We start from the raw sequence: 72,089 nt of genomic DNA on the forward strand, positions 1-72,089 counted from the left end.
TGCAAATATGCAAGTATGTAAGAATCAATGCACAGTTAACACAAGTGGTGCTTCTTGAGGTGGAAGGAAATGGGTAAACTGACTCAACATAAAAGTAAAAGAATGGCCCTTCGAAGAGGGAAGCATCGATTGCTATATTTTTGCTAGAGCTTTTATTTTGAGAACAAGAAACAATTTTGTCAACGGTAGTAATAAAGCATATGTGTTATGTAAATTATACTACCTCCGTCCCAAGGAATAAGGCGCACACATATTCCAAGGCGAACTTTGACCATAAAAATTGAGCAACTAAATCTTGGTTATATTATATGTAATTAGTATCGTTGGATTCGTATTGAAAAACACTTTCTAATGATGTTAATTTCATACAAACAATCTTTATATTTTTGAAGTAATTCTTAGTCAAACGAAAAGCACGTAAAACGAGGACGCCTTATTCCTTGAATCGGAGGTAGTATCCTACAAGTTGCAAGCCTCATGCATAGATTACCAATAGTGCCCGCACCTTGTCCTAATTAGCTCGGATTACCTGGATTATCACTGCAATACATATGTTTTAACCAAGTATCACAAAGGGGTACCTCTATGCCGCCTGTACAAAGGTCTAAGGAGAAAGCTCGCATTGGATTTCTCGCTTTTGATTATTCTCAACTTAGACATCCATACCGGGACAACATAGACAACGAGATAATGGACTTCTCTTTAATGCATAAGCATTCAACAACGAGATAATATTCTCATAAGAGATTGAGGATTGTTGTCCAAAACTGAAACTTCCACCATGGATCATGGCTTTAGTTAGCGGCCCAATGTTCTTCTCTAACAATATGCATGCTCAAACCATTCAACTCATGGTAAATCTCCCTTACTTCAGACAAGACGAACATGCGTAGCAACTCACATGATATTCAACAAAGGGTATTTGATGGCGTCCCCAGGAACATGGTTATCGCACAACAAGCAACTTAATAAGAAATAAGATACATAAGTACATATTCAATACCACAATAGTTTTTAGGCTATTTGTCCCATGAGCTATATATTGCAAAGACAAAGGATAGAAATTTAAAGGTAGCACTCAAGCAATTTACTTTGGAATGGCGGAGAAATACCATGTAGTAGGTAGGTATGGTGGACACACGTGGCATAGTGTTTGGCTCAAGGATTTTGGATGCATGAGAAGTATTCCCTCTCAATACAAGGCTTAGGCTAGCAAGGTTATTTGAAACAAACACAAGTATGAACCGGTACAGCAAAACTCACATAAAAACATATTGCAAGCATTATAAGACTCTACACTGTCTTCCTTATTTTTCAAACCCTTACTAGAAAGTATCTAGACCTTAGAGAGACCAAACATGCAAACCAAATTTTAGCAAGCTCTATGTATTTCTTCACTAATAGGTGCAAAGTATATGATGCAAGAGCTTAAACATGATCCTTATGAGCACAACAATTGCCAAGTATCAAATTATTCAAGACATTCTACCAATTACCACATGTAGCATTTCCCGTTTCCAACCATATAACAATTAACGAAACAGTTTTAACCTTCGCCATGAACATTATGAGTAAAGCCTAAGGACATATTTGTCCATATGCAACACCGGAGCGTGTCTCTCTCCCACACAACGAATGCTAGGATTCAACTTATTCAAACAAAACAAAAAACAAAAACATACAGATGCTCCAAGTAAAGCACATAAGATGTGACGGAATAAAAATATAGTTTCACTAGAGGAACCTGATAATGTTGTCGATGAAGAAGGGGATGCCTTGGGCATCCCCAAGCTTAGGTGCTTGAGTCTTCTTGAAATATGCGGGGATGAACCACCGGGGCATCCCCAAGCTTAGAGCTTTCACTCTCCTTGATCATATTGTATCATCCTCCTCTCTTGATCCTTGAAAACTTCCTCCACACCAAACTCAAAACAACTCATTAGAGGGTTAGTGCATAATCAAAATTCACATGTTCAGAGGTGACATAATCATTCTTAACACTTCTGGACATTGCACAAAGCTACCGAAAGTTAATGGAATAAAGAAATCCATCAAGCATAGCAAAACAGGCAATGTGAAATAAAAGGCGAGAATCTGTTAAAAACGAACAGTCCGTAAAGACGAATTTTTAAGAGGCACCAGACTTGCTCAAATGAAAATGCTCAAATTGAATTAAAGTTGCTTACATATCTGAGGATCACTCACGTAAATTGGCAGAATTTTCTGAGTTACCTACAGAGAAGTCAACCCAAATTCGTGACAGCAAGAAATCTGTTTCTGCGCAGTAATCCAAATCTAGTATGAACCTTACTATCAAAGACTTTACTTGGCACAATAATGCAAAAAAAATTAAGATAAGGAGAGGTTGCTACAGTAGTAACAACTTCCAAGACTCAAATATAAAACAAAAGTGTTGTAGTAAAATCATGGGTTGTCTCCCATAAGCGCTTTTCTTTAACGCCTTTCAGCTAGGCGCAGAAAGTGTGTATCAAGTATTATCAAGAGACAAAGCATCAACATCATAATTTGTTCTAATGATAGAATCAAAAGGTAACTTCATTCTATTTCTAGGGAAGTGTTCCATACCTTTCTTGAGAGGAAATTGATATTTAATATTACCTTCCTTCATATCAATAATAGCACCAACAGTTCGAAGAAAAGGTCTTCCCAATATAATGGGACAAGATGCATTGCATTCAATATCCAAGACAACAAAATCAACGGGGACAAGCTTATTGTTAACCGTAATGCGGACATTATCAACCCTCCCCAAAGGTTTCTTTGTAGAATTATCAGCAAGATTAACATCCAAATAACAATTTTTCAATGGTGGCAAGTCAAACATATTATAGATTTTCCTAGGCATAACGGAAATACTTGCACCAAGATCACATAAAGCATTACAATCAAAGTCATTGACCTTCATCTTAATGATGGGCTCCCAACCATCCTCTAACTTCCTAGAAATAGAAGTTTCAAGTTTTAGTTTCTCTTCTCTAGCTTTTATGAGAGCATTTGTAATATGTTTCGTGAAAGCCAAATTTATAGCACTAGCATGAGGACTCTTAGCAAGTTTTTGTAAGAACTTTATAACTTCAGAGATATGGCAATCATCAAAATCCAAACCATTATAATCTAAAGCAATGGGATCATTATCCCCAATGTTGGAAAAAATTTCAGCAGTTTTATCACAGGCAGTTTTAGCAGTTTCAGGCAGTTTTTCACGCTTTGCATTAGAAGTGGAAACATTGCCAACACCAATTATTTTACCATTGATAGTAGGAGGTGCAGCAACATGTGAAGCATTAGCATTACTAGTGGTGGTAATAGTCCAAACTTTAGCTACATTGTTATCTTTAGCATTTTCTTTTTCCCACCTAGCACGCAATTCGGCCATCAACATTAATTCTAACTTGGATGGTGTTTGCTGTAGCAAATGACTTAATATCTTTATTTTCATTAGGCATAACTTTCGATTTCAAAAGAGCAACATCAGCAGCAAGACTATCAACTTTAGAAGCAAGAATATCAATTTTACCAAGCTTTTCTTCAACAGATTTATTGAAAGCAGTTTGTGTACTAATAAATTCTTTAAGCATGGCTTCAAGACCAGAGGGTACATTACTATTATTGTTGTAAGAATTCCCATAAGAATTACCATAACCGTTACCATTATTATAAGGATATGGCCTATAGTTGTTACTAGAATTGTTCCGATAAGCATTGTTGTTGAAATTATTATTTTTAATGAAGTTCACATCAACATGTTCTTCTTGGGCAACCAATGAAGCTAAAGGAACATTATTAGGATCAACATTAGATCTACCATTCACAAGCATAGACATAATAGCATCAATCTTATCACTCAAGGAAGAGGTCTCTTCGACAGAATTTACCTTCTTACCTTGTGGAGCTCTTTCCGTGTGCCATTCAGAGTAATTAATCATCATATTATCAAGAAGCTTTGTTGCATCGCCTAGAGTGGTGGACATAAAAGTACCTCTAGCAGCTGAATCCAATAGGTTCTGCGAAGAAAAATTCAGTCCTGCATAGAAGGTTTGGATGATCATCCAAGTAGTCAGTCCATGGGTTGGGCAATTTTTAACCAAAGATTTCATTATTTCCCATGCTTGGGCAACATGCTCATTATCCAATTGTTTAAAATTCATTATGCTACTTCTCAAAGATATAATTTTAGCAGGAGGATAATATCTACCAATGAAAGCATCCTTACATTTAGTCCATGAATCAATACTATTCTTAGGCAAAGATAGCAACCAATCTTTAGCTCTTCCTCTTAATGAGAAAGGAAACAATTTTAATTTTATAATGTCACCATCTACATCCTTATACTTTTGCATTTCACATAGTTCAACAAAATTATTAAGATGGGCAGCAAGCATCATCGGAACTAACACCAGAAAATTGCTCTCTCATAACAAGATTCAAGAAAGCGAGGTTTAATTTCAAAGAATTCTGCTGTAGTAGCAGGTGGAGCAATAGGTGTGCATAAGAAATCATTATTATTTGTAGTTGTGAAGTCACACAACTTAGTATTTTTAGGAGTACCCATTTTAGCAACAGTAAATAAAGCAAACTAGATAAAGTAAATGCAAGTAACTATTTTTTTGTTTTTTTAATATGGAGATTGCAAACAAGACAGTAAATAAAGTAAAGCTAGCAACTAATTTTTTTGTGTTTTGATATAATGCTGCAAACAAAGTAGTAAATAAAATAAAGCAAGACAAAAACAAAGTAAAGAGATTGGAAGTGGAGACTCCCCTTGCAGCGTGTCTTGATCTCCCCGGCAACGAGCGCTGAAAAAAGAGCTTGATACTCGTACAACACGCGTCCGTTGGGAACCCCAAGAGGAAGGTGTGATGCGTACGGCGGCAAGTTTTCCCTCAGTAAGAAACCAAGGTTTATCGAACCAGTAGGAGCCAAGAAGCACGTTGAAGGTTGATGGCGGCGGAGTGTAGTGCGGCGCAACACCGGGGATTCCGGTGCCAACGTGGAACCCGCACAACACAACCAAATTACTTTGCCCCAACGTGACAGCTGAGGTTGTCAATCTCACCGGCTTGTCTGTAACAAAGGATTAGATGTATAGTGTGGATGATGATGTTTGCGCAGAGAACAAGTAGAACAAGTATTGCGGTAGATTATATTCGATGTAAAAGAATGGACCGGGGTCCACGAGTTCACTAGTGGTGTCTCTCCCATAAGAAATAGCATGTTGGGTGAACAAATTACAGTTGGGCAATTGACAAATAAAGAGGGTATGACCATGCACATACATGTTATGATGAGTAGTGTGAGATTTAATTGGGCATTACGACAAAGTACATAGACCGCTATCCAGCATGCATCTATGGCTAAAAAGTCCACCTTCGATGTTATCATCCGAACCCCTTCCGATATTAAGTTGCAAACAACGGACAATTGCATTAAGTATGGTGCGTAATGTAATCAACAAATTCATCCTTAGACATAGCATTGATGTTTTATCCCTAGTGGCAACGAGCACATCCACAACCTTAGAACTTTCTCGTCATCGTCCCAGCATTTAATGGAGGCATGAACCCACTATCGAGCATAAATACTCCCTCTTGGAGTTACAAGTAACGACTTGGCCAGAGCCTCTACTAATAACGGAGAGCATGCAAGATCATAAACAACACATAGATGATAGATTGATAATCAACATAACATAGCATTCATTATTCATCGGATCCCAACAAACGCAACAGGTAGCATTACAGATACATGATCTTGATCATGTTAGGCAGCTCACAAGATCCAACAATGATAGCACAATGAGGAGAAGACGACCATCTAGCTACTGCTATGGACCCATAGTCCAGGGGTGAACTACTCACACATCACTCCGGAGGCGACCATGGCGGTGAAGAGTCCTCCGGGAGATGATTCCCCTCTCCGGCAGGGTGCCGGAGGCGATCTCCTGAATCCCCCGAGATGGGATTGGCGGCGGCGGCGTCTCTGGAAGGTTTTCCGTATCGTGGCTCTCGGAACTGGAGTTATTATCGACGAAGGCTTAAATAGGCAGAAGGGTAGGTCAGGGGGCGCCACGAGGGACCCACACAACAGGGCCGCGCGACCAGGAGGTGGGCCGCGCTGCCCTGGCGTGTCATCGCCTCGTCGCCCCACTTCGTATCTCCCCCGGTGTTCTGGAAGCTTCGTGGAAAAATAAGATCCTGGGCGTTGATTTCGTCCAATTCCGAGAATATTTCCTTACTACAATTTCTGAAACCAAAAATAGCAGAAAACGAAGAATCGGCTCTTCGGCATCTTGTTAATAGGTTAGTGCCGGAAAATGCATAAATATGACATAAAGTATGTATAAAACATGTAGGTATTGTCATAAAACAAGCATGGAACATAAGAAATTATCGATACGTTGGAGACGTATCAAGCACTAATTAAAGCATTATTTAAAACATTAAAAGACTCCACACGATCATCATAAAAGAAAACGGAACATCCTTTTCCAAAAGATTAGTAAGAGGCTTTGATATTTTAGAAAAATCCTTAAAGAATCTTCTATAAAACCCAGCATGCCCAAGAAAACTTCTTATACATATCTCGTGGATATGGTAGCTTCTCTATGGATTCTATCTTCATGCGTCCCAATTAAATGCCTCTTCCAGATACTCAATGATCAAGGACTACACCTTCTGTAACCATAAAATGGCACTTCTCCCAATTAGGGACTAGGTGTTGATCCTCACGCCGCTGCAGAACTTTGTTAAGATTGAATAGGCAAATATCGAAAGAGGTACCATAGAAAAAATCATCCATAAATACTTCCATAATTTTTCAATATAATCAAAGAATATAGCATTCATGCATCTTTGAAAAGTAGAAGGAGCATTACATAAACCAAATACCAAAGGGACGAGTAAAAGTAGTCTTTTCTTGATCATCTTTATGCACTGGTATTTGAGAAAAACAAGAATAACCATCGAGATAACAAAAGTGTGAATGCTTAGATAATCTTTGTAACATTTGATCAATAAAAGTTAAAGGATAATGATCCTTACTAGTGGTTTTATTTAATTTTCGGAAATCAATACACATCCTACAACCAATAACGGTGCATTGAGCAACAAGTTCATTTTCATCATTTGGAACCACAATAATTCCACCTTTCTTAGGAACACAATGAACAGGACTTACCCATTTACTATCAGCTGTAGGATAAATAATACCAGCTTCTATAAGTTCCATTACCTCTTTTCTTACCACTTCCTTCATTTTTGGATGAAGACGACGTTGATAGTCAACAACGGGCTTCGCATCTTCTTCCAAATTAATTTTATGCATGCATAGAGCTCGACTTATACCTTTAAGATCATCAAGAGAATATCCAATAGCCGGCCTATGCGCACACAATACTTCTAGTAATTTTGTTTCTTCCTCTCCTGAAAGATTAGCACTAATAATAACAGGATATATATTTTTATCATCAAGGTATGAATATTTCATATCATCGGGCAAGGGCTTTAATTCAAAACTAGGATCTTCCTTGGGTGGTGGTTGATGTTGTGCAGCGCACACCGTTGGGGAACCCCAAGAGGAAGGTATGATGAGCACAGTAGCAAGTTTTCCCTCAGTAAGAAACCCAGGTTTAATCGACCAGTAGGAGGAATAAATCACTTCTGAAGGTGTTGCTAGCTGACTTTTGGCAGGACGCACTACCGGCGTTAGCAACAACTTGAAACCTGCACACAACACAACCAAAATACTTTGCCCCAACTTACAGTGAGGTTGTCAATCTCACCGATTTTGTTGAAAAACAAAGGATTAACCGTATAGTGTGGAAAGAGATGTTTGTTTGCAGTGAAATTAAAGAGAATAGTATTTGCAGTAAGTAAACAGAACAAGTGTTTGCAGTAGATGATTTTATCAGTGTAAAAGAAAGGACCGGGATCCACAGTTCACTAGAGGTGTCTCTCCATAAAGATAAATAACATGATGGGTGAAGAAATTACAGCTGGGCAATTGATAGAATAAAGACCATACATGACAAGATGATTACTATGAGATTCATTTGGGCATTACAACATGATACATAGATCGTAATCCAACTGCGTCTATGACTAATAATCCACCTTTCGGTTAGCGTTCCCACCCCTTTCAGTATTAAGTTGCAAGCAACAGATTATTGCATTAAGCAAAGTGTGTGAAGTAAAGAATATAATTATCCTTAGACAAAGCATTGTTGTTTTCTCCCTAGTAGCAACAGCACATCTACAACCTTAGAAGTTATTGTCACTCTCCTAGATTACTAGAGGCATGAACCCACTATCGAGCATAAATACTCCCTCTTGGAGTCACAAGCACATATTTGGCCAGAGCATCTACTAGCAACAGAGAGCAAGCAAGATCACAAATAACATATGACAAGTATATAATCAATCTCAACCATAGTATTCAATATCATTGGATCCCAGCAAACACAACATGTAGCATTACATAAAGATGATCTTGATCATGATAGGCAGCTCATAAGATCTAAACATGAAGCTAAATTGGAGAATACAACCATCTAGCTACTGCTATAGACCCGTAGTCCAGAGATGAACTACTCATGCATCACTTCAGAGGCGGGCATGGCGATGTAGAGGCCTCCGGTGATGATCTCCCTCTCCGGCAAGGTGCCGGGAAGAGCTTCAGAACCCTCCCGAGATAGGATCAGCGATGGCAGCCGCGACGCAACTTTTCGTGGATGGAGGCTCGGGTATTTAGGTTTTTCCCGATCAGATGAATAAATAGGTGGAAGGGCGAGGTCTGTGGCCGCCCGAGGGGCCCACACTACCCCTAGGTGCGTCCAGGGGTTGGGCCGCGCCAAGGCCAGGTCTGGCCGCCTCGTGTCACTTCTTCGTCTGCCCTCTAGAGTTCGTCTTCGTTACAGTAAAATAAGAACTTTGGCTTTTTTCGTCCAATTCCGAGAATATTTCCTGTACAACTTTTCTAAAATACAAACAGCAGAAAACGGGGAACTGGCAAATGTGGCATCTTGTCAATAGGTTAGTTCTCGAAAATGCATAAAAGTGCAACGAAGTGTAAACAAAACATATAGAAATTGGTGTAAAACAATCATGGATCATAAAAAATTATAGATACAGTTGCAACATATCAACCTCCCCAAGCTTAACTCATGCTCGTCCTCGAGTAGGTAAGTGATAACAAAAATAAATTTTCAGGTGACATGAAGCCAACACAATCTTGATCAAGTTATTGTAAAATCATTGTGAGCTGGGATCAAAGTACTCTAAACATAGGCATGATAGATATAATTCTAACAATAGAACTTAGCAACTATGCTACAACATGAGAAGTAACTCAAACAAAAGATCATGAATAATTATGCACTGAAAGCAACTGTTTGTTTTTTAGCATAGAGAAAACATAGCAAAGTGGTACTCGGCTTTTCCTTTATGAACTAACAAAACATAAATGTCAGGACACCTTTAAAGTTCAAAGGGTGACTAGATACAAGTAATTTGAGAACAAGCAATAACATAATCATGAATCAATCAAAAAAATTGGGACTATGCACATTATACTCAGAATGACAATTATGCTCTCTTAATTGGTGCATAAAGTAAGAAGATGAAGACTCAACATAAAAGTAAAATAAAGGCCCTGCGCAGAGGGAAGCAAGATTACTCATGTGCTAGAGCTTTTTATTTTGAATGCAATAGAGGTGTTGAAAATATATTTTGAGAGGTATGTATGTCCATGTCAACGAATGGCATCAAATGATCTATCATCCTTTAATGTTTAATGGCTTAAAGAGCGGCTCCCATAGAGAGAACAATAAAGTTCCTCTTCTCCTTTGTATAAACAAGCTAAGTTCATGATTTCTCAAGTACATAGTGTTAGATGATTTAGATTATTGGTAGGTCCTTGGTGTGTTGGTCTTCTAAGAAGTAAAATTGTATATCTCTCTCCACCGCCGAAGCCGAATATGTTGCCGCTGCAAGTGGTGCACTCAATTGTTATGGATGAGGCAAACTTTAAGGGAATACAGTGTCACTTGTGACAAAGGTCCTCTTTTGTGTGACAATGAAAGTTCCATCAAGATTGCCTATAATCCGGTGCAACATTCAAGAACGAAGCATATTGAGATCCGAAATCATTTCATTAGGGATCATGTTGCACGTGGTGATATTGAGCTATGGTATGTTCCAACCAAAGATCAACTCGCCAATATATTCATGAAGCCTCTTGATGAAGCAAGGTTTTGCTATTTAAGAAATGAGATAAATATCGTTGATTTGAGGAGTATAGCTTGACCATCTTGCAAACACACCTTCTTATCAAAACTTTATTTGGTTTAGATGTGGGCATGGAAATAGGGGGAGTGCGTTTTAAAGTATTGAGCTATCCCTCCCCCCATAATGTCGATAGTAAGAAATCATTTTCTTTATATCATGTGTTGATATGTGAGCTTCAATGACGAATATTGGTTTTGGGCCCAAGATATATCTTCACGGTTCCATACCATAACACTAATACATGGTGGCCTAGGCCACCACCCTCTTATTCGTGAAGAGTTGGTGTTATTTGGATCTTAATGGATTTCATTTGACTCTTATATGTTCTTATGGGAAATCACTCGTTTTTGGTCTTTATTTGCAATGTTTGCAAAAAATGAGTGATAATGTACCATCAACAGTGTGATCATTCTATCCTAAGCCCCACCTTACCTAAGAAACAATTCCACTCTTAATGCACTAAATTTCTGAAAAATTTCAAAGGGTTTTGGGACTGGGGCGTGTTGGCCGGCACTACCAGTGGACGCACCACGGCACTGCCGGTGGTGGAACCCCGACACTACCGGTGGTGACACCCCGGCACTGCCGGTCACGGTATGGCGGCACTGCCGGGGCTGGAGGGGTCAAACTGACGGGTCCAGGGGGAAGTTAAGGCAACTACCTCATTCTTCCACCGTGCCCCTCTCCTCCCACTCATCGCCCTAGCCGCCGCCGATGCTGCCCCATCCCCGACGCCACCGTTCCGAGTCCCCCCTCAACCTCTGGTCGGCAGGGCTTCGGCCGGCCACCCTCCTCCATGACCTCCTCCTCCGGTAAGCTTCTCCTCCTTCTCTCTCCCTCTCTAGGCTTGGTTGACTCGCCTAGAAGAGAGATGGCTGGTGGATTTTCTCTGTAGAGTTTACCATGGGTGTAGATGGTCCATTGCATTACTTTGATGAAGGTTTGAGACACAATGTGAGAGTATTCAGCGGATCTGGCGACACTTTTGCTTGACCGGCACTGTCGGCCGCTCAGCAGCAGCACTACCACTGGGCCGGCACTGCTGCCCTCTATAACCCGGCACTGCCGGTTGGGCCGGCACTGCCGCCCAACTCACCCCGGCACTGCCGGCTATGCTGGTTCCAGATCCCCTTAGCCTCTGCAAGTGTATCTCTAACAATTCATTCATAATGCACTGTCTATCTGTTTTTTTCTTAAATTTAGTGTACCCTATCTTCATTTCCCTATGTCCCTTGCTGTCTCAGGTGCAGGTGGTTCACACCGTAAGGGAAACTCGGGCAAACGGGCTGTTCTGGGAGACTTTGAAGCTAAGATCTTACCTGTGAGGAAGGCATCACGTCAGGAGAAGGGAATGGCTGAAACAGAACCTCGCAACCTCACCATCAAAAGGCTGCGAGGCACACCTATTGGGAAATGGCCTGATCATGAGTATGCTCGACTGCGTCAGACAAATGTCTATGTCACACCTAAGGCCACCAACTGTTCTGAGTTATTCTGGAGTAACTATCAAGAAAAGATCTATTTGGATCTCTATGTTGAGGCTGCCTATTGTGTTGCTCCTATGCACCACATGGACAAGCATGCTCACTATTTTGTAGAAGCTCGAGAGATTTGTGAGTACCTTGGTCTCTTCCCTCTGATGCAGTTTCATCACCCTTGCAGTGTTGACGTTGTAGGGATTCGTTGCATAGAAAACAAAAAAATTCTTACCGCGAGAACGCAATCCAAGCCAAGATGCAATCTAGAAGACGGGAGCAACGAGGAGATGATCGAGACTCACCCTTGAAGTTTTCCAAAGCCTACAAGATGAGGCTCTTGTTGCTGCGGTAGACGATCACTTGCCGCTTGCAAAAGCGCGTAGAAGATCTTGATCACGGTGCCATAAACGGGCAGCACCTCCGTACTCTGTCACACGTTCGGTGTTGATGAAGACGACGTCCTTCTCCCCGTTCCAGCGGGCAGCAGAAGTAGTAGCTCCTCCCTGAATCCGGCAGCACGACGGCGTGGTGGCGGTGGCGATGGAGAACTCCGGCGGAGCTTCGCTAAGCGTGCGGGAGAGGTGGAGGAGAGAGGGGCGGCTAGGGTTTGGGAGAGGGGTGGCCGGCCACTATGGGGTGCGGCCTCCTTGAGGGCTTGTGGTGGTCGGCCCCCTCCCCTATGCCCCTCATTATATAGGTGGATCCCCAAGTGTTGGACTACAAGTCTTCGAATAAGACCCCAACACAAGAACCTTCCATGCAGATCTGGCCATGGGCAGCCTGGCCCGAGCGGCCCGGCCCGACCCGGCCCGAAAAACTCGGGCCTGGGCCGAGATATGTTGGCCCGACACCCGGGCCGGGCCGGGCCTGGGTAGCCCGAAAACTGAGATTAAGCATTCGGCCCGGCCCGCGGCCCGACGGCCAGGCGGGCTTGGTGTGTTTTTGGCCGGGCCGGGCCGGGCTTGGGCCGATTTTTTTGCATCGGGCCTACCTCGGGCCGGCCCGAGGCCCGGCCCGGCCCGACACATGCCCAGGTATGCTTCCATGTAGTAGGGAAACCTACCCAAGGTGGGACTCCCACCTCAAGTGGGATTCCCCCCTTCCATGTGGGGGGGTGGCCGGCCCCCTTAGGTGGAGTCCACCTTGGACTCCTCCCTCTAGGGTTGGCCGGCCATGGGGAGGTGCAGTCCCTCCGGGACTCCTCCTTCCTTAGTGATTCCTTCCGGACTTTTCTAGAACCTTCTAGAACCTTCCATAAAATCACCGGATCATTTTCAAACTTATAAAATGACTTCCTATATATGAATCTTATTCTCCGGACCATTCCGGAACTCCTCGTGATGTCCGGGATCCCATCCGAGACTTCGAACAATACTTTGAACTCCATTCCATATTCAAGTTCTACTATTACAACATCAAACCTTAAGTGTGTCACCCTACGGTTCGTGAACTATGTGGACATGGGTGAGAACTCTCTCCGACCAATAACCAATAGCGGGATCTGGAGATCCATAATGGCTCCCACATATTCAACGATGACTTAGTGATCGAATGAACCATTCACATACGATACCAATTCCCTTTGTCACGCGATATTTTACTTGCCCGAGGTTTGATCATCGGTATCACTCTATACCTTATTCAGCCTCGTCTCCTGACAAGTACTCTTTACTCGTACCGTGGTATGTGGTCTCTTATGAACTTATTCATATACTTGCAAAACATTAGACGACATTCCACCGAGAGGGCCCAGAGTATATCTATCCGTCATCGGGATGGAAAAATCCCACTGTTGATCCATATGCCTCAACTCATACTTTCCGGATACTTAATCCCACCTTTATAACCACCCATTTACACAAGTGGCGTTTGATGTAATCAAAGTACCTTTCCGGTATAAGTGATTTACATGATCTCATGGTCATAAGGACTAGGTAACTATGTATCGAAAGCTTATAGCAAATAACTTAATGACGTGATCTTATCCTACGCTTAATTGGGTGTGTCCATTACATCATTCATACAATGATATAACCTTGTTATTAATAACATCCAATGTTCATGATTATGAAACTAATCATCTATTAATCAACAAGCTAGTTAAGAGGCATACTAGGGACTCTTTGTTGTTTACATATCACACATGTATCAATGTTTCGGTTAATACAATTATAGCATAGTATATAAACATTTATCATAAACATAAAGATATATAATAACCACTTTTATTATTGCCTCTTGGGCATATCTCCAACAGATCTCCCACTTGCACTAGAGTCAATAATCTAGATTACATTGTAAGGTACCTAACACCCATGGCATTCTGGTGTTGGTCATGCTTTGCCCTAGGGAGAGCTTTAGTCAACGGATCTGCTACATTCAGATTAGTGTGTACTTTGCAAATCTTTACTTCTCCATCTTCGAGTACTCACGAATCGAGTGATAACGCAGCTTGATATGCTTCAGCCTCTTGTGTGACCTTGGTTCTTGTGCATTGGCGATGGCACCCATGTTGTCACAGTAGATGACTAGTGGGTCCAATGCACTAGGAACCACACCGAGCTCTACAATGAACCTCTTCATCCATACCGCTTCCGATGAAGCCTCTGAAGCCGCTATGTACTCCGATTCTGTTGAAGGCTTCGCCACCGTGCACCGCTTCGAGCTTGCCCAGCTCATCGCAAAGCACCATTCAATATAAACATGTACCCGCGATCGTGACTTAGAGTCATCGGGATCGTTGTTCCAACTTGCATCGGTGTAACCATTTACAACGAGATCTTGGTCACCTCCATAACAAAGAAACATATCCTTAGTTATTTTCAAGTACTTCAGGATATTCTTGACCGCTGTCCAGTGTTCCATCCCTGGATCACTTTGATATATGCTAGTCAAACTAACAGCATATGCTATATCCGGTCTAGTACATAGCATGGCATACATGATAGATCCTACTGCCGAGGCATAGGGGATATTACTCATCCTTTCTCTTTCTTCGCCGTAGCCGGTCCTTGAGTCTTACTCAAGACCTTGCCTGGTAACATAGGTAAGAACCCTTTCTTACTTTCGTCCATTCTAAACTTCTTTAGAATCTTGTCCAGGTATGTACTCTGTGATAGCCCTATTAGGCGTCTTGATCTATCTCTATAAATCTTGATGCCTAATATATACGATGCTTCACCAAGGTCTTTCATTGAAAAACTATTATTCAAATAACCTTTTACACTGCTTAATAGCTCTATATTATTCCCAATCAATAATATGTCATCCACATATAATATCAGGAATGCTACAGAGCTCCCACTCACTTTCTTGTAAATACAGGCCTCTCCATGACACTCGTATAAACTCGAAGTCTTTGATCACCTTATCAAAGCGTCGGTTCCAACTTCTCGATGCTTGCTTCAATCCATAAATTGAACGCTGAAGTTTGCATACTTTGTCGGCATTTTTAGGATCGACAAAACCTTTGGGTTGTACCATATACAACTCTTCCTCAATGTCTCCATTAAGGAACGCCGTTTTGACATCCATCTGCCAAATCTCATAATCGAAAAATGCAGCTATTGCTAATAAAATCCTCACAGATTTTAGCTTCGCTACAGGTGAGAAAGTCTCATCGTAGTCAACTCCTTGAATTTGTCGTAAACCCTTTGCGACAAGTCGAGCTTTATAGACAGTAATATTACCATCAGCATCTGTTTTTCTCTTGAAGATCCATTTATTCTCAACAGCCTTGCGGCTATCAGGTAAGTCTACCAAAGTCCACACTTTGTTATCATACATGGATCCCATTTCGGATTTCATGGCTTCTTGCCATTTGTTGGAATCTGGGCTCATCATCGCTTCTTCATACGTCGCAGGGTCTTCATCATTGTTGTCCACAATCATGACATTTAGACAAGGATCATACCAATCAGGAGTGGTATGTTCCCTTGTCGATCTACGAGGTTCAGTAGTTTCCTCGTTCGAAGTTTCATGATCATTATCATTTGCTTCCTCTGTTGCCGATGTAGGCGGTACGGGAACAACTTCCGGTACTGCGCTACTCTGATCAACGAGTAAAGATTCATCAATCTCATCGAGTTCTACTTTTCTTCCAGTCACTTCTTTAGTGAGAAATTCTTTCTCAAGAAAGGTTCCGTTCTTAGCAACAAAGATTTTGCCTTCGGATCTGTGATAGAAAGTGTACCCTGTAGTTTCCTTAGGGTATCCTATGAAGACGCATTTCTCCGCTTTGGGTTCTAGCTTGTCCGGTTGTAACTTCTTTACATAGGCTTCGCAACCCCAAACTTTAAGGAACGACAGCTTAGGTTTCTTATTAAACCATAATTCATACGGTGTCGTTTCTACGGATTTTGATGATGCTCTATTTAAAGTGAATGCGGCTGTCTCTAATGCATAAATCCAAAATGATAACGGCAAATCAGTAAGAGACATCATAGAATGAACCATATCTAAGAGAGTTCGATTACGACGTTCGGACACACCGTTTCGTTGTGGTGTTCCCGGCGGTGTCAATTGTGAAAGTATTCCGCATTTCTTTAAATGCATGCCAAACTCATAACTCAGATATTCACCTCCGCGATCAGATCATAGAAATTTAATCTTCTTGTTACGTTGATTTTCTACTTCACTTTGGAATTCCTTAAACTTCTCAAAATTTTCGGATTTATGTTTCATGAAATAGATATACCCATATCTACTCAGATCATCTGTGAAGGTTGGAACATAACGATAACCACCGCGCGATGCTACACTCATTGGTCGGCACACATCGGTATGTATGATTTCCAATAAGTCAGTAGCTCGCTCCATCATACCGTAAAATGGAGTCTTAGTCATTTTTCCCATTAGACATGCTTCGCATCTATCAAGTGACTCAAAGTCAAGTGATTCAAGTAATCCATTGGTATGGAGTTTCTTCATGCGTTTCACTCCAATATGACCAAGACGACGATGCCACATATAAGTAGAATTATCATTCAATTTAATTCGCTTAGCATCAATGTTATGTATATGTGTATCACTACTATCGAGATCTAACGAAATAAGCCATTCTTTTCAGTGTGCTCGACCATAAAAGATATTATTCATAAAAATAGAACAACCATTATTCTCAGACTTGAATGAATAACCGTCTTGCATTAAACAAGATCCAGATATAATGTTCATGCTCAACGCGGGTACAAAATAACAATTATTTAGGCTTAAAACTAATCCCGAAGGTTGATGTAGAGGAAGTGTGCCGACAGCGATCACATCGACTTTGGATCCGTTTCCAACGCGCATCGTCACTTCACCTTTCAGTAGTCTTCGTTTATTCTTTAGTTCCTGTTTCGAGTTACAAATATGAGCAACCGAACCAAGTATCAAATACCCAGTGTACTAGTACGAGAACTAGTGAGATAAACATCTATAACATGTATATCGGATATACCTTCTTTCTTCTTCTTGACAAGGCCGCTCTTCGGATCAGCCCGATACTTGGAGCAATTACGCTTCCAAGGTGTCCCTTCTCCTTGCAAGTAATAGCACTCAAGCATCGGGCTTAGGGCCGTTCTTAGGTTTCATAGGAGGCGTGGCAGCTTTCTTGCCACCCTTCTTGAATTTTCCCTTAGACTTGCCCCGTTTCTTGAAACTGGTGGTCTTGTTGACCATCAACACTTGGTGCTCTTTCTTGATCTCAATCTCAGTAGCTTTTAGCATGCCAAAGAGTTCAGGTAACTCTTTGTTCATGTTCTGCATATTGTAGTTCATCACAAAGTTCTTGTAACTTGGTGGCGGTGATTGAAGAACACGATTAATCCCCAGTCTGTTAGGAATCACTATTCCCAAGTCACTGAGTTTCTTCGCATGCCCCGTCATAACGAGCATGTGCTCACTAACGGAGCTGCCTTCTTCCATCATGCAGCTGAAGAAGTGTTTCGATACTTCATAGCATTCCACGGCCGCATGAGTTTCAAATATAGCTTTCAGCTCATTGACCAACTCATGAGGATCGTGGTGCTCAAAACGTTTTTGAAGATCGGCTTCCGGATCGCACGGGATGGCACACCGAACTTGAGAGTACCGAGCTTTCCGAGTCGCGTAAACATTCTTTACTTCATCGGTTTCAGTTTCTGCAGGAGGGTCACCTAGCGGTGCATCAAGCACATATTGCAGATTTCCGCCAGCGAGGAAGATCCTCACATGGCGGAGCCAGTTGGTGAAGTTTCTACCGTTGCTCTTAAGCTTTTCTTTCTCTAGGAACTGGTTAAAATTGATTGGGGACGCCATATCTACAACATATATTTGCAATAGTTTAGACTAAGTTTATGACAAATTGAGTTCAAATTTTAATTCAACATAATTAAAAATCTAGGTGAACTCCCACTATAAACAATATCCCTCGCATTGTCTTAGTGATCACACGAACCAAATCCACCACACCTAAGTCCGATCATCACGAGACAAGATGTAATTTCAATGGCGAACACTCAAAGTGTTCATCATATCAATCATATGATTCATGCTCTACCTTTCGGTATCACGTGTTCCGAGACCATGTCTGTACATGCTAGGCTCGTCAAGGCCACCTTAGTATCCGCACGTGTAAAACTGGCTTGCACCCGTTGTATGCACTTGTTGATTCTATCACACCCGATCATCACGAGATGCTTTGAAACTACAAGTTGGCAACGGTGCTACTAAGGATGAACACTTTATTATCTTGATATTTTAGTGAGGGATCATCTTATAATGATACCGTCGCGATCTAAGCAAAATAAGATGCATAAAAGGATTAACATCACATGCAGTTCATATGTGATATGATATGACCCTTCTGTCTTTGCGCCTTTTGATCTTCATCTCCAAAGCACGGACATGATCTCCATCATCTTCGGGCATGATCTCCATCATCGTCGGCGTAGCGTCAAGGTCCATGGTGCCGTCTTCATGGTTGTTCACCTCATGTAGCAACTATTACAACTACTTTGAAATACTACTCAACATGAAATTTAAAGACAACCATAAGGCTCTCGCCGGTTGCCACAATACAATAATGATCATCTCATACATATTCGTCATCACATTATGGCCATATCACATCACCAAACCCCGCAAAAACAAGTTAGACGTCTCTAATTTGGTTTGCATATTTTACGTGGTTTAGGGTTTTCGAGAGAGATCTAATCTACCTACGAACATGAACCACAACGGTGATACTAGTGTTGTCAATAGAAGAGTAAATTGAATCTTCACTATAGTAGGACAGACAGACACCCACAAATCCTCTTATGCAATACAAGTTGTATGTCGAACGAGGAACAAGTCTCATGAACGCGGTCATGTAAAGTTAGTCCGAGCCGCTTCATCCCACTATGCCACAAAGATGCAAAGTACTCAAACTAAAGACAACAAGAGCATCAACGCCCACAAAACCATTGTGTTCTACTCGTGCAACCATCTATGCATAGACACGGCTCGATACCACCGTAGGGATTCGTTGCATAGAAAACAAAAAATTTCCTACCGCGAGAACGCAATCCAAGCCAAGATGCAATCTAGAAGACGGGAGCAACGAGGAGATGATCGAGACTCACCCTTGAAGATTTCCAAAGCCTAAAAGATGAGGCTCTTGTTGCTGCGGTAGACGATCACTTGCCGCTTGCAAAAGCGCGTAGAAGATCTTGATCACGGTGCCATAAACGGGCAGCACCTCCGTACTCGGTCACACGTTCGGTGTTGATGAAGACGACGTCCTTCTCCCCGTTCCAGCGGTCAGCGGAAGTAGTAGCTCCTCCTTGAATCCGGCAGCACGACGGCGTGGTGGCGGTGGCGATGGAGAACTCCGGCGGAGTTTCGCTAAGCGTGCGGGAGAGGTGGAGGAGAGAGGGGGCGGCTAGGGTTTGGGAGAGGGGTGGCCGGCCACTATGGGGTGCGGCCTCCTTGAGGGCTTGTGGTGGCCGGCCCCCTCCCCTATGCCCCTCATTATATAGGTGGATCCCCAAGTGTTGGACTACAAGTCTTCGAATAAGACCCCAACACAAGAACCTTCCATGTAGTAGGGAAACCTACCCAAGGTGGGACTCCCACCTCAAGTGGGATTCCCCCCTTCCATGTGGGGGGGGTGGCCGGCCCCCTTAGGTGGAGTCCACCTTGGAATCCCCCCTCTAGGGTTGGCCGGCCATGGGGTGGTGGAGTCCCTCCGGGACTCCTCCTTCCTTAGTGATTCCTTCCGGACTTTTCTAGAACCTTCTAGAACCTTCCGTAAATTCACCGGATCATTTTAAAACTTATAAAATGACTTCCTATATATGAATCTTATTCTCTGGACCATTCCGGAACTCCTCGTGATGTCCGGGATCCCATCCGAGACTTCGAACAATACTTCGAACTCCATTCCATATTCAAGTTCTACTATTACAACATCAAACCTTAAGTGTGTCACCCTACGGTTCGCGAACTATGTGGACATGGGTGAGAACTCTCTCCGACCAATAACCAATAGCGGGATCTGGAGATCCATAATGGCTCCCACATATTCAACGATGACTTAGTGATCGAATGAACCATTCACATACGATACCAATTCCCTTTGCCACGCGATATTTTACTTGTCCGAGGTTTGATCATCGGTATCACTCTATACCTTGTTCAACCTCATCTCCTGACAAGTACTCTTTACTCGTACCGTGGTATGTGGTCTCTTATGAACTTATTCATATACTTGCAAGACATTAGACGACATTCCACCGAGAGGGCCCAGAGTATATCTATCCGTCATCGGGATGGACAAACCCCACCGTTGATCCATATGCCTCAACTCATACTTTCCGGATACTTAATCCCACCTTTATAACCACCCATTTACACAAAGTGGCGTTTGATGTAATCAAAGTACCTTTCCGGTATAAGTGATTTACATGATCTCATGGTCATAAGGACTAGGTAACTATGTATCGAAAGCTTATAGCAAATAACTTAATGACGTGATCTTATGCTACGCTTAATTGGGTGTGTCCATTACATCATTCATACAATGATATAACCTTGTTATTAATAACATCCAATGTTCGTGATTATGAAACTAATCATCTATTAATCAACAAGCTAGTTAAGAGGCATACTAGGGACTCTTTGTTGTTTACATATCACACATGTATCAATGTTTCGGTTAATACAATTATAGCATGGTATATAAACATTTATCATAAACATAAAGATATATAATAACCACTTTTATTATTGCCTCTTGGGCATATCTCCAACATACGTCATCGAACAATTCTTTGCCACCGTGTATCTTGACAATGATGATTCCAAGACAATGACTTGGATGACCGGGGGTCGCATGTTGCATGGTACTTGGGGTCAGTTCGCGGAGTGCCTTGTCTATCCAGTGCTTCCTGACAACACGGAAGGATACTTCCGGGCTCACAACTCTCCAAAGCCCCTTGCTAAGTCTCTTCTGGCTGATCTCTATCTTGAAGGCAAAGTGGTGTATGGCTCTCAGAAGTTTCTTTGTCCAGTTTATGACATTCTTCTTCGCATTTACAGAGAGGTCCTCAATCCCAAGGTTGGCTACGTTGATCAAATTTCTGGCTATCTTGGAAATCTCCTGTATCTCACCCACCAGCACCGTGGCACCGGCCTTCAGCTTGATGTAATGGATTATCTGTGGGAGGAATTTTGGTCTTGCATCATGTCTTGCAAGTCTCCCGTCTTTGCACCCTACTTCATGTGTTTCATTTGCTCTCGCTGGGATAATGCTGGGTATGGTAATCTCCTTGATGATGTTAACTTTTTTCCTCACAAACACAAGGATCTCAAGGTCAAGACTCACCCCCTACCTCCTCGGCTTCCTGCTGAAGAAGACTCGGATATGGAATATATCCCTCCTACTAATAGTGGATGGTTTGCTCGTGTTGAGGCCAAGCTTGCCAAGATGTTTGTCTCAAATCTGACATCAACAGGCGTCAATACCAACCTCACAGGGAAAGGAAGATGGAGAGGAGGAACACCAAGCTCATTATGCGCAAATTGGAAATTCCTATTGAGAGCGGGTCAGAAGAGGTCATTACTCCTGAGGAAGAGTGGTTGTCAAAGCATGGTAATGTGACTGAGTTTGAGCATCTTGGGCTACCCGGCCCTTCTAGCCGACAGCGTTGTGCTAGTGATGATGAAGATAGTTAGCCCGAGTCCAAAGACGACGATGAGACGGAAGCATCCTCTGACCATTCCGAAGATATCTGAGCTTCCATGGGACATTGTAGCATCGCTTCTTTTCTCCTTTTTGGAGTTTTAATGCCAAATGGGGAGACGAAGATCTATTAGGACTTGCACGGGATTTTCTCGGGTTAAGGCACAAGCATATGCGTTTACCATTCCTTTAAAGCTTGTGTCCTCCTTTTATCATTTGTGCTTATGTTGAACTTTATCGTTTGTTTCTTGGTGTTTAAAACTCTGTTCTATGTGTGGTGGAAAGACATAATAGTGTGAGATATATTGTTATGGATTTCGGAATTCGATATGGTTGAGATTGTCATTATGAAATGGTATGATCGTTATACATCTCAACTTGACTATTGATATATCTCAAAATGATGCATGGTATGATTATGAGACTTGGATTTCAGGATTATACATAGTTGAGTATATATTTATGGAGGGGTATGGTCACTACATCTCAACTTTTATATATCTCTATCTCTTATCTGCCATATGTGATATGTTAGCATAGTGTTGCCTACACCCTGATGGTTAGAGTTGCATTGTACCTAATATGTGCATTTGTATTCAAACACAAAATTCATATATGCACACATTTAGGGGAGCTTCTTTTTTATTGATACACTATGCTGAAAATGCTCTCTATTTGCTAAATCCCGGTATTGTCATCAAACACCAAAAAGGGGAAGATTGAAAGAACATTTCATGATCTCTAGGGTTTTTCGTGTTTGATAACAACACCGGTGACGATCTAAATTTGTGCTAAGTGTGTGACAGATAAAGAAAAAGTATCACACTGATATTATCGATCCCCTCAAAAAGGTGAAAAGAGTTGGGCAGAATTTCCTTGTGGCCGGCACTGCCGGTGGATGAAGGCCGGCACTACCGGTGGATGCACACCGGCAAAGACGGTGGATGCACCCCGGCACTGCCGGTGGTTGCACCTAGGCACTGCCGGCTATCCCTGTCAACTAGTTGTGACCTATTTTTCAGGGTCGGCACTGCCGCCGTCTCAGGGCCGGCACTGCCGCTGAAGTCATCCCAACGGGCATATTTGGTGGAGGGGTATATAAGGAACCCTTTTCCTACCTTGGAAGCTTGCTCAAACCCTCAAGACTTGTTCCACCATTGCCGAGCCACCAAGAACCCAAAAATCGTCGGATCTCCTCCCTCAACCACCCAAATCTCTTGAGCTTTGGAGAATCAAAGGAGAAGACTCCGATCTACATCTTCACCAAAGCGATTTGCATTTCCCCCTCATATGCTTGAGGGGCCCTTTGCTAGTGTTCCTCTTTTGGAAACCCTAGTTGTTTGTGGTTGATTTGTTCTTGTTGTTGTTGTTGTTGTTGTGTTGTTACAGATATTGGGAGCCTCCGATTCAGTTGTGGATGTGTGCCCCAAGAACCTTGTAAAGGCCTGATTTCCGCATCGAGGAAATCCCTTAGTGGAAGTGGGCTAGGCCTTCGTGGCGTTGCTCACAGGAGACCTGAGTGAAGCCTCTGTGGCGTTGGTCTGGCTTTCGTAGCGACCACACTCCTCCAAACATAGACGTACTTCCTGTCAAAAGGAAGGAACTATGAGAATCATCTATGTGTCTCCGCGTGCTCCACTCTCGGTTACATCTATCCTTACTAGCTCCCCTATATATTGTCTAGCTATATATCTTGCTTAGTAGTTGATCTTGTCATATAGGAAAATTCACATAGTTGCATATCTAGAGAATTTACCTTTGTGTCAAGCCTAAATTGAAAAAGAACTAAAAATTGGTTAGCACCTATTCCCCCCCCCCCCCCCCCCAGGTGCGTCATACGATCCTTTCACAAATGTGCTTATATAGCTATCTTTGTCGAAGATTTTGTTTCTTGTCTTAAACGTGCCCAGGCTTCGATAAATTTCTGGGTCCGCCTCTGAAACCTATATGTAGCAATAATGATGATGCAAAATGCATGTATCATCACCCGAACTCACAGCCCGTAAGGACTACTCACACATAATATCAAGATCAATAACAAAGATAGAAATCATTGTGGCAAATACTTGGATTGAAATCACAATATTCTTACAATGGTCGCCGATTCTCAAGGAGATCTCTATTACAATGGTGATGGCTATGGCTATGGAGGATATTGGAGATGGAATGGATGAACTATGGTGGTGGATCTCCTTCGGTGTGGTGTAGATGGATCTGATGGATGACGGCTCTATTTTGGGGCGAATCACTCTCTTCTTGCCGTCGGGTCCTTCACAGGACTCACAGGGTTTGACCTCGGGAAGGCTGCGGCACATAGTACGGACGCATGGTACGGGCGGGGCTTGCCCGTTAAACTCCCTAGAACCACCTCTTCGAGCCTAGTCAATTTTGTTGCACTTGTGACGCGATTTTCTTCAGTAATTGCATGTCCATTTGTCATTGTGACGTGATTTTCTGCACACAATTCAAAGACAGAAGAGATTGCACATCTTTGCATTAATTAGTCATTAGTAGCAAATTGAGAGTTAACTTAGTCAATTTCTTGACTTAGCTAAGGGTTTGAACACAACAAAAAGTGGCATATTTCACAGTCGCTGCCTTGCCGCCGCCCGCCACCAGTCGCCGGCCTCCTTGCCGTCGTCGGTCGTCGGCCGTTGCCCATCCTCATCGGGGTCCTCCTCCGTCATCCGTCATTTACCTACGTTGGTCCTTGGACCTCCGCCGGTGATCGCCGGAAACTCGTTGGAACCCTAATTCCGGCGAACTCAGAAAAGATAGTCTGGGCAAAGCCCTGTCGGATTTGCACCAAGTTCGTCGTGACACCGGGGCGATCTCTCTACCTCGACTCCAACTTGCTGGAACAAGAAGGAGCCAACATCATCAAGCCGTACGTGTGTATCACCTCGGATCCGTCGCACAAGTGACGGAGTTGATCGAGTTGAATCGCCATGATTGAACGGATCGTGATAGTCTACATCGACACCAACCGTTAAGCTTCCGCACCCGATTTGCAATGGTACACAAATCAAGTTATCGTATTGTGACATTCTACCGCATTGTTACATGCATCTGCTAGATTAGATCTTGGTGGTTTATTCGTTGTTGCATAGGAATATTTTTTATTTTCTATGCTACAAATCCCTACATCTATATAATGTGCGATGAGTATTTGGTCAAGTTTTTTTCTTTTATGTTGTTGTATGATGGTTTTATGCGAACGTCGACTGCATATTACTTCACCTATACGGGCTCATAGGGCTACACTCTAATGTAATGAATAAGTGTTGGAAGAGTCGGAATGACATAAACTATTTTCCAATACTTTGAATTGCATTAGAGGGGTTTATGTCGAGGACCAATGATCTAATTGCTATGGTGGGAAATTTATGTCTTAAATGATTCCTATATTCGCACATGAGAATGGCTCTAGGACCCATCATAAGGGGTGCATTTGCTCATATTTGTGGTTGCACTTAATTTAGGCTCCACCCCTAATGAAATGAAACTTGATAAAATATTTACCATGTTGTGTAGAACTCCTAAAGCTAGTGAATCCATGTCGCCCACAGAAACACTTGTCTCATATAAGCGCACATATAAACTTGAGCTTGTCCTCTTGCTGCATAGAGAATTGGGCTTTCTCTCATTGAGAGCATTTACATATTGCTATTTACTTTTTGCATTTTATTTTATTGCAAACTATACACAAAAAACATGAAAACTGCAACATTTTTATCATTGTTTACTTGTCAAATCCGATAACCAATACCTTCGGCTCCTTATGGGTTTGACAACCTTTCTTATTGAAAAGTACTTCAATTGATCTCCTGTCCTGCACTTGAGAGACATCAAACGTCACACTTCGCAATGTGTTGGACCTACTCGTTTCCCATCCTAAATAGGCGTTGAAAGTATCGTTCGGGATACACTAGTCAGAAACAAAGTAATTGAGCATCAACCTATTGTGTCCATGAATTATCGCCCTCTACGACCTCTCACAACCAATAACATAACCACCATGTTTAGATCGCTTGTTCTTGTGCAATGCAAAAAAATCATAGCAATGTCTTCATCTTCATCCATGTCAAATACCTCACCAGACAAGAATCATCAAACAAACTCATCTACATGATAATAATATTTATTTCGATCATCGGAAATGAAATCGCAACAAAAAATCAGAAGAAAGAAACTAGAAAACGAGAGAAAATTACCTTTGGCAAATATTGTCAGACACCTTGCGCCCAAGGTGATGCTCGCTTGGCATGTGGCGCTCAGTGGCAATGTTGAGCTCCGGTGGAGGGAAAGAAGGTTGGCGGGAATATCTCTGAAAGTTCATCTCTTCACTTCTCGTTTGTGTGTGGGAGGTCACAGCAGCGGCCAAGGTCTCTTCAGTGTGTGAGAGTTCGCAGGCGGGTCACGCCGCACCTTCCATCCACTAAATCGAAGCTCATGGGCATTGTGGTGTCGGACGGAACATGCTCCGCGGCGGATCGAGAATCACCTTAGCGATGGGGCGGGGCTGCTATCAAAAGTTGCTAGAAAGGGCGGGTGAGGCAGGGCTTGGCCAGGGGATGACGTGGGAGCGACGCCGGAGCGGTTGGGGGCAATTTGGTCATCGGCGGAGGATGTGGAAGGGGGCAGGGGAGGTCGCGGTGACACGCGTAACTTCTCAGTTTGGCAGTTAACAGTTGCCGTTTGCACACACCGACCGATTTGTTTTGGGAAAGCCCTCTGTGTTGCAAATATGCAACACAAGAGTCTAAAATTTGAGGCTGCCCCAAAAAAAATTGCATCACCAAATAAGTCTAGGACATCTTTTGGAGCACCGTTTTTTTTTTTGTACCGTAAGTTTAGTTTTTTAGTCACTTACCTAGCCTGATGGAGATGCTCTAATCTCCCTGCAAAATGCATTCTGGCCCGTGACCATTCCCCATCACTGGCGCGCGTTACGCTGGGTCGTCGTCCGCCATGAATAACAGCAACAAGCTGAGGCCTGGGGTTGGGTATGCTAGTCCCAATCGTCGTGCAATCGCGAGCTGCCGGGTGTGCTCAGCCGAGGACCAAAATTTCCACATTCACTCGAAGCTGTCGCGCTCAGGCCAACACCCTCACTTGACTCTCACGCACCACCATCTCGCCGACTTAATCGGCACTCCTCCCCCAGTCTCCCCCTCCACTTCCTCGTCCACACACGAACACGATGCCTCCCCTGTTCCTCCTCCCCGTTCTGCTGCTCCTCTTCGCCACGGCCCACGGCTACCCATCCATCTGCAGCAACAACGCCACCTGCGGCGACCTCACCATCGCCTACCCGTTCTGGCTCAACTCCTCTGCATCTTCCAGCTGCGGCTACTCCGGCCTCGGCCTCGCCTGCGAGGGCAACACCACTCTGATTCTCCTCGACCAATCCCACCACCGCTACAGAGTCTCGCATATCGACTACGACACACACACGGTGTCCCTGGTCGACAACGCAGAAGCCTTCAACACGACCAGCTGCCCGCTCCTCCACTTCAACCTCACCATCGACACCAGCTCCCCTCTTCATCTCACAAGCTCCGACTCCAACATCACCTTCTTCTACAACTGCACCAAGAACGCCTCCTGGCCCTCTGCCGTGGAGTTAATTGGCTGTCCAGATTATAGCAAGAGCTCGTACGTGTTCACCGGCGATGGCTACACCGGTGAGGCGTACGAGTACGGGTGTGAGGCGACGGTGGTGGCGCCGGTGCTGGATGTTCACAAGGAGAGTATGGGAGATGTGCCTCTGGACAGAAGATATGCTGATATGCTCATGGCTGGGTTCGAACTTAACTACAGCCCGCACTCGGGGCAGTGCGGCATCTGCGAGAGTTCCGGCGGATGGTGCGGCTACCAGCACAACCAGGCGAATGGATCGTTGGGATTCACCTGCTTCTGCAATGGCGGCCCGACCACGGACAAGTGCGGTACGTATGGCAATTACTTTTGGTTCCAGAACACGAACTCTTTATCTGTTGGCAATGTCGATATTGCGCTGTTTTTGTTTGGGCTTGATGCTCCCACGAGCAACTCCTGGGAGCAAATGCTAGAATGCATCGTATACAAAACAATAAGCTGACCTGAACCTATTCGCTCTTGTTTTACCGGCAAGCAGAACAACGTTCGGAAGTAGTAGTAGCAATTTACTAGCTGATTGATGGATTAAAGTCTTCTACTGTCCATAGACCATAGAAACCTGAGGCAGCAGGACCATCCAAACCATTTAGTAACGCACGGCAATCTAATCACGTCCTTCTTTTAAGAGCTTCCTGGCTAGGTCTTTCTCAGTACTGTCCACTAGAACAGCCAGAACTGTTTAGGCCACAAGTTCCAGCAGCGACGGAGAAGCAGTGTTAACGCACGTCTGGACAAATGTGTCTGAAGAGTCAAGATTGGGTTCGCGACTTCACGGTTGCCGGAGATAGGCTCTTCTTCACGGATCGACAACGATAGCTCAGTGCTGGTGACCGCCTTGCCTCCTACTCCGTGTTGTGTTGAACCGATCGACTGCCAGTTGCTTCTCACGTTATGTAGTTCTCAGAGCAAGTGCAGCTCAGACAGTCGGACTCCGGTGGACTAGTAGTAGCGTGGGACGGTGGGTCTCCCGTCTTCAGATCTTTCCCAAGTTTGGAATTTGGAAAGTTCAGGAGTGCACGGCACACAAGAAGATTTTGGTTTGGTTTTAGTTGGTACCGACCCCCACGCCACGAGGATTTCTTCCGTTCATACTCAATATCGCGTGCCCCGCCAGCGATTGATGCCGCGTGCCAGAACACTGGTACTGTACAATTGTACTTTAGGTAATGACTGCACATCAACAAACTACACAGACATCAGTGTCTCACTGTCTCATACCTAATGGCCTACTACAGTAGGAGTACGAGTTAGGTTTCAAGCAGCTATCAACGAAGTAATTGACGTTTGCAACTTCCGGCCTCCAAAATCACACAAACCTCTCGCTGAATCTGGATTTTCAGCCTTACGAGGTTGTCTGTCGAATCCATTCCCCGTTCGACTTTTGATTTCGACATGTCTGCACTGTTTCATTTTGCCGAAATTTCAAGGGTATTTTGCAAGCATCTCATGCACATTTCACTAACTATAAAAATCGGTTGTCACTGAAGTTCCACAAATTTACCCATGTTCTGAAAATGTTATAGCATAGTGTCAGAAACTCCTACGTAGTTGACAAACATGTGTAATTATTTTACAAAAGAGTGAGCCATATGTTTTTTTTTTCCGAAAAGTAGGATATTCCCCAACCAGTGCATCCATTGATGCACACATCTACAATTCTACATGATAGCCTCTTAACTTATGTGGAACAATATATATAGTATGATATATTTATGATAACCGCTAGCCCCTAAAATATGTCTCAAAGTGTGAAACTCTTGTGTTTCGATAAGAGGCGTGGACGATTGGGTTGTGTGCCGTCGATCTTATCATCTCTTAGATGCATGCATGAAGTAAACCAAAAGGGTACGCCATGAAGACCTCCCCTTCTATGTCTTGCGGTAATGATTCCTCTAAAATAACGACCTTTACCACAACGGTGCCGTCCATGGATCAAATTATCTCATGGATTGGATTTCACTTTTTCGATAATGGGTATTTTATTATTTAATCAAGCAATTACACCCACTCTGCATAACCAGGATGCACACATCCGTTTCAGAGTCGCAAAAATCTCAAAGTACAAAAATGACTAAGACGAATTACATATGAATCATGAGCAATTGTAGAACGCCTAAGATGATAATGCTGGCCCAATCCGTAGATTATGCTACCACCCATGTAGGAAAAAAGTATCCCTCGCCGTATCCTACAACCGTGTACAGACTTCCGTAAAGAGGTCTCGATTCTCCACTCTCTGCAGCGCAGACCACGAACGGAGAATAGCGGTGCATCTCTATGGTTCCCTTGTGTGTGCTCGGGATAGGTGAATTGTGTAAATGTTTCATTGTATTATTCTCCTTTGGTTTTTTTCTCTCTCTACAAGTGGAATAGAATAACTGGTTGAAGGGTAATGATCGAGTTACGAAGACACCGATAGGTTTAGGCCCATAGTTGGCTACTAGCTCTACATCATGCATGTTTTTCTTTATTATCTAAAGGAACAATACATGGATTTAGTAGCTAATCTTGATGGGGTATACCACCAGCTAGGTTGTGGAAGATATCTCCTTGTATTGGCTCCTTGCAAGATCAAGGTATGTGCGTCTTGCACATGTAATGCTTATAGGTCCTGGAGGGACCTTTGGGTTCTCTACATAGGCGTCTTATCTTGAGGGATAAGGCTTGGTATGTCCTCCAAGTTGGGATCAATGATCATAGATGACATCAACTTAAGGGTGACTCTCCCTAGCGGTTGAAACCCCGAATTATAGGGAAACTTGTCATTTCACTTTGGCTCCTTTCCCGGTACGTTAGGGTATGAGCCATCAAATATTCCTGTGATATCATATACATTAGTTACACACTACTCGCCATTAAAAGAGATGGGAAAATGTGAACCCCACCCTCACATGAGACACTACATAATAGGCATATAAGAGATACATAAGGAATCAAGAAAATAAATATATTGTATTATTCAAGATTCCAAATTTGTGGTAGAGAGTGTGAGTAACACCAACTTAATTACGACAATATCCTTTATTACCTCTATGTTGGAAGACGTATACCTTGAACACGGAGTTGCATATTTTCATTCCCGACACCAATTAAGTGTGAATCTCAAGAAAAAAAATGTTCGGCCCAAAATCTAGTATCGGATGGAAAAACTCAATTAGTACTTCGTGTTGGAATTGTAGTGCTACCACATCCAATTTGATAGTAAACCAATTATCTTGGTGAAATCACAAAAGCCCAATTGGCCCATTCATGCATGGAAAGAGCTAGTGACATGGTATACCATATCTGGTCCTAAGCATTGCTATCCCTGGTACAAAGCCCTTGAAGGAATAGAAAAAAGCCCATGAGGAAATCCAGAAAAATCCGAAGATATCACGTTAGGAAAGTTAACCCCATATCGGGTGAACCGACGTATACTGTAACTCGATCTCGAGGTGTACTCTGAGATCTAGCCCGCTATATAAGGGCTGGGAGAAGCCACCGAGGAGGGACATATTCAATCATATGAGACACCTTGTAAACCCTAGTTTCACATCATGCAATCTCAGTGATTTGCCCTCGATAATAATATTCGTCGGCTGCCTAGCTTGGATGACCGGTTTGTTGACCAGGAAACCCAAGTCTATCATCATGAGCATTGAAGAAGTTAACCCTTTGTTATTGGCGCCGTATGTGGGAAGCTTGGACGCTGGAGGCACGAACTCGATGACCTCTTCTTCAAGCAAAAAAATTGACTAGATCAGGGGATCAGGTGCGCTTTGAATCGACAATTTTTCGTCCGCACCCACCCACCCTTCTCCCAGCTTCTGGCGACTTTTGCCGAGCGGGAGGGATCCGACGATCGGGAGCTACATCAGAACGCAAGGAAGTTTTCGCCGGTTGGAACCGATTCGTTCGGAGTCAACGGCGGAAGCATCGGCATCATCAAGATCTTCATCAGCATCATCCATCAGATCCACGGGCGGTAAACGCTCAGACGAAATGGCAAGGAGCAACGTTAAATATGCGACAAGCTTGGGAGATCTCGTCGAGTTACTTGGTGAGGTATCTTTCAGATCGGTATCGACAACCAGCACCAACGCGTCGGATCGGGTGTCTCAGCACCCGAGGACCGAGAGCATCGACAACGCGGGCAGCGACACCGTAGATAGCGTAGATTCCGGAATCAGGAAAGCTTCTTCATATCCAACTTTTTGCGCTAATAAAAACTACTTAGCACGTCATCAGATGTGCATGGTGGAATTAAATCAGGCCGACTGAGAGTAGGAGGATCTATCCGATGAGGAAGAAGAAGATGAACACGGGAACCCGAAGTTTGATCCCGCTCGTCTCAATCTAGAAAGGCGATGCCGCACTCCAAGGGATCAGCGGCCACCAGCACGCTAACAGAACCAACAATGATGGTAGGGCCAACGTCAGCAACAGAGCCAATGGAGGTGCAATCGAGACTCCAGATGTTGATGCGGCGCGCATGCGTGGGAGACCTCTAGTAGAGCTCTCACGCGAAGCATGGGATAAGGCAAAATCTGCAATGTCGGGTTTCAGGATTGAGCTGAGGAACTACTTGTGCATTGTGTACGAGTTGTCTTTATTTTTACCACACATGTTTGGAAAATTTGAACAATTTTATCTATGTGAAGCTGAAAATGTTGTGAGGGTGAATCTGATTTGTTTGTGTCCTCGACTTCTTTATTATCGCTCGTGTTGCCTCTGTTGTCTATAAACAAATCGTTCCTCGCCCTAAAGGCGGACGTAGCATACGAGACTGCCTGCCACAAGAACATTGCATCGCCACCTCTGTCTTCCCCATCATATCTTTCAGCGTACACCGAAGGATGGAACAATATGTCTTTGAAGGCTTGCTCTCATAGATCTGTAAGGATGAGGGGCGATCGGGATTTTGGGGAGCGGTATAGCGTGACTACTGGCAACACCACGTGGTCCGATGACTTCTTTCCGTACGTCAACAACCTTCTCGGTGACATGAGTGATGACAACAACACAAATAGTTCTGCCCGCGCTGCACCGTATGTGTTTTCGTCCTCTCCGTTGAGATCTTGCTAGATTTTCTTATTTTAGCAATTGGATTATACTGCCAATTTTATCATGTTTAGATGCACTGTATTCATCTACTTTGCTAGTCTGCATCACTAGTTTAATTTATGTTATTATGATCATCGTTCACCTATTTTTCATTTGGATTAAATCACCATATTATTATTTTCATATATATTTTTTACATTTCATAGTTTCCTTGTATCAAAAAGGAAGTCTCTCCCTCCAACACATATTGTCATCTCTCTATTTTATCCACTTAATACTTAAAATGTTTTGTATCAAGACATTGAGAACATTTTATGGGATATATCATGCTTTTTCGAGATGAGGAGCCCCAACAGGCCCCCGATTTCAATAAAGAAACTCAAATGTCAGCCATACAACATCCAAACATGAACACCTTACCTCATAGTAGAACAACCTCTCCTAACTTCTGAAAATTGAAAACAAAACCAAACCAGAAACCATAATAAAGTACTTTTAAAAAGACCAACAGGAAAAACCAAGTTGTTCCTCGGCAACAGCCATCACCGATACAGTCGATAACCAAATCAAATACAGGATCTATGATCAACTCCAGATAGACTTTTCCAGGAGAAGAAATTTTAAGCTTCAGCAGGTTATTAGGCAATGATGGACATTGCGCATCTATCCTCCTTCTTACGAAATTGTAGCCATGTTCTTGCCCAAAAATCTCATGCGAAAGTTGTGCCTAGAGCTGCCATGTTTCCGGCATGGTGGGTACGGGGGACGGAAACGTGGGACGGGAATCGGAGGATGGAAAAAATAGAAAACCGTAGGGGTACACATCTCTAGATCAAATCTTATATGTCGGGGACGCGAACCGAATTATTTCGGCGGTAATGTGGTACGGGAAATTCTAATTCCCATTAGATCTTTCTATCAGATTTTTTCCTAGCAGCTTGTAGCTTTTCCTTCGACTTCTCTATGGCCGTGCTCCAAAAAACCATGCAATGGGAGTACTTATATAGGATGGAAGAAGAAATCGAAGGAATCCTGAGATTCCTGTGGCCTCTATTGATGAAGAATTAAAAATGGGGAAGAGAAATGAGGAGTGGAATGGCTGAGGAAAAGATACACTGGAATAATAATTTGAAATCTACAAAAAATGACAAATGTGTGGATCTGAGAATAGTGAATAGTGCACATTTCAGAAACTACAAAACTTGTCGGATTTTATTATTTTTGTGTAGCCTACAATATAAAAAAATTGATATTGAGATTTCGCATGTTTATAGATTTCATCATTGTCTACATCAGCCTCCGTTTGTTCATATTTTTAAAAAATAAAAAACTATGATTTCTGAAATTTTAAAAATAAAGAGATACATGTAACTCAGCCTCCGTTTACAGTTTTCACATACTATAATAAGTGAACTTGTAAGTACTGATCGGCATCCTAGGATGCAATTAATGCGACTTATGCACGCGTTTTCAGTTCATGAGCTACGTATCGGCATGGAAGTCAAGTCAATCGACTAAACTAAAAACCTTGGCGTCACGTACCAGGCAGCAGCCCACGCAAGATTCATTTTGCCTCGCACAAGCTGCCAGGACGCAGAGACCAACTTGCTGCGGTCTTCCGTTCAGCTCACCCAGAGTAGGCGTGTTCCCCACCTCCGTCACACCAACCAACAGAGTTTCCACCAGACCCAGTCGAGCCCGCGACTTAAATACGGCGGCGCTCGGCCAAACCAGCGGCAAACCAGCGGCGTGTAGGACTAAAGAAAAAAAGCAGCCAAATCCGTCTTCCTCCTCTCGCCAGTCGCCATGGCTCACCCACTCTGCTTGCTCGTCTTCGTCTTCCTCGTCGTCCATGTCTCCCCTCTTCCGCTCAGCACCTACGACGATTCCATGTGCTCGGAATCGTTCAGGTGCGGCGCCGTTGACATCGCCTATCCTTTCTTTCTGTCAAACGCGACACAAGTAACCCCAGACTACACATCCAACTACTCTTGCGGCTACACCGACCTGAAGATCTTCTGCGAAGGCGAGGGGGACGCCATGGCCCCTATCCTTCATCTCCATGGAGATACCTACACCATCCTGAACATCTCCTACGGCGATCACCACATCATGCTCGGGGACAACGACGTGCTCGGCGGCACCATCTGCCCCAGAGTCAGCCACAACGTGTCACTCGGCCAAGCGTGGCTGGGCTACACCGACTCCTTCAGCAGTCTAGCCTTCTTCTTCGACTGTTACAAGCCAGGCGATGAGCTGCCTCCTGATTTACAAGATCACGAGATAGACTGCAAAGGGTTCAGCTCTGATGGTGCTTCCTTCGTGTTCATCGTTGGCTCTGAGGAACGCAACGTTTCTCAATATTACGACCTGGCTGGCCACTGCAGACAGAATTTCGCGGTGCCGGTATATAAAGATCCTCTACTGGAAAGTGGTCAGCTCATGTTGCCGACGACATACGGTGTCGTGCTTAAGCGGGGGTTCGAGCTGGAATGGAACCCGGGCACAGAGCAAGTATGCAACCTGTGCGAGCAGTCTCTCGGACGGTGCGCCTACAGCGAGAGCAAGCAATTCCTCGGTTGCTTGTGCTCCGGTGGGAAGGTGGGCCTTCACGATTGCAACGGCAGCGGCGCCACCCCTGCTTCTGCATACCCCCCATCAAGTAAGCTCTTGAATCTTGACAACTGATTCATCAATTTTATTCCCCCTCAAAAACAACTGTATGATAGTATCTCTCGCTTGCCAATAGCCATTTCGCCGGACGATAAACCCAGTTTATGTGAATCCATGTTTGGCATGCACTGACGATCCGTAGAAATTTGACATGCCGGTCTGGCGCTCCGTCGTCTAGTTCCTCGGTGATTTGCAGCTCGTAGCTTCATTGCCCCTCTCCCGTGTGCGCGCGCGTTTATGCTGCTGCTTGACCGTCGCAAACGTCAGACTGGTGTAGTCTGAAAACCAGCGGCGCTTGCCTGAAAACCCCAATAGCGCGTGGATAGGCAGAAGCAGAAATATTCGTTCCTGCTTTCGTCAGTCGACAAGGATGGTTCTTGACCTTTTCTCCGCCCCAGGTTTCTGTTTTGCATTAAATCAGACCTTCTTCCTTTTAGACATAAGGTTATATGTTCAGTTTTAAATTAATAAATCCCCAGAGAACAAACTCCGGTTTTCCCCCCTAACTTTTTTACTTTGCTCATATTTCCTCCTAAAGTTTACTTGGCTCACTAAACCTCTCTAAACTATCACTAATGGTCCATTTTACCCCCTAACCTGGAATTTTGACCAAACATTTTAAACCGAGTAGGGGCCAAAACGGACTTTGTTCATCCTAGAAAGGCTCGAAGGGTATAAGGTGCTGACCAAAAAAGCTTACAAGAACGCATATATGAACCACATAGTATAAGAAAATGAAGCACCGATTACCACCGACAACGCCTTCCATGAAACTTGGGACCGGTCGCTGATGAAGAAGATGCGAAGAGAATGGGAGCCTGAAGAAGTACTCACGGAAGAAAAGTATGGAACACTTCCCCTTGCGCCTAGGCTCGAGGGCACCGACCTCGCCGGAGAACAGCTACACATGACGAATGGCAAGCACCCCATAATATACACATTGGATATTTTGGACCATAGCACCGCCACCACCTCACATGCGTCAACACCACCGCCCAACTACCCTTTGTGACCAACTCACCCGTAGAACCAGCATTCCCAAGCCGTGCCCCCGAGAGGGAACACGGACCGCGCGTGACCACACATCTGCCAAGATCAACGCGATTATACCTAAATCTACGCGGCCGCTAACCTATTTACCAAAAATTGGCCCCATGATACCTCACCAGGGCCTATGGGCACGGCGGTGGACTTGACGCGACGACGGTGGCCTCCTACCCGAGCTCGATGCGCTCGATCTTGACGCGGCGGAGATCTTCACGCGGCGGACCGCTGCCTCGCACTTAAACTCCTCGTACGCGCGGACCTGGTAGACGACCCAGGTCGCGTCTTCCACCTCGTGTTTCTTCGCCTCCACCGCATCCCGTGCCGAGACACGGCGGAGCTCCTCGAGGGCCGCCGAAAGCCACCCCGTTGAAAAACTTCGCCGGAGGCGCATGCTCCTCTTTGACCACCCAATCCTCCTCGGAGGGAGAGGGGGAGCAACAATGGTGCAAGGAGGAAGACCACCCTGCCTCCCTAGCGTACGCGGCGAGCGACGGCGGCGGAGTCAAGTCGTAGTTGGTCCACTTCTCGATAGTGCGCTTCTTAGAGCCCTTAGAGCGGACCCATGTGACGTGCTCCTCAGTGGAGCGGGCGCGAGAGCTTCCACCGAGACGTGGCGAGGTGCGGTCGGATCCAATTCGCACGCCCCCCTTCCCCTGCGGGAACTGCCGCTGCGAAACATGGTTGTGCACTGGTGGGCGTGGCAAGGCGGTTTACGCGGGGTAATTCCTCACCGGAGGTACGGTGGCCACCGAGCGGTCGATGCGGTGGAGTGGAAATAGGGTTTCAACCCGTTTCCACCGCACCGGTCTTTATATTTAGCACTCGAGCGATGGAGTTCACGTTTCCCTGTTAATCGTTTCCAGGCAAGGGATACGAGCACTGATCTGCGGCCGAAACCGAGCCAAAACTGTAAACCCGCTGGACTTTAACAGTTTTGGCATGGTTCTGCTAAAGATGCTCTAAATCCCCAAAGAGGAGTCCTACATCAGATCCATGGGTGGCCTCCCTTCTGGAGGACGGTGGAGCGGGGAGAGCAGCACCTCTGAGCCCAGAGGTTTAACCAGGCGTCGTCGCTCACTTCGGTGACAAGAAGGGTGCACCCCCACCGGAAAAACAGACGCCGCGTGGAGGAGACATCTCTGTCGCTGTCCTTGACGGATTCGCGGGCTTGCCCAACGTCCATCTCAGGCAGCGACAGGGGAAAGGGGTAGGGCATCGGCGCTAGGTTTTGGACACTGCCCGAGTCGCCCGGAGGAATCACACCTTATCATGAGTGAGGTCATGTCATCATCATTAAACGTTTCAAAGCGTATAGTTGATCCTTAGTAATTTTTAAATAAGAACTTTCCGGTTTGAAAAAAGAAATTCGGCAACTAGCACTGTAGAAGCCTTTTTCTAAGCCGGCAATAAAAAACCACGCGTCTCACGGGAAGTACTAATGACAGCCGACTTGCGTGTACATGTGTGCGACTATCAACTGGTCAATGGTCAAGCGAGAGGCGGCTTCCCATCACCTCGGATACTATCAGGCCCTGGCGACATATAAACGGACGCGAGCTAGCTGAAGGCAAGGAACAAAGAAACTTCACCTGGATTCATTAGCCAACGGCCATGCCTTTCTTCATACTCAACCGGCTGCCGCTGCTTCTCCTTCTCTCGGTTGCCGCCTTCCATGGCGATGCATCCGGCGCTACCTACGACTCCTCCATGTGCCTGTCTGAACCATTCACCTGCGGAGCCGTGAGCTTCAGCTACCCCTTCTATCGCTCTAGCGACAGAAAAGATGTCGACGGCAACGAGAATTCCTACTGCGGCTATCCGGGCATGGGGATCGTCTGCGACAACGACAAGCCCATCTTGCAGCTCGACGGCGTAGACAACTACGCAGTTAAGAGCGTCGAAGGTAGCAGGGCAAACGTCTCTTTTGCCGATCCGGAGGCCGTCGGAAGCTGCCCAAGAGTCGAGCACAACGTGACCTTCGCACAGGGCTCATGGCTGGATATCCCTGCCAGCACGGTCGATAACCTCTTCCTCTTTCTGGACTGCTTCTTCAGGACTGGCCTCGTCCGACCAAGTCCCCTCTACGAGATCACCTGCCCAGATATGGTCACCGGTATTCCTGGACCGTCGTTCGTGTTTCCTAATAATTCAGTGCCCGCCGGAAACTGGTCGCAAGCCTGCCGCCTGGTCCTACAAGTTCCTGTGCTCAAATATGACCCGGCCGAGGTAAATAATGATACATGGAGAAACACTGGATACAGCGAGGTCTTTCGCCAGGGCTTCGAGGTGTCATGGGACAACAGATCCGCCGCGTGTAAGGAGTGCGAGGAATCCAATGGACGGTGCGGGTACAAGCAATCAGGAGATTTCTTGGGTTGCTTGTGCGCCGACCGCCAAATCGACGATAGGAACTGCACTACGCACAATTCGACTGGTAAGCACTTCTCAACCAGGGACCCAATTTACTCAATAGCAAGAGAATCGATATTTTTTGTTAGACATAGGAGCAGATGTTCAAGAACTAACCCATACAGAAGTCTCCATCTAGATTTATTTATTTTGAAACGGATGTCTCCATCTAGATAGACTTAAACTCCTGAAAATTGTTGGCCATTCTGCATCTCGCGCCCTACATTCCTTTCATTTCCTTTCCATGCCTCGGACTCGGAGTATCTGCTGCTCGCTGTGGATTTGCATCTTCTCTGGTTTGTGTAATTTCCCACCAACCAAAGGCGCAAGTGCAAAGCCTGAAAACATTTCTGATCGCTGTAAACCAAGCCTATCAGATAATTCAGATCCTGCAGAATTCTGAATTTTCTTCTGGCTTGAGTGCAACTCCTCTGACTTGAATAGTATAGCAGTTCAGGTTTAGTTGTTAAATCGAAACCCAGCTCAGACTAGTCGATCCAGACTTCCTGGGCAAGACCGATCTTGCCCCGATCTGGACCCGATTGATTCAGTAAAACGCTTTTACTAGTGAGATACGATTGCGAGGATATTTTCCGCAGCTGTCGTCACTCGTCAGAAAGGGTGGGACGCCATCTTTTAACAACTCTACATACATTTGAGTCCTTTTCTATGTTTCAAGGTGTGGTGATTTTTCAAAAGCATATTATTTACATTTTCAGTAATAAGCATTTTATTCTTGATGGTTTATGCCGCCCAAGAATACCGCCTGATCTTAAGTGGCCTAAGTAGACGAACCCACCAAAGCCGGATGCGCCGCCACCTGCCTGCATTTGCTTACTCCCCGCCAGCGGCCAACGGCAACACCATCCCGTCGCAAACGTGGTAGTCTGAATATCAGCGGCGCTTGCCTGTGGGGATACGCAGAAGCAGAAATGCGTTCCTGATTTCGTCAGTCGACAAGGATAGCTCCTGACCATTTGCACGGCCTTTACTCCTGTTTTGCATCCAATGGCACCTTCCCTGGTGTGAGGTTCGTCATCACCAGTCATCAGGCGGCCCGCTGCATGCGACCGAGTAGATTTTGTGCAGTGTTTTCAATGTGAAACAGCTTATAGCTGCTGTGTTTGGTATGTTCGTTTCCATATTTTGCCCTTTGCCGGTAGGTTCCCAGAAGAGAGTTGGCCGAGTCCTTATTAATCCTACAGCTGGGATCCAGTACTCAAACTATATATAACATATGGTTTGAAACTTTGCATGTCACGGAAAAATTACAACAAAATGCGGGAAAATAGTTCATTTTTGTGTATTTTAAAAGTTTCAAATATTTTAATTCCTAAAAATATCTTTAAACATATATACGATGAAACAGAAGAGTTTCATGTTCAGTGTTTCATGTTCCAAAATTCCTAAAAATTCCAAAATTATTTCCCACATTCTATCTCAAATATTTCAATGAACAGAAGAGTTTCATGTTCAGTGTTTATATGGTGTGAGATATATAAAAAAAGAGAAGATTTTTAGAGGGAAAGGGGCTAGTGCGATCTTTTTATTGATAAATTCCACTGATAATCATCAACAACAGTATAGAGAGGTCTTAAAATAACAAATTTACAAATAGGTCACCAAAGGCGCGAGCCGAAGGCGTCGCCGTTCTCGCCCCTCCATCACCAAAGCGAGGCAAAGCTTGTCGTAGTAGAGCTGTTGTAGTAGACACACGGGAACTCGTCGTGCTAAGGCTTGAAAGGACTAACACACCAGAGCAACAACCATCACCAATGGTTACAACCTAGATTGGAAAAGACTGACCTGAACCACACCAGCGAACACGAAAACAAACCGGATCCTAGGAGATCCATCGGACACACGACTCCACGTGTCCTCTACGAGCGCTATATGCACCAGCAGAGCGAGGATAGAGCGGGGAAGGTCTTATTATAACTTCAGGATTTAGCCGTTGCCTCACCACCCTGAAGAAGACACTAAAAGCAAACTAAACGAAGAACGTATACCTTCTCGCCGGTGAGAGACCGCATTCTGCCACGCCTCCAAGGCCTCAAGACTACCGGAGACGGAGCGGACATACAACGTTGCCAGCGAGAGGAACAAAACCCTAGATGGGTTCTAGATGCGCCTCACGATCACCTCTTATATCTTGTTCTACCCCGTACCGGTTCAGTTGACATGCTTAGGGGTAGTGCGATCTCGATACACCCTATATATAAATAGATAGGGGTGTGCACGTGCCTGCTCAGAAAATCCTCTCTCAGTTAAAAATCTTTGTCGATTTGCAACTTGATTTGCAATAGAAAAATCCTCATTGCAACCCACTTTGCTGAAAATCTTGCAATTTCATTTACAACTGAAAAAGAATATCAGTTACAACTCACGATGCAAACGAGTCGTGACGTAAATCTGTGGGTTTTGGACTTGACTAAACGCTAAGTTAACAATTCCGAGATAATAAAGCTTAGCAATCCCGAAATAAAAAAGAAACTTCTTCTGGAAGAAAATATCTTCTTTTCTTGCGAATTTGTGGAAGAAAATATCAGCAACGAGAAGCCTTTTCTTCCACGCGCCTTGGCCAACAGAAAACCACGCGAAGTCTCCGCGGAACAGCGACGGGTGTAGTACTAGCAGCCGACTTGCGTGGCACGCCAGCGTATGCGCCACACACGATCGACCAGTCAAAGTTTAGCCAGAGGGGCCTTCCCGTTCCCGGCATGTCCCTCTCATCGGCCTGCCAGTCTCCGCGGATACTCGCGAGGCCTTGGCGACATATAAACGGGGGCGAGCGGCAGCAAGCAACTGTGAAACTTCTCCTGAATTCATTAGTCAAAAGCTAGCCATGCCTCTCCTGATATGCAACCGGCTGCTTCTGCTGGTCCTCCTCCTCTCCGTTGCCGCCTCCCATGGCGATTCATCCGGTGCTACCTACAACTCCTCCATGTGCTTGAATCAAACTTACACATGCGGAGAACTTAGTATTAGCTACCCGTTCTATCTCTCCAGCGAGACTGAAGAGCTCAACGGCTACGACAACTCCTACTGCGGCTACCCTGGCCTGGGGATCGTCTGCGACGACGACAAGCCCATCCTGCAACTCAACGGCACAACAGCGAACTACACGGTTAAGAGCATCAGCGGTGCGAGCGCAAACGTCTCGCTAGCCGATCCGGACGTCGTCGACCGCAGTTGCCCAAGAGTCGAGCACAACGTGACCTTGGCACCGGGCGCATGGCTGGACTTCCCTGACAACACGGTCGATTACCTCGTCTTCTTCCTCAGCTGCTACTTCCAGCTTGGTCTCGTCAAACCGCCTACCCTCGACCCGATCACCTGCTCAGAATTCGGTGTTCCTGGAGTCTCGTTCGTGCTTCTCAATACTTCGGTGCCTCCCGGGAACTGGTCGCAGGCGTGCCGCCAGGTCATACAAGTTCCTGTGCTCAAACTCAAATATGAACAGGCCGACCCAAATGATCCTGCATGGGGAAACACTGGATACGGCGAGGTCCTTCGCGAGGGCTTCCAGGTCTCGTGGGACGACAAGAGACCGCCCCTGTGTACGCAGTGCGAGCAATCCAATGGACGGTGTGCCTACAACCAAACAGGAGAATTCCTCGGTTGCTTGTGCACCAACGGCCAAATCGACGATAAGAACTGCACTGCCACCACGTACAATTCAACTGGTAAGCACTTCTCAAAGCACCCATTTTTCTAAATAGCAAGTGAGTCGAATTTCTTGTGAGACATTTGAGCAGATGTTGAAGAACTAAACCCATACAAAAGTCTCCATCTAGATAGACTTAAACCGAACCGTTTTGAGTCCTTGTTCTGCTTTAGTTTCTGAAATTGCTGGGCAGTTTGCATCTTCCACCCTCGGTTGCCTTTCCATGCCTCGGACTCGGAGTGCCTGCCGCTAGTTATGGCCTTGAATCTCCCACCAACAGAGGTGCTAGTGCGAAGCCTGAACGTTTCCGATGACTGTAAACGAAAGCCTGTCAGGTCTCGCACAACTCAGAATATTCAGTTCGCCTTGTTTCTTTAGGCGCGTGCAACGCCTGTAACTTGAATATATTAGTTCATGGTTTATTTGTTTATTAATTGAAACTCGGGCTACACAGTCCAGACTTTCTGGGGAGGTTCCGATCTCGCCCCGATTTGGACGCGATTGTTTTCCTTCAAGCAAACGTTTTTATTAGCTAGATGTGATTGTGCGGATATTTTCCGCAGCTGTAAAGAGTGGGACGTCATCTTTGACCACTCTACATAGATGTCATTTGAGCTGTAAAGAGTTGTCTGTTTTAGCTGGGACTTCTTTTGAATCATTTGAAACTTTTTGAAATCATTTGAGCAACGGGAGTTGATCCCCGTGTTGGTTCATTATATTTCCTTTTTGTGTGTGAGAAGGGAAATAAAAGATTGGGCCGGGACGAGTTGGGCCGTCCAACCTTTAGCCATTTTTTATTTGAAAAAAGGTTGTATAGAATCATTGCAATCTTCTAGAGAAAATAAAATGTCCAAATTATATCATACATATAGACCCACGAGTTTTTTTTTTTTTTTTTTGCTTTGACACCAACCGAGAAGAAACCACTCTCGAGAGTCGAGTCGCGATGGGTCCACCCACCCAAGGACATGGGAGAAGACTAGAGAGGCGCAACGTACGGAGCGACCTTCATTAGCTGCGGCAAGGTGGCACGTCGCAACTGCCACAGGCGTCCTATCAACAGCGATGGATGCACCGTACGTCCTGCACTGCCCACCCAACCGGCCAACCCCTCGCCGAAACCCCGCCGGGGTACGCTCGACGGACGGCCTATAAACCGGGAGGCAGGCACCATCCGCACCAACTGCGCACAATCCGGCCTCGAGCCCGCCAGCCAGACAGCCAGACAAGAAACCAGCCAGCCATGTCTCCCCTCTCCCGCCACCGCCACGGACACGTCCTGGCGCTGCTCGTCGTCCTCCTCGCCGCCGGCTCCGATGGCGATCCAGCCACTGACACCTTCAGCTGCCAGCCGGAGCCTTCCACCTGCGGCAACCTGACCGTCCGGTACCCGTTCCATCTCTACAGCGGAACGGATAAAGCGCCGACCTGCGGCTACCCCGGCCTGGACATCCGCTGCGACGACGACGACGACGACGCCAAGCCCATCCTCCGTCTCGGCGACGACGACTACGCGGTCTCGGACATCAACTACGCCACACTCACCATCTCCCTCGCCGACGCCGACGTCGTCGGCGACAGCAGCAGCTGCCCCACGGTCCGCCATAACGTCACCGTCCCGAGCCCCTTCCACCTACCCACCTCCGCGCTCGCCTACCTCCTCTTCTTCACCGGCTGCAGCTTCGGCCCGGACGCCGCGGAATCCGAGCCGAAGCCACCGCGCAAGCCGCCGGGCATCAAGCCGATCACCTGCGGGAGCACAGCCGATTCCTTCGTGCTGCCGGAGCCCGAGGTCCGTCCCAAGGAGTGGTGGCGCGCGTGCCAGTCGGTGTACAGCGCGCCCGTGCTCAGAGACGCGCTGCGGGCGGACGCGCAGAGCGCGGCGTGGAGGCGCGGCGGGTACGCGGAGGCGCTCCGTGCCGGGTTCCAGGTCGGCTGGGACCCGGTCGGCAGCTCCGGCCCGTGCGGCCGGTGCGAGAAGTCCGGCGGAAAGTGCGGCTACAACGGCACCGGCGGGTTCCTGGGCTGCGTCTGCGCCGATGGCACCCTGGCGGTCGGCGACGACGGATGCGGCAAGATGTCTGACTCAGCCGCAACACTGTCCGGTAAGCCGTTCTGATCGAACTGTCGCCGTACTTCCGGTCCACCATCGATGGTTCATTGGCAACTCGATGTCCGGACACTCTGGGTCGCTTGCTTCGCGTGGCGATCACTTTGCACGCCAACTCAAGTCATCGGCTCAGCGCCATAGCTTCATCCACGGTCATAATCTGACGCTGACAGATGCACGCCGGGCCAACTCCAGAATTATCAGCGTATGTATTTTCAAAAAAAAAAAGGAGAAATATCGGCGTGTGAAACGATTCAAAGCTTAAATCACGTCAGTACGATTCGTCTCATCTGACAAAGATTGTGGAGCAACCCCATCTGACAAATTAAGATGCATCTGATTTTCCTCCCAATGGCCCCATCGCCATTGAGTTGAGAATTGAAAGGGGTTTTAGTGTTTCTGGAACCCAGCAGACCAGGTTCTAGGCCACATCGATCACGTCGGCTTCAGTACGACCAGGCGGAGAGGAAACTTAAGCAACACAGTAATTGCACTGCACAGCGACGCACCTCCTCCATTCCATGGACTGGTTCGGAATTCAGAAACCATTAATTAGGACGGGTCGATCGACTAGTCTCTGATCCATCAGCTACTGCAGCTTCCTGGGAGTTAGTAGGTGTCAGCACTCAGCAGCAAAAGCTGATGTGCACTAGGCCTTGCCCTGTTTATTTCATGGGTCGACATCTTTTCACATCGCATTAGGTTCATAGGCCAGACGCAGCAACTTGAGATCTGGTTTCAACTCCGAAATATATATGTGCAATCTTCTATTGTATGACTGCAAAAGCACTGATTTGAACCAATTAACCTCTGATTTGAACCACTTGGGGGTGTACGTTATTCAGCTTTTTTACCTTTTAACCTAACCTAGACAAGTTCAGATAGTGTGAGTTGGTGGCTCAAATTCTGCTCCCTCGTTTTTAGGGAATATAAATTGATCTATAATTGCTGAAACATTGCAGTTCATTGTTAAACACAGATTCTAAGCCTTTTTAGACCACTGGTCTTTGATTTTGAATGTTTTTCCAAAAGCTCTGATGTCAGGGTAATGTTTTTTCTTTCCATTATTTTAACTTTTTTCTTAGCATATGTGTTCAGTGTTCTTTCCTGCCTTTATGACTTCTTCAGCTTTCTTTCCTGATGCCGATGCCCTACTTATATATAGGTGTTCGTCATGTTTCTCTACAAAAGTATATCTGTCATGTCAAGTCTATATGTTTTTTTGCGGGTAATCATGTCTACATGTTAACTTCAACTTAAAGGGCTAAACCCATCGCAAAAATATAAACATGTACACTTTGCTACAACTTTATATAAGTTGTACTATTTTCCTCTTACATGTCATCATGCCCCCTTTCTTCACACAAAATGATGATTCATCAACAAAACCTAGGAAAAGGACCAATGCAAAGATTCCGCGTCTGCTCCACTGTAGGTACAAGATTTGGACATTTAAAGTTCAGGTCATTGTTCATCGAAAAGATATATCCAACCGAGTATGTGACAGCTTTATTAGGAACAAACATCACCTTGGCAAAGTTCCCCATGTTGCTTCTTTGTATCACACATAGAGGCAGCAGATGCAAAATCTTCTCTTAGACTACTTAGGTTCCAATAAACGATCCGAATTAATTGCAAAAAATAACAAACTAGATGTTTGAGTATCCTAGTAAATCTTCACAAACTTTGTTCCTGACTTGTTTGTGTGCTTGTTAATTGATATGCAGGATCAAAGGGCAAGGGGAAAGCAGCTATAGGAGGTAATGTGTCACTTATATACCAACCAATACTCATGCAGTTAATTTCTTGCTTTGCTAATGTTCGGTTGCCGAACAAGATGCATGGGTTTAGGGCTTTTCTATCAGCTCTGGTTGACCAGCGATGCAGTATCTTATGTGAAATATGAACTCGGTGCACTCCCTGCTTACACTTCGATTTTAATTGCGTTCTTGATCAAGCTACTACTCCAATGTACTGATAAAATTTCTATTTTCTCCACTTCACTTTATCCACCTCTTCAATGGTACACTAGACCGAACATTTATACTAGTCAAAGAATTTTTGGGAGATTAAACATTAAAAAAACGCACACAGATAATGGTGATTGCCATGTCAGTTTGCAACCTGCAGTTAACCTACCTGTGCATTTCTCTAGGTTGTGCAGCTATGCAGGCCGTTAACATGCTTGATCTTCGTCTGCTATTTCAGGTGTGGTGGCAGGTGCCGCTGGCCTCTTCCTTGTCGCTGCCGCGATAGCCTTCTTCCTCATTCGCAGGAGGAAGCAGAGGAAGGTGGTGAACTCGTCGTCAAAGCTCCTCAAGTACAGCGGCTCTGGCGGGACCCCGACGCGTTCCAGGGACGGCTTTGACCTGGAGTCTGGCAGCGTCCAGGGCATGGGCAGCCGGTTCAGCTACGAGGAGCTCGAGGAGGCCACCGACTCCTTCAACGAAAACAGGGAGCTCGGTGACGGCGGCTTCGGCACCGTATACAAAGGTATACATGACACGCTCTGAAGCCAGTGTCTGCAACAATCTAAGCTGCGCTAATGGCGAACTCATGGGGTTACTCTCGATGGATCCAGGATATCTGGAGGACGGGCGAGTGGTGGCGGTGAAGAAGCTGTACAACAACAGCTACCGGCGGGTGGAGCAGTTCGTGAACGAGGCGGCCATCCTGGCGCGGCTGCGGCACCCGAACCTGGTCATGTTCTACGGCTGCACCTCCAAGGAGAGCCGCGACCTCCTCCTCGTCTACGAGTTCGTCCAGAACGGTACAGTTGCCGACCACCTGCACGGCCACCGCGCGGCAGAGCGCGCCCTCCCGTGGCCGCTCCGCCTCAACATCGCCATCGAGTCCGCCGCCGCGCTCACCTACCTCCACGCCATCGAGCCGCCCATCATCCACCGCGACGTCAAGACCAACAACATCCTCCTCGACGGAGACTTCCATGTCAAGGTCGCCGACTTCGGCCTCTCCCGCCTCTTCCCGCTCGATGTCACGCACGTTTCCACGGCTCCCCAAGGCACCCCAGGGTATGCTACTCATCCTGTGGATTAAGCAAGTATATATACAGGAGAAGAGACAAGGTAGAAAGCTTCTCACGGTTTTGGCATGTAACATCAATTCCTTGTGTGTTTTTGTGCATGCCAGGTATGTGGATCCAGAGTACCACCAGTGCTACCAGCTCACCGACAAGAGCGACGTCTACAGCTTCGGGGTCGTCCTGGTGGAGCTCATCTCGTCCAAGCCCGCCGTCGACATCACCAGGCAGCGCAACGAGATCAACCTGGCCGGCATGGCCATCAACCGTATCCAGAAGTGCCAGCTCGAGGAGCTGGTGGACCTCCAGCTCGGCTACGAGTCCGACCCGGCGACGAAGAAGATGATGACCATGGTGGCCGAGCTGGCCTTCCGCTGCCTGCAGCAGAACGGCGAGATGCGCCCGCCGATCAAGGAGGTGCACGAAGTGCTCAGGGCCATAAAGGACGGGAGCGTGGCGGAGAACGGCGGAGTAGGCAAAGACAAGGACCTTGTCCCGCCATTCTCGCCTAACACCGTGCACGCTCCATGGGACAGCAGGAGCACCACTCCTAACACTAGCCAATAGATTTAGATCAGGTGTTCGCAGCCGAGTTCTATTCATGTTCATGTAGTATGCTTACTACCGAGAGTTTATTGCCGTGTTTGCACGACCCAACATTTTTTCCCCTCCTGGTGATGTAAATATGTGTTTGTTGGCTACCAGAGCAGAGGCATTGTATTGCACATATATAAGAGTGTTGTGGTGAGCTGGCTATGTTAGTTAGATGCTATGATTACATGCATAGGTTCTACTATATTTGATTTGGGATCAGTCTAATACTGCATTTGCCTATTTTGCATTTCTAGCAGTTAAGATTCCAATTATATTAGACACAAAAGTGTAGAACCAGACAACCAATGTGAAGCTCCTTGAAGCCACGTAACATATGAACACTATATTGACATATCCAGACTAGGAAATGCTGGTTGTGATTGCACCAAGACTTTAGACTGCACAAAGTGGCAGCAAATGTTCTATCTTTCTTCCTTGTGATTACAGACAATAATGGTACACTTTTACATGATGAAAATCCTACTGCATGCGACTGGTGTGGCAAAACAGGTTAATTGCACACATGTTAATTAACCGAGAAAGCTACCATGTCCAGACGTACCTCTTTGATAAATGAAACTATACAACAGCTTCCTGATTGTTTTTTTCTCACATTAAAACAGCGGCTATCCGTCCACTGCGGGAACTGCTAGTGTCGCTCCTCGCTGTACAATGTGACATGGTTGCTTGATTCTCGTGACATGGTATTCAGAAACTACTCCATGAATTGTGCAGAAATTCATATCGTAGATCACCAAACCAAGCATCTTCTCCTCCTAAACTTGTCAACATCATCTGAGCTCATTCGTGGCTTTTCAGCAGCATCTGCTGTTTTGGATTTCCCAACTCTACTATCTAAGCTCTTCCGCGAGATCTGTCGGCACTTCGCATCTTCTTGGGGTTTGTCCACGGATGCAGGTTCTGTAACTTTTTGAGAAGTGTCATCTGTCGCTGTTACCTCTTTCAGGTCAGGTTTCGTCGATTTTTTGCCAAGGCCCGATACAAACTTCTTCAAGTGCCTGATGTAGTCAGGATATAGCTCAAGATTGCAGTGCCCACCGCCACTTAACCACAAAGGCGAATGTTTCACCTTGCAAAGTTCCCATAGCTGCTTTCCATGTGACCAATCAACGACGTCATCTGATGTGCCCTGGTATAACAATTATGCTAATGGTTTCAGTTATGACAATTGAAGCACAAAAATTCTAAGATAGAAACATTCAAGGTAGAAACAGTGGTAATAAATGTTATACTAATGAAACCACATAGCACACCTCATAGTCTCATAATAGAAGTTATTTCACTCCAGTAACTTCGACTTCTGATTGTTCTTGCTTCATTTATGTTTAACTTTTATATACTTGACTTGGTGAGCATTTACAGATAATCATCTATTTTCAGCTTCTCAATGTGGTGGTATACAAAGACAAAACAAATCTATTATCCCACAGCAGACCAACATACAAACTACACCACTGAAAAGGAAATTTAAAAAGCATAAAATAGAAGAACTTACATGAATGACAAGAACTGGACAGTTTACCAGGCTGATTTTGTCGACATTCTACATAATAGTGGAAAATATATCAGCCATTTATCAACAACAATTCTAAGGGAGAAGGTGGGAGTCAAATTTACCTTGTAAATGTCAAACCAAAATGTTTTTTTGACTGGATATAGTACTCTCAGTCCAGATAAAATGGGACTGTGCAGAACCACAGCTCGCAAATTTGGTAATCGTGAAGCAAGATCAATGGTTGGACCACTTCCAACAGATTGGCCATACAAAATTATATCCTCATCTGGCACACCATATTTTTCCTTGAGGCAGTTATATGCTGCTTCAATGTCTGCATATGTATTATACTCAGTGGGCTGTTCAATAGAAGAATAAAATGTCCATTAAGATAAGCTTGCACAGAAGATTAGCACTGGTAATTTAAAGATGAAGCAGCAAACATGATACCTTCCCCGTAGACCTCCCATAACCAGCATAATCATACCTGCAACACATACAGGGTCTATTAAGATGGATGCCTGGGAGGAAACAGATTCTTATGCAAGCACAAGCGTAAAGGGAAACCTATTTAGCATTCGAATGAGGCTCAGAATTGCTCCAATTTAATATAATGTGTGAATGAGTTGTGTGTACGAGGGGAGGTCCCTTGGGATCTGAGATATGACGCACATAAATGGATCTGTCTGCATTATTCCAATCATGAGGTACATTGCTGTTCCACCAGACAGACCCACTAGTTATGCCTCGAAATAAAACATACCATCTCCTCATCATCGAAATAGTTTCTGTCAGATCCAAGCTACCTCCAAAAAATACATTATCTTGTTTCACATCCACAATGTTGGGAACAGTACTATAGAGTCATTCTTACCATCTAAAGGTATAACTGACAAGAGATGGCCTGAATGTATTCTGGAGTTACAAATTTCTGCAGTATGCAAGCATATACAGCACACCTATTAGGGAACTGGTCATGTAATCTGCAGCCCATCTAATCCTTGAAGGTTGCTATTTGATTGAGTTTTCTTTCCAAACTAATGGGCTGATGCGATGTTCCCTTAACATGAAAAGCAAGAATCAAGTAGGTGTCAGGCAGCAAGACAAGGATGGTCCCTTTTCATGGCTAGATAAATTAGTACAGCGCTAATACTTTTCATGGAGTAGTAACTAACAGGAAAGGAGGAGACGTGGCAGCTTAGCTATGCCAGTAAATACAGCTGAATTTCATCCGCAGCTAGTGTTAGTAATTAGATTGTATTTCAGACACAAATTTAAGTAGAAGCAGCAGTGCGGCTAAATGAGATGAGCATTTTGTGTGCGATTCATAACTCTCTCCCCAATCTATGCGCTACAAGACAATTTTCCCTGAAATCGTAAAAACCAGCCTCCATTTGCAAAATAGCAGCAACAAATCAGGAAATAGGCACACCGAATCAGCAAATCAGGATCTGTTAAGATGGATGTCAGGGTGGGAACACATTTCTTATGTAGGGTACTAACTGTGAGCATAAATCAAGCACGAGCATAAAAGGAAACCTTACATTTGAACGTGTTTCAAGATTGCCCCAATTAATATAATGTGTGAATGAGTTGTATGTACAAGGGCAAAGGGGGGTCCCTTGGGATCCAAAATATGACACACATCTGCCTGCATCATTCTAATCATTAGGTACACTGGTGATCCAGCAGACAGACCCACTAGTTATGCCTCGAAATACAACATACAATCTCCTCAGCACCACAAAAGTTTGGTCTGTAAGATCCAAGGTACCTCCACAGAATACATTATCTTGTTTCGGGTCCAGTACCATAGAGCCATTTTCATGGTATACAGGTAAGAAGTAACCATAGAGCGAAACTGATGGACTGATAGGGTGTTCCTTATACGATCAGAAGTAAGAACCAAGTAGGTGTCGGGCAGCAAGACAAGGATGGTCACTTTTCATGGCTTAGATAAATTAGTAGCACTACTTGTAACTAATGGAAAAGGGTGTGTCGTGATCTAAATTTCATCCTCAGCTAGTACCAGTAGTTAGATTGTTTTTCAGCAGCTAAGAATAAAAAATTAAGCCGAAGCAGCAGCGCAGCTGAAATGAGATGAGCATTTTGTGTGTGACTCGTAACTCTATCGCCAATTTATGTGCTACGGGACATTTTTTTCCATTTAAGAAAAGCAGCCTCCATTTGCAAAATCGCATCAGCAAATCAGGAAATAGGCACGCCGAATCTTTATACTACTCATAAATGCACCACCACATACTGCTAGTACTACTAGTATCCAAACACCTTTGGAAGTAGGCGCTTTCCTTTCCCAAAAGTCTCCCGGAAGTTTCCGCGGAAGGAAACCTCGGGCAAATCCAGCTTAGACAAGCGAGCGGGGCGGGGCGAAGCAGGGAATGAGGGAAGCGCTTTATTTACCCGAAGATGTTGACGCGTAGGCGTCGGCTGAGCTCGACGAAGAGCCCGTACATCTGGCCGAGGTCTGCGGCGTTGCCGTGGGAGTAGAGCAGCGTGGCGGAGGCCCGCGCGTGGCGCACGTGCACGGCCACGATCTCGTTCCCGCGGCGCGTGCGGAGGCGCACCACCTCCGTGCCGTCCTCGTCGTCGGCGGCGGCGGAGGAGGAGGAGTCCCCTCCGGCGCTGGCGCCGTCCCGCCTGCGTCGGCGCGCGGGGGGCCGGGAGATCTCGGGGATGAGGAGGCGGCCGGTGGCGGCGTCGGCGAGGACGACGGTGTAGGAGGGCGGCGTGGGCGGGAAGAAGGCGAAGCGCGCGGCGATGGTGGACGTCACCCCACCCATCTCCGTCTCCGCGTCGTCAGCAGCGCGGCCGCGGCGCCGGCATGCGAGGGTTTGGATCGGAGGGTTTGGTGGTGGTGCTGGTGGGAGCAGAGAGGGAGAAGGTGGGAGCTCACTACTACTGGGAACGAACTTTTCCGAGCGAGCCAGCCAGCCAGCCAGTGTGTTTAATTTTGATGATGATTTAGGTGGACGTGGTTTAGATTTAGCGAGAGGAGCGACGCCGTTGGAGGAATGTGGCGGATCGGCTGAGGCTGCCAGCTGCCGTGGCCAATTCTGCGGTCGTGGTACTAACAGTATAATTTTTATGACAAATAAAATATATTTTGTTACTAGTTAATTAATTTTATGGTTAAACTAGTGTTCAAATTTTGAAGGGGCTCGTGGTCGGTACTTGCCTAGAAAAAAATTGGTGTGCAACAGTATGAGAAATTGTGGACTCCAACTGAAAAATGGAACAGACGGGCATAGTACAGGTTTGGCGAACAGAACTAGGACTCCAGCTAATTCAGAAGAGTGAAACGTGATCTGGTTGGTTCCCTTTCGAGACATGAGTTGTAAAGGAGTGACGACCGCAAAGCAGTAGTACATGACAAGTTGTATGGTTACTTTTCTAAAGAACTCATTGATGTATTCCCCTTTAGCTGCACGCAGATCAACGGTGCGGGCCGGGCCATATGCACACACGTGTTGGAGTAAACTTGAAGGCTCTTTTGGAGATTGTGTAGGATTATGTGAAAAAAAAATCTGTATAAATTGTTTGGTTCATAGAAACATATTTCATACAAATTGATCCTATAGAAAATTTTGCAGTGTAAATTATATAGAAAATTAGCATTAGATCATGATCATATTTCATGGAAATTCATTTGCTATAACCAAGGAGAATTATCTTCACATAGGAATATACCTTTTCTATTACTATGGTTTTTCTATCCTTTGAATAGAAGGGGCCCAAATTAATTTTCTACCGCATCGAAATGATGATCGAAAGCAAATCAATACGGCTGAAGAAATGGCTCTTGTGAAAAGTTTGAAGGTTTTTGGAGAGGTCGGATTGCTCAAATGTTGAAATAGAACGAGGTTGTCTGAAACTAACTCAATCTTGCAATGGAACTATACAAATTTGCAATATCTATTGCGCAATTTTGGTGGAATATTTCTTGAAGAACGATATAATGGATAGAATCTCTTTAAGACATTGTCAATGGGATGCCAAACAGATGGCACATCAGTTGGTGAAGAGTTAATTGCAAAAAATACCACATTTAGAGCTAGGGCTTTAAAAGACCACCGGTCTTCAATTGTTTTGCAAATACCCACCCATTCGCCCTCTATCTTCTTTGAAAAACATTGATTGCTAGATTTAGGTCATTTGATGCTATCTCTGATCAGACGGGCCCACTGCCAAATTGACGACCTAAGGTGGCAAGTGTGTAATGGGTCGAGGAGACACAAGGTAGACTGGTTATATATTCTAGTGGACCCCACATTTCATGTCATCGCTAACCTCTAGCGTGGTCACATGAAATACTCCCTCTCTCTCTCTCATGATCAAGCACACGGTGGAGGAGGGTGCGCTTGGTTGCGAGGTTTTCCTTGATCCATACAATGGTTCCTGGGGGACCCATTTGTGCGCAGCGCCGCTTCCTATTGGTCGTCGGAGCGACACTGGCAAGATGGCCGAGTGGTGCATTGTGTACCGGCTATAAGGAGCTAGCGAGCACTCCAGAAGGATCCGAAGCTCACCCCAAGGCTTCCAAGCTAGTCGGAGACGACATGAGAGGTCGGAGACGATGCCACGGTCGGCGAACTCGGTTGCCGGAGCTCATGAAGGTGGGGATGGTGGAGTCGAGTGGGGTCAGAAACACCGTTAGCTCATCTAAACTGAGCGAGAAGTATTTTTTAAAGAAATTAGAGTGTGGATGAGTAGGTCTTGCAAAAAAAAAAGTGGTGGTCTTTTGAAGCCCTAGCCCTAAATATGGTGGGTTTTTTACTGCCGGATATGCTTATGGCTCAGTTGTGTAATAGTTGGGAGGGTGATCCTACTAGTTCTATTTTGCATTTCGTTATCAATGATGTAACTCAGTTAAATAAAGGCCCCGAGGCATCGGAAACTCAAAACAAAGTCCGAGCTACATGTAGTCATTTATTTTCAAACAATCATAATTTGTATTTTGAAGTTTTGAAAAATCTGAGACAAAATTATAGAGGTACACTATAAAATTTGTCAGATTTTTCTTTTTTTGTGTAGCCTAGAACACAAAGTAGTTTGTATTGGAATTTTACGGTTTGTATAGTATATATCATTGTCTATCTCTACGAATATTTTTCATATTTTGAAATATAATTTTTGAATGTTTGAAAATAAAAGCTTACATGTAATGGTAGCTCGCCTCTGTTTAGCCACTCTCCACGGTACATCCCTTAAAAAAAGTTTTCACATTCGTCCTTGAGAAAAAAGAATTGATTTCACGTCCGTTGGCACCGCCGGGAAATCTGAATCTCAGAAGAGCGGCCACAGGGCGCTCCCCACGAGAGGCCGCCCACACCGGATGCGCGAATCCAAAGGCGCCGAGCCAGCTGCATCCGCAACAATTGTTTCCTCCTGCGGGTTGGATAGGAATCGTTGGGGAAAGAGAGTGAGAGAGGGGCTCCGGCCGTATCCTGAATCCTCCGTTGTTTGCTTTTGATCAGACGAACAGGGGCAGCAAACAGGAGATTTGGCGTCATATCCTGCCGTGATGGGCACCGGAGACCAGGTCACGAGGATAACTCCTTTGACCGACGAGTTTGGCCGGGGGGAAGCATCCGTCAATGGATCTACCGGCATATCTATCCGCTATCGCACATGTCCCATGTCATCTAGCAGTACCGATCCTTCCTCGTTGATGCCTTGATGGGATGCTGTCTATGTGCCTGATTCTACCTTGCTCTAGTTTAGTTTGTATTGTGTGACTTGGTTCAAATTTTCAACAGAATCTATGAATTATCTGTACGTTTTGAAATATATTCGAGCTTTCCGTAGGTTGTAAAAAAATGTTTATCTCAAAATTTCTGAACTAAAAAAAGAATCAGAAGAAATAAATGAAATTCAAATTTAGCCAAATTTCATTTAAATTTGACAAGAATTAGACAGAAAATTCTAAAACAAATTTTGAAATCCCAGAGATTTGTGAAGTTTCGGAGATTTTGGTGGGTCTCAAAATTTTCTCTCAAACGAAATTCAAAACCCTCTAGTAGTAGAGACTAGAGGTACTGACTCATGGGATACTAAGTATGGGGATGCATCAACATGTGATAGCAGAGGCATATCGGCATGTCTTCACTTTAGTTAAGGAGGTGTTTGGTTAAGCTTATTTCTATTTTTTGGCTTATAATTCAAAAAGGCATCTAAATAGGCGTTTTTGATTTTGACTTTTGGTTTATCTTATCATGCAATAGTATCCAGTTTAGATGATTTTGTGACTTATAAACCAAAATCCAAAAGCCACAAATAAGCCCAACGAAACAACCTTACTTCAACGTGAGTATACAGCTCTGTGCATATTATTGTTGTACTTGAACAACGAGAGACTAGGGGTGCCTCAAGCAATGTGGTTATCGAGAAAGTAGTAGTTAGCAGGGGATTGTTGTGCGGGTCTGATTTGGACCGTGAGGGCCGCAAAGTTGTTGATTGAGGCTGCCGCCCTATGCTGGTCAAGTTGACGATGGTGGCACCTACTGGCGTTGTTCTCTTGTTTGAGGCGTTGACATTGTTGTCCTCTCCCAAATATGCTAGGGAAATCCTAGATTTGGTTTCCCAGATCGGACGATGGCGGCTATATTAGCTATGCTTGGCGCACGCCTTTCCTCTTGGGGACATCAACTTTGGGGTGGATACGGTGTGATGGACTCGTGGATGGTGGATGGTGGATCGTGGAGGTGTTTCCGGTGGCGGTGGGCATCATGAGTACCCTCCACATGCGATGAGCCCTTTTGGTCCTCGTCTTTTGGACTTGTCGTCCCTCTCCGGTGTCGACGAGGTTGCTGAATTTACTCATGGAAGATTAGGTTGATGCGACGGTTTTGGTGTGCACTTTGGTAGCAGCGAAGGCGACGCTCGAGTGCCCGCCCGTCTGCGGGGTGTGTTTAATGTTACTAGTGTCTTGTATGTTACTAGTGTCTAGATTGACTTACTGTTGTTTAGGTTTTCTACTTGTTTCTCTTACTAAACTGAGCAAATATGTGTATCGTTTCTTTCTAACCATGATTTTGAACACATTAAAATGGCTTCATTCCTTTGAAATGATAGTTACATTTGATAATAACAAACACACAATAAAGTCTGGTGGATCATCAAAAGTTCAATGTATTTCCACTCCATCTCTTTCTACTCCATTCAGCACGTGACATCTTAACTGTGCCTTTTTTCCTATCCCTGCATTTTGAAAACTACAAGGATGCACTACTAGGAAAAGGCCTTGCCGTAAGACAGACTTCAGTGGCGCACCTTGAAAGCCATGCGCCACTACTACTTAGCAGTGGCGCACCACAAAATGGTGGGCCACTGTTACAAATGTAGTAGTGGCGCACCTTGTTTGTGGTGCGCCATTACTAAATGCTGGCAGGAGGCCGGCTCCTACCCCAACCTAATAGTGGCGCACGTCGGGGTGGTGCGCCACTGCTACTTCCCTTACCCATGGCGCACGGCATAGTGGTGCGCCACTGCTAGGAGGTGGCCAGGGCACCTTTAGAGGTGAGAGCCTTAGCAATGGCGCACTGCCGCGGTGCGCCACTACTAGCTATGGCGCACCACTAATATGGTGCGCCACTGCTAAGTTGGGCAGGGGCGTGTGGTGCAGGTACCAGGTGAGCAGTGGCGCACCACGAAGAAGTGCGCCATTGCTACATGACCTTAGCAGTGGCGCACGGCTGAGTGGTGCGCCACTGCTAACCTGGGACCATTTCCAGCTTTTCCCCCTCCACTCACATGTGTCACCCACTTTCCCCAAACACTCTTCCACCACCACCTCCCACCAAATCTGGATCTGGTCGTGTTGCTCCTCCTCCCCACCTCATTTTGACCTCTTCATTCACCCAAATTAAGTGCGTAGGTAAGTAAGGGTGAAACTTTCTATAGCTCAATACCTACTCAATCTCAACTTTTTTCCTCATCCAACACTCTCGGTCTCGTCGTATCGGTAATTTTGTTGGTTTTATGCTTTGTGTGTGACCGGTTACGATCGTCTTGCACACGTGTGTGTGCATATATGTTATGCGAAAGCTCCGCATGTGTTGTGCATGCATGCGCGATCGAAGTGCATGTGTGTGTGTTGTATGCGAAGCCTCCACATGCATGTGTTGTATATGCGAAGCCTCCACATGCATATGTTGCATGTTTTTGTTTGCGGGGATTAGAAATGCGATGGAGTTGCCAATATTTTGCCGAAACGTTGATTCATTTCCGTTTCGATGAATAATGGGCATACTAAGCATATACATATGTCCTATTTTTAGGGAAAGTCATGCCAAAATTTTCTTTTGGTATACTAAGATATCCATTTTCTCTATACCCGCAGGCGACCATGGTCCGCATGATGAACGAAGGCGTTGTGGCTAGGTTTTTGAAAGCCGCGACGGCCGAGATGATTAAAAATAACCAAAAGGAGATAAGATGTCCGTGTCGAAGATGCAAGCTGACGAGCCTTATGGACCCTAAAGCCGATATGGTGCGGGACTACCTTCTCATGTGTGGTTTCATGGATGGCTATCGGTGGGAAGGCGACGAAGATGATTATGAATTTGTCCATGGGATTTCAACAAGAAATAAGGAAGGAGGTGAGCACCATGTAGAAGATCCCGGACATGATCAGGATGTAGAAGATCCTGGAGATGATCATCATCACAATGTAGGAGATCCTGGACCTGATGATGAGGAAGATCAAGATGGAGGTCATCATGACGATCATGAAGATGAAGACGATGGACCATCGTCGATGGACTGGGTGCAGGACCCTTATCTTCAAGAGCTGCTTCTCAAGCAGACGAGTAACGCAAGAGTTGCCGCCCGAGAGAAAGCCAAGATGGATCAACTGGAGGTAGACGCGGTTACTCCATTGTATGAAGGATGCAGGCCGGAGGATACCCGCCTGAAAGTAATGCTCATGGCTTTGGAGATGAAGGTAAAGCACAAAATGACGGACACATCCTTCAACGACAACATGTCATTCTGGCACGAACGTCTTCCCAAAGGTAACACGTGTCCGACTAGTATCGAGGAGGCCAAGAAAATCGTGTGTCCTCTGGATTTACCGCATGTGAAATACCATGTGTGCTTGAACGATTGCATCATTTATCGGAACGAGCACGCGGAGTCTACCATATGTCCGGAGTGCGGCGTCAGTCGGTACAAGAAGGGGAAGAAAGCTCCTCGGAAGGTGGTGTGGTACTTTCCGATCACTCCTCGTCTGCAGCGGTATTTCGCGGATCCTAAGCAAGCAAAGCTAATGCGCTGGCACGCGGAGATGAGGAAGGGAGAAGATGACGCAGATGATCCGGACAAAAAGAAAAAGGACAAGATGTTGAGACACCCTTCGGATGCTAGCCAGTGGAATGCGTTGAACCTCGAGTACCCAGAATTCGGGGACGATCCTAGGAACATAAGGCTGCCCCCCCGCGTGCTTCACTCTAAGTCAGAAGGAGATCGAGCAGTTTTTCGACTGTCTCCTAGGAGTAAAACTTCCTTACGGTTACGCGGGGAAGATAAGCAGGTACCTAGGCAAAGCGAAGCAGAGGTTCAGCGGGATGAAGTCTCACGACCGTCACGTGCCGATGACGCAGATACTTCCGGTTGCAATCCGTGGGATCATGGACGCGCACGTCCGTGAAACGCTTTTTGGCCTATGCAAATTTTTTGACGTCATTTCTCGGAAGTCTGTTGGCGTGAGGCAACTTAGAAGGCTACAGGAAGAGATCGTGGTGATACTGTGCGAGCTTGAGATGTACTTCCCGCCTGCATTCTTCGACGTTATGGTGCATCTGCTGGTACATATCGTGGAGGATATCATCCAAGCGGGGCCGACGTTCCTGCACAACATGATGCCGTTCGAAAGGATGAATGGTGTCATCAAAGGGTACGTTCGCAACGGGGCACGTCCAGACGGAAGCATAGCCCGGGGCTTTCTGACCGAAGAGTGAATCTCCTTCTGCACGAGTTATCTAGAAATCGAGAATCCCGTCGGTCTGCCCGTAAACAGGCACCTCGGGAAACTCACTGGATGGGGTCACCGAGATGGTAGCCGCGAAATGCATGTCGACTTCAAGGGTCGAATCGCCGACTTTGAAAGAGCAAACCTAGTTGCGCTACAACACATAGACGTGGTCGATCCTTGGGTGGTAGAGCACAAAACCTTCATCGCCACGACGTACAATGATCAGGGCCAACAGAGGACGGACAGAGATATAATCAAAGAGCACAACTCAACCTTCAGGCGGTGGTTCAAGGACAAGATGCTGACGTACCCTATAGACGAGGATTCTTCTGCCGAAGAAAAACTCATATTCGCCTTGTCACAGGGCGCCGAACACAACCTGATGACATTTCAGGCGTACGATATCAACGGCTACACATTCTACACCGAGGAAAAGGATGATACGTCTCCAACGTATCGATAATTTCTTATGTTCCATGCTTGTTTTATGACAATACCTACATGTTTTATACATACTTTATGTCATATTTATGCATTTTCCGGCACTAACCTATTAACAAGATGCCGAAGAGCCGATTCTTGTTTTACTGCTGTTTTTGGTTTCAGAAATCCTAGTAAGGAAATATTCTCGGAATTGGACGAAATCAACGCCCAGGGGCTTATTTTTCCACGAAGCTTCCAGAACACCGAAAGGGAAACGAAGTGGGGCGACGAGGCGCCGCCACACTAGGGCGGCGAGGCCCAAGGGGGGCCCACGCGGCCCTAGCGTGTGGCCCCCTCGTCAGCCCTCCGACTCCGCCCTTCCGCCTACTTGAAGTCTTCGTCGCGAATACCCCAGTACCGAGAGCCACGATACGGAAAACCTTCCAGAGACGCCGCCGCCACCAATCCCATCTCGGGGGATTCAGGAGATCGCCTCCGGCACCCTGCCGGAGAGGGGAATCATCTCCCGGAGGACTCTTCACCGCCATGGTCACCTCCGGAGTGATGTGTGAGTAGTTCACCCCTGGACTATGAGTCCATAGCAGTAGCTAGATGGTCGTCTTCTCCTAATTGTGCTATCATTGTTGGATCTTGTGAGCTGCCTAACATGATCAAGATCATCTATTTGTAATGCTACATGTTGCGTTTGTTGGGATCCGATGAATATGGAATGCTATGTTATGTTGATTATCAATCTATCATCTATGTGTTGTTTATGATCTTGCATGCTCTCCGTTATTAGTAGAGGCTCTGGCCAAGTCGTTACTTGTAACTCCAAGAGGGAGTATTTATGCTCGATAGTGGGTTCATGCCTCCATTAAATCTGGGACAGTGACAGAAAGTTCTAAGGTTGTGGATGTGTTGTTGCCACTACGGATAAAACATCAATGCTATGTATAAGGATGTATTTGTTTATTACATTACGCACCATACTTAATGCAATTGTCTGTTGTTTCCAACTTAATACTGGAGGGGGTTCGGATGATAACCTGAAGGTGGACTTTTTAGGCATAGATGCATGCTGGATAGCGGTCTATGTACTTTGTCGTAATGCCCAATTGAATTTCACACTACTCATCATAACATGTATGTGCATTGTCATGCCATCTTTATTTGTCAATTGCCCAACTGTAATTTGTTCACCCAACATGCTATTTATCTTATGGGAGAGACACCACTAGTGAACTGTGGACCCCGGTCCATTCTTTACATCAAATACAATCTATCGCAATACTCGTTCTACTGTTTTCTGCAAATATCATCATCCACACTATACATCTAATCCTTTGTTACAACAAGCCGGTGAGATTGACAACCTCACTGTTAAGTTGGGGCAAAGTACTTTGGTTGTGTTGTGCAGGTTCCACGTTGGCGCCGGAATCCCTGGTGTTGCGCTGCACTACACTCCGCCGCACTACACTCGGCCGCCATCAACCTTCAACGAGCTTCTTGACTCCTACTGGTTCGATAACCTTGGTTTCTTACTGAGGGAAAAGCTTTCCGCTGTACGCATCACACATTCCTCTTGGGGTTCCCAACGGGCGTGTGCTTTACGCGTCATCAAGACTGTTTTTCTGGCGCCGTTGCCGGGGAGATCAAGACACGCTGCAAGGGGAGTCTCCACTTCCAATCTCTTTACTTTGTTTTTTGTCTTGCTTTATTTTATTTACTACTTTGTTTGCTGCATTATATCAAAACACACAAAAATTAGTTGCTAGTTTTACTTTATTTACTATCTTGTTTGCAATCTCCATATTAAAAACACAAAAAAATTAGTTACTTGCATTTACTTTATCTAGTTTGCTTTATTTACTGTTGCTAAAATGGATACTCCTGAAAATACTAAGTTGTGTGACTTCACAAACACAAATAATAATTATTTCTTATGCACACCTATTGCTCCACCTGCTACTACAGCAGAATTCTTTGAAATTAAACCTGCTTTACTGAATCTTGTTATGAGAGAGCAATTTTCTGGTGTTAGTTCTGATGATGTTGCTGCCTATCTTAATAATTATGTTGAATTATGTGAAATGAAAAATTATAAGGATGTAGATGGTGACATTATAAAATTAAAATTGTTTCCTTTCTCATTAAGAGGAAGAGCTAAAGATTGGTTGCTATCTTTGCCTAAGAATAGTATTGATTCATGGACTAAATGTAAGGATGCTTTCATTGGTAGATATTATCCTCCTGCTAAAATTATATCTTTGAGAAGTAGCATAATGAATTTTAAACAATTGGATAATGAGCATGTTGCCCAAGCATGGGAAAGAATGAAATCTTTGGTTAAAAATTGCCCTACCCATGGACTGACTACTTGGATGATCATCCAAACCTTTTATACAGGATTGAATTTTTCCTCGCGGAACCTATTGGATTCAGCTGCTGAAGGTACTTTTATGTCCATCACTCTAGGCGCCGCAACAAAGCTTCTTGATAATATGATGATTAATTACTCTGAATGGCACACGGAAAGAGCTCCACAAGGTAAGAAGGTAAATTCTGTCGAAGAAACCTCCTCCTTGAATGATAAGATTGATGCTATTATGTCTATGCTTGTGAATGGTAGGACAAATGTTGATCCTAATGATGTTCTGTTAGCTTCATTGGTTGCCCAAGAAGAACATGTTGATGTGAACTTCATTAAAAATAATAATTTCAACAACAATGCTTATCGGAACAATTCTAGTAACAACTATAGGCCATATCCTTATAATAATGGTAACGGTTATGGTAATTCTTATGGTAATTCTTGCAACAATAATAGGAATACACCCCCTGGACTTGAAGCCATGCTTAAAGAATTTATTAGTACACAAACTGCTTTTAACAAATCTGTTGAAGAAAAGCTTGGGAAAATTGATATACTTGCTTCTAAAGTTGGTAGTCTTGTTGCTGATGTTGATCTTTTGAAATCGAAAGTTATGCCTAATGAAAATGAAGATATTAAGTCATTTGCTACAGCAAACGCCATCCAAGTTAGAATTAATGAGAATATAAGATTGATGGCCGAATTGCGTGCTAGGTGGGAAAAAGAAGAAAATGCTAAAGATAACAATATAGTTAAAGTTTGGACTATTACCACCACTAGTAACGCTAATGCTCCACATGTTGCTACACCCCCTACTATCAATGGTAAAATAATTGGTGTTGGCAATGTTTCTACCTCTAATGCAAAGCCTGCAAAACTGCCGGAACCTGCTAAAACTGCTGAAACTGCTTGTGATAAAACTGCTGAAATTTTTTCTAATGTTGGGGATAATGATCCCATTGCTTTAGATTATAATGGTTTAGATTTTGATGATTGTCACATCTCTGAAGTTATAAAGTTCTTATAAAAACTTGCTAAAAGTCCTAATGCTAGTGCTATAAATTTAGCCTTTACAAAACATATTACAAATGCTCTCATAAAAGCTAGAGAAGAGAAACTAAAACTTGAAACTTCTATTCCTAGGAAGTTAGAGGATGGTTGGGAGCCCATCATTAAGATGAAGGTCAATGATTTTGATTGTAATGCTTTATGTGATCTTGGTGCAAGTATTTTCGTTATGCCTAGGAAAATCTATAATATGCTTGACTTGCCACCATTGAAAAATTGTTATTTGGATGTTAATCTTGCTGATAACTCTACAAAGAAACCTTTGGGGAGGGTTGATAATATTCGCATTACGGTTAACAATAACCTTGTCCCCGTTGATTTTGTTGTCTAGGATATTGAATGTAATGCATCTTGTCCCATTATATTGGGAAGACCTTTTCTTCGAACTGTTGGTGCTATTATTGATATGAAGGGAGATAATATTAAATATCAATTTCCTCTCAAGAAAGGTATGGAACACTTCCCTAGAAAAAGAATGAGGTTACCTTTTGATTCTATCATTAGAACAAATTATAATGTTGATGTTTCATCTCTTGATGTTACTTGATACACACTTTCTGCGCCTAGCTGAAAGGCGTTAAAAACAGCGCTTATGGGAGACAACCCATGATTTTGCTTCTGCACTTTAGTTTTATATTTGAGTCTTGGAAGTTGTTACTACTGTAGCAACCTCTTCTTATCTTTATTTTGTTGCATTGTTGTGCCAAGTAAAGTCTTTGATAGTAAGGTTCATACTAGATTTGGATTACTGCGCAGAAACAGATTTCTTGCTGTCACGAATTTGAGCAGTAGTCTCTGTAGGTAACTCAGAAAAATCTGCCAATTTACGTGAGTAATCTACAGATATGTACGCAACTTTTATTCAATTTTAGCATTTTCATCTGAGCAAGTCTGATGCATCTAAAAAATTCATCTTTACGGACTGTTCTGTTATGACAGATTCTGCCTTTTATTTCGCATTGCCTGTTTTGCTATGCTTGATGGATTTCTTTATTCCATTAACTTTCAGTAGCTTTGTGCAATGTCCAGAAGTGTTAAGAATGATTATGTCACCTCTGAACATGTGAGTTTTTGATTATGCACTAATCCTCTAATGAGTTGTTTTGAGTTTGGTGTGGAGGAAGTTTTCAAGGATCAAGAGATGAGGATGATACAATATGATCAAGGAGAGTGAAAGCTCTAAGCTTGGGGATGCCCCCGGTGGTTCATCCCTGCATATTTCAAGAAGACTCAAGCATCTAAGCTTGGGGATGCCCAAGGCATCCCCTTCTTCATCGACAACATTATCAGGTTCCTCTAGTGAAACTACATTTTTATTCCATCACATCTTATGTGCTTTACTTGGAGCGTCTGTATGTTTTTGTTTTTGTTTTGTTTGAATAAAGTTGGATCCTAGCATTCATTGTGTGGGACAGAGACACGCTCCGCTGTTGCATATGGATAAATATGTCCTTGGTTTTACTCATAATGTTCATGGCAAAGGTTGAAACTGCTTCGTTAATTGTTATATGGTTGGAAACGGGAAATGCTACATGTAGTAATTGGTAGAATGTCTTGAATAATTTGATACTTGGCAATTGTTGTGCTCATAAGGATCATGTTTAAGCTCTCGCATCATATACTTTGCACCTATTAGTGAAGAAATACATAGAGCTTGCTAAAATTTGGTTTGCATGATTGGTCTCTCTAAGGTCTAGATATTTTCTAGTAAGGGTTTGAACAACAAGGAAGACAGTGTAGAGTCTTATAATGCTTGCAATATGTTTTTATGTGAGTTTTGCTGTACCAGTTCATACTTGTGTTTGCTTCAAATAACCTTGCTATCCTAAGCCTTGTATTGAGAGGGATTACTTCTCGTGCATCTAAATCCTTGAGCCAATAACTATGCCACTTGTGTCCACCATACCTACCTACTACATGGTATTTCTCTGCCATCCCAAAGTAAATTTCTTGAGTGCTACCTTTAAATTTCTATCCTTTTTCTTTGCAATATATAGCTCATGGGACAAATAGCCTAAAAACTATTGTGGTATTGAATATGTACTTATGTATCTTATTTCTTATTAAGTTGCTTGTTGTGCGATAACCATGTTCCTGGGGACGCCATCAACTACCCTTTGTTGAATATCATGTGAGTTGCTATGCATGTTCGTCTTGTCTGAAGTAAGGGCGATTTACCATGAGTTGAATGGTTTGAGCATGCATAGTGTTAGAGAAGAACATTGGGCCGCTAACTAAAGCCATGATCCATGGTGGAAGTTTCAGTTTGGACAACAATCCTCATTATCTTATGAGAATATTATCTGTTGTTGAATGCTTATGCATTAAAGAGGAGTCCATTATCTGTTGTCTATGTTGTCCCGGTATGGATGTCTAAGTTGAGAATAATCAAAAGCGAGAAATCCAATGCGAGCTTTCTCCTTAGACCTTTGTACATGCGGCATAGAGGTACCCCTTTGTGATACTTGGTTAAAACATATGTATTGCAATGATAATCCGAGTAATCCGAACTAATTAGGACAAGGTGCGGGCACTATTGGTATACTATGCATGAGGCTTGCAACTTGTAGGATATCTTATACATAATACATATGCTTTATTACTACCGTTGACAAAATTGTTTCTTGTTTTCAAAATAAAAGCTCTAGCACAAATATAGCAATCCATGCTTCCCTCTGCGAAGGGCCATTCTTTTACTTATTGTTGAGTCAGTTTACCCACTTCCTTCCATCTTAAAAGCAAACACTTGTGTTAACTGTGCATTGATTCTTACATACTTGCATATTTGCATTCATCATATTACTTTATATTGACAACTATCCATGAGATATACATGTTACAAGTTGAAAGCAACCGTTGAAACTTAATCTTCCTTTGTGTTGCTTCAATGCCTTTACTATGAAATTATTGCTTTATGAGTTAACTCTTATGCAAGACTTATTGATGCTTGTCTTGAAAGTACTATTCATGAAAAGTCTTTACTATATGATTCAATTGTTTAACCATTGTCTTTACCTTTGCTTTGGATCGCTGCATTCATTACATGTGCTTACAATAGTATTGATCAAGATTATGATGGCATGTCACTTCAGAAATTATCTTTGTTATCGTTTACCTACTCGGGACGAGTAGGAACTAAGCTTGGGGTGCTGATACGTCTCCAACGTATCGATAATTTCTTATGTTCCATGCTTGTTTTATGACAATACCTACATGTTTTATACATACTTTATGTCATATTTATGCATTTTCCGGCACTAACCTATTAACAAGATGCCGAAGAGCCGCTTGTTGATTTCGTTGTTTTTGGTTTCGAAATCCTAGTAAGGAAATATTCTCGGAATTGGATGAAATCAACGCCCGGGGCTTATTTTTCCACGAAGCTTCCGAACACCGAAAGGGAAACGAAGTGGGGCGACGAGGTGCCGCCACACTAGGGCGGCGCGCCCAAGGGGGCCCGCGCGGCCCTAGCGTGTGGCCCCTCGTCAGCCCTCCGACTCCGCCCTTCCGCCTACTTAAAGTCTTCGTCGCGAATACCCCAAGCATCGAGAGCCACGATACGGAAAACCTTCCGGAGACGTCGCCGCCGCCAATCCCATCTCGGGGGATTCGGGAGATCGCCTCCGCACTCCGCCGGAGAGGGGAATCATCTCTCGGAGGACTCTTCACCGCCATGGTCGCCTCCGGAGTGATGTGTGAGTAGTTCACCCCTGGACTATGGGTCCATAGCAGTAGCTAGATGGTCGTCTTCTCCTAATTGTGCTATCATTGTTGGATCTTGTGAGCTGCCTAACATGATCAAGATCATCTATTTGTAATGCTACATGTTGCGTTTGTTGGGATCCGATGAATATGGAATGCTATGTTATGTTGATTATCAATCTATCATCTATGTGTTGTTTATGATCCTGCATGCTCTCCGTTATTAGTAGAGGCTCTGGCCAAGTCGTTACTTGTAACTCCAAGAGGGAGTATTTATGCTCGATAGTGGGTTCATGCCTCCATTAAATGCGGGACAAGTGACAGAAAGTTCTAAGGTTGTGGATGTGTTGTTGCCACTAGGGATAAAACATCAATGCTATGTCTAAGGATGTATTTGTTGATTACATTACGCACCATACTTAATGCAATTGTCTGTTGTTTGCAATTTAATACTGGAGGGGGTTCGGATGATAACCTGAAGGTGGACTTTTTAGGCATAGATGCATGCTGGATAGCGGTCTATGTACTTTGTCGTAATGCCCAATTGAATTTCACACTACTCATCATAACATGTATGTGCATTGTCATGCCATCTTTATTTGTCAATTGCCCAACTGTAATTTGTTCACCCAACATACTATTTATCTTATGGGAGAGACACCACTAGTGAACTGTGGACCCCGGTCCATTCTTTACATCAAATACAATCTACTGCAATACTCGTTCTACTGTTCTGCAAACATCATCATCCACACTATACATCTAATCCTTTGTTACAGCAAGCCGGTGAGATTGACAACCTCACTGTTAAGTTGGGGCAAAGTACTTTGGTTGTGTTGTGCAGGTTCCACGTTGGCGCCGGAATCTCTGGTGTTGCGCCGCACTACAATCCGCCGCCATCAACCTTCAACGTGCTTCTTGACTCCTACTGGTTCGATAACCTTGGTTTCTTACTGAGGGAAAAGCTTTCCGCTGTACGCATCACACCTTCCTCTTGGGGTTCCCAACGGGCGTGTGCTTTACGCGTCATCAAAGGACATGAAGAGCGATTATCAGAACTCCGGGGTAACGATGGAGTCCTACACCGGTGACATCAAGCAGAGATACTACGGAAAGATTGAGGAGATCTGGGAGCTGAGCTACGCCGGAGAGAATGTGCCGATGTTCCGTGTCAGGTGGGCCAAGAACGTCGTAAAAGAAGACCGACATTTCACCACCATGGTTATACCCAAAGCCAAATCCAAGACAGCAGGCGCAAAGGTCACCGCGAAATATGAGCCATGGGTACTAGCTTCCCAAGTGGACCAATGCTTCTTCATTACCGACCCGCAAAAGCCCAGCCGTGTTGTCGTGAGGAGAGGCAAAAGGAGCATCATCGGAATGGATGGAGCCGCCAACGAGCTAGACTTTGACCAGTACGGCGATCCGAAGATGGAAGATGAAGACGACGATGATGAAGAACCATACACAACAAGAAGAAGCAGGACCACCCTACCTAAAGGCCGTCCATTCAAGAGAAGAAGTCTAGGAGTTCCGGGGCTAAATTATTCAACCGCGAGAAAGAAGGGCAAGAAGATTGTGAAAAGATAATTATGTATCATTTTCTTGTATGAATAATGGATGTCATATTGTTAATCTACACATTGTACCGATCAAAATATACATATAATTTGTATTTTTGGATATTTTCTAGATTCTATAGTATTTTAAATATTCTACATAATTAAAATTATTTATGCCTTTTATTTTGGTGTATTGTGCTATTTTGGATGTTATTATAGTGTTAAATCAATTTAAAAAGAAAAGGAAAAAAATTCGGGCCGCCAGGGTTCGAACCTGGCCGGCAAGGTTTGGCACAAACCAACCAGGGACAGAGCCAGTACGGTACTAATCGGAATATGTCAAATCCCCACGCGTTTTTCTTTTGACCTAGACATAAAGTGGTAGTGGCGCACCCCTAGAGGTGCGCTATTGCTAAGCCACATAGTGGCGCACCACTAGAGGTGCACTATTGCTAAGAGTGTCTGGGACTTAGCCAAAAATCCCCCGGCCGTCCCGACCACATCCTCCATTCCCCATTCTTCCCCAATACAGTCTCGATCCACGGCGCCCCCTCTTCGACGCCGGCGGCCGCCCCTCCCCCGAGCGACGCGAGCGACCAGACCCCGGCGGCATCGCGTAGGTACCCCTCGATTCGCCTCCCCGCCGGTGGCCGCCTCCCCCTCGATTCACCTCGATCCCCACCCGGCCGCCTCACGTTCTCTCCCCCCACGCAGATCCTCTCAAGCTCGCCGCGGAGCAGGAGCAGCACGTCGGCGACCTCCTCTTCTCCGACCTCCTCGTCACCTTCCTCGTCTGCGACCTCCTCTTCTGCGACCTCGTCGCCGCGGAGCAGGTTCCTCCTCGCCGCCTTCCTCGTCTGCTCCAAGACCACCGGCCGCCCCCGCCACGCACCGAACCACGCCGACACCGCTCGACGGCCTGCTCCAACCCCAATATCGCAGTGAATCCCGCTCAAACCGCTCAAAGGCTAGCATCTAGTGCAAATGACATTCTCGATGATCCGATAAATGTGCACCTGTGTTGTCAAGATGCTTGCAAGTGATAGTTTCAAATGACATTCTGTTGGATAGTAAACTAGTCTATGCACCTTATGCAAACCAAATGAGGAATTTTGATTTCACAAAAGGTGGTTCTCCTTCTGCTGAGAGCAAATGTAGTTCTTTGTAGTTCATTGGAGTTCATAGGAATGCTCTCTGTAATTTTGATTTCACAAAAGGAGTTCATAGGAATGCTCTCTGTAATTTTGATTTCACAAAAGGAGTTCATAGGAATTCTCTCTGTAATTTTGACAATGAATATGAATATGTCTATGCTATGTCTCTGGTTATATGCATATCATAAAGGCAGCAGCATTTCCATTGATCTTGGACTCTTGGTAGTGTAGCAAGAAAGGAAGGGGGCAAAATCATGGAAAATATCATGGAAAAGCTGTTAGTGTAATGCACATTTATGTTGTTGCAAATGTTCAGTTTTGTCAGATAAACCTGCTATTTTAGATGCTTGCCCTTGCAGTAGTTTTTTTGCTTGCTTGCATGATGATGTTGTTCAACCATGTTGTTGCTTGCCTGCTGATGTTGTTCTGGTTCCTAGATGTTGCTTAGGTGCTGCTGCTGTTAGGTTGTTGTTTAGTAACTCACAATTGTTGCTGCTGCTTAGTAACTCACAAGTGAAATTTGAACACCTTGAACTGCAAGCCTGCTGCTTAGTAACTCACAATTGCATGCTATTAAGAGCATTGTTACATGTAAAGTACACTTTAAGCAATAAAAGTCCATTCAGGTATTGTTAATGTTAGATAGGTTGCTGCTGTTACTTGGTGTTGTTGTTGCTGCTAGATAGGTTGCTGCTGCTAGATAGGTTGTTGCTGCTTGGTGTTGTTGCTGCTGCTAGATAGGTTGCTGCTGTTAGGTTACATATCCTCTATTTTTTAGAACAAATGCATTGTAAAATCATTCATTTTGTTATAGAGCCCATTGGCAAACCTTCAAAATTGGCATTGTAACAAGTGTGAAAAAAGAAAGCTTCTCTGTTTGGTATGTAGAGAGTGAGAGAGAGTTGCTTGCTGAACATTGTGTGAAAAAAGGGAAAATTGGCATACTGAACATTGATTGATGCTATCTGATTCTGGCCATAGTCTGTAGTGTCATTTTCCTATGTAAAGTTTCCATTTATTTGATTCCTTTTTAATGCTGATTTTAATGCTGCTAGGTGTGTATGTTGTTGCTACTTCCGGAACTTGAGCACCTGACCTGATCTTCCTCGACCCGGAGCAACACCTCACCTCTCGGCGACTCCACGCGACTCACGGTGAGCAACATCTCACCTCTCGGCGACTCCACGTGACTCACGGTGAGCAACACCTCACCTCTCCTGGTGCTGATGTTGCTGATGGTGCTTGCTGTTGGTGCTCCTGGTGCTTGCTGCTACTAGTACTTGCTGCCGGTGCTGATGGTGCTTCGTCGTTGGTGCTGATGGTGCTTGCTGCCGGTGCTACTAGTGCTTGCCGCTGGTGCAACTAGTGCCGATGGTGCTTGTCTGTTGGTGCTGATGGTGCTTGTTGCTGCTTGCTGCTGCTTGCTACTGCTGCTAGCTGCTAGCTGCTTGCTGCTTGCTGTTTGATGCTGCTTGCTGCTTCCTGCTTCCTGCTTCCTGTACTGCCCATGGTTAGCTCATGCATATGGTGTATATGGAGGAACAATTGTGTATGTGCCATGGTGCTCAACTGGTGGATTGTTTTCCTGGTGTATTTGTGTCATATTCTTGTGCAGGGATCGACTGAGTTGCCCATTATCGCCGAAATGTTGATTCATTTCCGTTTCGGTGAAAATGGGGCACTCATATGTACATAAATTAGCATAGGTCATGCCCAATTTTTCCGTGGAAATTTGCGCTGACTTTATGCATTTTTTCCTACTTAGTTCTAACATGGCCGACAACGATGAGGCCGGCGGCAGTGGCAGCAAGCCGTTCTGGATGATAACCGATGAAGTGGAGATGATGGAGTCACAACCTCGCCGCGACGATGGCGAGGATGATGGCACCGATCCAGACTACCTAGCGGATGATGCCGCCGAGGATGCCTCCACTGAAGATTGTGCCGCCGAGGATGACACCACGGATGCCGGCGAACACATGGACGGCGGTGAACACGCGGACAGCAGCGAGCCGAGGAAGCAACGGAGGGAGCGTCGCCCGAATGTGCTCGCAGACCGTGAAGCGTGCATTCACCGAAGTGGACGC

At 44.9% G+C, this 72,089-nt stretch overlaps 2 protein-coding genes across 4 annotated transcripts; one reads left to right on the forward strand and one right to left on the reverse strand.

Moving 5' to 3' along the window:
* The first annotated feature begins 27,169 nt into the window (after nt 1–27,169).
* On the forward strand, nt 27,170–48,484 carry LOC124658880 (LEAF RUST 10 DISEASE-RESISTANCE LOCUS RECEPTOR-LIKE PROTEIN KINASE-like 1.2). 3 transcript variants are annotated; one of them, XM_047196874.1, is made up of 5 exons: nt 27,170–27,919; nt 46,306–46,338; nt 46,787–47,071; nt 47,160–47,610; nt 47,729–48,484. In XM_047196874.1, exons 1-5 carry the CDS (start codon nt 27,172–27,174, stop codon nt 48,183–48,185), a joined length of 1,974 nt encoding a protein of 657 aa, XP_047052830.1. In that variant the 5' UTR covers nt 27,170–27,171; the 3' UTR covers nt 48,186–48,484. The 3 variants fall into 3 exon arrangements, with proteins under 3 accessions (XP_047052830.1, XP_047052831.1, XP_047052832.1); XM_047196875.1 differs by lacking the exon at nt 27,170–27,919 and adding an exon at nt 38,046–38,826; XM_047196876.1 differs by lacking the exon at nt 27,170–27,919 and adding an exon at nt 41,634–42,487.
* Nucleotides 48,485–48,529: 45 nt separating this feature from the next.
* On the reverse strand, nt 48,530–52,529 carry LOC124658882 (alpha/beta hydrolase domain-containing protein 17C-like). The gene is made up of 5 exons (XM_047196877.1): nt 52,150–52,529; nt 50,179–50,215; nt 49,851–50,087; nt 49,729–49,776; nt 48,530–49,362 (listed from the first exon to the last, which is right to left on the reverse strand). The coding sequence occupies exons 1-5, from the start codon at nt 52,527–52,529 to the stop codon at nt 48,964–48,966; spliced, it is 1,101 nt and encodes a 366-aa protein (XP_047052833.1). The 3' UTR covers nt 48,530–48,963.
* Between the last annotated feature and the right edge of the window lie 19,560 nt (nt 52,530–72,089).

The sequence above is a fragment of the Lolium rigidum genome, chromosome 6 (assembly GCF_022539505.1).
Source record: "Lolium rigidum isolate FL_2022 chromosome 6, APGP_CSIRO_Lrig_0.1, whole genome shotgun sequence".
NCBI lineage: Eukaryota > Viridiplantae > Streptophyta > Magnoliopsida > Poales > Poaceae > Lolium > Lolium rigidum.

Excerpts from the sequence above, each read along its gene's own strand:
- LOC124658880 (XM_047196876.1), top strand. The coding sequence starts at position 41,647 with ATGCCTCTCCTGATATGCAACCGGCTGCTTCTGCTGGTCCTCCTCCTC. Across the intron at positions 42,488-46,305 it reads CACCACGTACAATTCAACTG|GATCAAAGGGCAAGGGGAAA; the intron begins GTAAGCACTTCT and ends ATTGATATGCAG. Across the intron at positions 47,072-47,159 it reads CTTCGGCACCGTATACAAAG|GATATCTGGAGGACGGGCGA; the intron begins GTATACATGACA and ends CGATGGATCCAG.
- LOC124658882 (XM_047196877.1), bottom strand. The coding sequence starts at position 52,529 with ATGGGTGGGGTGACGTCCACCATCGCCGCGCGCTTCGCCTTCTTCCCG. Across the intron at positions 50,088-50,178 it reads ATGGGAGGTCTACGGGGAAG|CCCACTGAGTATAATACATA; the intron begins GTATCATGTTTG and ends TCTATTGAACAG. Across the intron at positions 49,363-49,728 it reads GTCCAGTTCTTGTCATTCAT|GGCACATCAGATGACGTCGT; the intron begins GTAAGTTCTTCT and ends TTGTTATACCAG.